Source organism: Daphnia magna, linkage group LG1, assembly GCF_020631705.1.
Source record: "Daphnia magna isolate NIES linkage group LG1, ASM2063170v1.1, whole genome shotgun sequence".
In the NCBI taxonomy this organism is placed as follows: Eukaryota; Metazoa; Arthropoda; class Branchiopoda; order Diplostraca; family Daphniidae; genus Daphnia; species Daphnia magna.
In genome coordinates this window covers 15,944,864-16,002,431 of record NC_059182.1, presented here as the reverse complement: position 1 = coordinate 16,002,431, position 57,568 = coordinate 15,944,864, and the positions used below count along the sequence as shown (strand labels likewise).

At 40.3% G+C, this 57,568-nt stretch overlaps 2 protein-coding genes and 1 long non-coding RNA gene across 6 annotated transcripts; 1 reads left to right on the top strand and 2 right to left on the bottom strand.

Moving 5' to 3' along the window:
• Positions 1-11,925: 11,925 nt before the first annotated feature.
• Positions 11,926-32,981, top strand: LOC116932134. Its single transcript, XM_045170132.1, is given in 6 exon segments — positions 11,926-12,683; positions 27,396-27,438; positions 28,280-28,631; positions 30,214-30,320; positions 30,698-31,746; positions 31,748-32,981. Coding segments are annotated over 6 exon segments (1,821 nt in total). The 5' UTR covers positions 11,926-12,669; the 3' UTR covers positions 32,004-32,981.
• On the bottom strand, positions 21,128-46,166 carry LOC116932819. 3 transcript variants are annotated; one of them, XR_006643814.1, is made up of 4 exons: positions 45,184-46,144; positions 31,676-31,910; positions 22,000-22,341; positions 21,128-21,914 (listed from the first exon to the last, which is right to left on the bottom strand). It is a non-coding gene; the product is annotated as an uncharacterized LOC116932819 (long non-coding RNA). The 3 variants fall into 3 exon arrangements; XR_006643816.1 differs by lacking the exons at positions 21,128-21,914; positions 22,000-22,341 and adding exons at positions 22,348-26,755; positions 26,833-28,647 and having other exon boundaries at positions 45,184-46,166; XR_006643815.1 differs by lacking the exons at positions 21,128-21,914; positions 22,000-22,341 and adding an exon at positions 22,348-26,755 and having other exon boundaries at positions 45,184-46,119.
• Positions 46,167-47,281: 1,115 nt separating this feature from the next.
• On the bottom strand, positions 47,282-54,088 carry LOC116931395 (transcription factor collier). Of its 2 annotated transcripts, none has more exons than XM_032939005.2 (13): positions 53,612-54,088; positions 53,052-53,205; positions 52,919-52,982; positions 52,751-52,806; positions 52,379-52,452; positions 52,253-52,321; positions 49,983-50,064; positions 49,474-49,591; positions 49,238-49,401; positions 49,031-49,157; positions 48,869-48,957; positions 48,601-48,805; positions 47,282-48,519 (listed from the first exon to the last, which is right to left on the bottom strand). In XM_032939005.2, exons 1-13 carry the CDS (start codon positions 53,752-53,754, stop codon positions 48,506-48,508), a joined length of 1,359 nt encoding a protein of 452 aa, XP_032794896.2. In that variant the 5' UTR covers positions 53,755-54,088; the 3' UTR covers positions 47,282-48,505. The 2 variants fall into 2 exon arrangements, with proteins under 2 accessions (XP_032794896.2, XP_032794973.2); XM_032939082.2 differs by having other exon boundaries at positions 49,238-49,389.
• Positions 54,089-57,568: the final 3,480 nt, after the last annotated feature.

Genomic DNA, 57,568 nt, shown 5'->3' with positions numbered 1-57,568 from the left:
TTTTTTTCCCCCTTCTTTTCTGGAAAATGTTGGTCCTTCAATGCCCGACATAATGGAAGAAATTTCGGGTCCGCAAAAAAAAAAAAATAAAACGGGCACACTCGCGTGTTTTGTCTCCCGCACAGTTGTCGATGGGTCACCGAAAGAAAAAAAAGGTTTTGACTTTTGCCGCGTTGGAGGAAGGTGTTAATTTCCCTCCAAAGAAAAAGAGGGTTGAAAAAAAAAATATATATATATAGATAGATTACCACTATAGACATCAAAAGCAAGGGGGTTTGTAATGATGATGGGCCCCTCTCTTCTTTTCTTAACTCATTCAAATGGGGGGGTTGATCCACAGGCGTGCGCATATTTTTCCGCAGTTCTACATCGATTTGATGTGTTTTGATGTTACAAAAGGAATGTGCGGATTTTGTTTTGGTTTCTTTTGGGCTTCGCAACGTGTAGACATCTATAAAAGAAGATCCATACGTTGTGTGTGTGTGTGTGTGTTGGCCGGCAACCGATGGCCGTGAAGGAAAAAATGGGGATAGAAATAAAGAGAAAAGAATTATAAGAAGACGAAGCGCAGTAAGTAAGTAAGCAGGGGGGCTCTCACGGTACCTTGAGCTCTTATAGTTGCTGACGCTGTTTCTTTTGGCTGCAGCATGGACGTGTAGACAAGCCGGAGAGAGAGAAACAAAAAACAAAACAAAAAAGCCAAGCTCTTCGAGCGCACACAACCGCCCAGTCGGTCGTCGTCGGGTGATGGATCGCCTTCGATCCGGCTCGGAATCGATGTCGACCCCCCTCTTATACAGTAGAGGACAGGGCCAAAAAAAAAACCGGGAACACTATCTCATTCTTTTATATATATATATTTTTTTTTCTCTTGTTTTATATTCTTCTTCTTCTTCCCCCCTTTCTCTATCATAATTTTTTTTCTTTAAAGTTATATCTGTACGCCTTTTAAAGCAGCTCCTCCTATTTGGCAGAGGCTCATTTCTCGTCTTTTGAAACCAGATGTGCAAACGTCCATTTGAAGAGCGCGCGCGCGCGCGCGCAAGTTAAAAATGCGGTTCATTTCTTTTCATTCGCACCTGAATTTTTTGTGCTGGTTTAATGACATTCCGGCTAAAAACGTAGCCTCGTTGACCGCTGAGACAACCAACGACAAGCGTGGCTAATTTAATTGAGCGCAGCAACAACATCTGCGCGACGAGCAATGGGTAGAGGGTATATACGTACAGGCCCGGTACTCATCGTACTCGAACAACCAAAAAAAAGGGAAGACCCTGCATTGCGAGTGCTGTTTTGAAATGCCTCTTTAGCTCTGTCTCTCTGTCTCTCTCTATCCCACATGCAAGTATGCACGTACCCATAAGAATCAAACCTTTTTTTCCCGTTGAACAAGTTTCAATCTGTTACGTATTGATGAAGAAGCCCAAAACGGACTCTCTTTGACTTGCACCAGTCACGTATACTACTAATGTTTCCTTTCCTTATTTTCTGTTATTCTCCCCCTTTGTTTTTTGTTTTGTTTTTTTGGAAGGAAAAAGGATTTCAGTATACCGTGGTGGTATAGGGACTACTGTATATGTGTCTGTAAATCAGGTAGCACACACACACACATCGTCAAATGATATAGCCTATTCACAAGCCTAGCGTGATGTAATGATTGGTTTTTCTCTCTTGATTTCCTGCGTTTTTTTTAATGCGTTTTATGTTAATGGCCATAAAAACATAGAAAGAGAGAGAGAGAGAGAGAAAATAGAAACGATATACTCATTTGATAGCGTTCAACATGATTATTCATCGGCCTCGAGACGTCGACCTGTTTCACGTGCGGCTGTAGTGGAATGCCACTCGTTCACGGTCTTTCATACACATGTAATAACCCCATTACAAAGTCAATAGACCCTATTATTTGGAAAAGGGAGGCCGGAGTTGATGGAGTTGAGACGCAATCAACAAATCGTCTCTCGTGCTCAACCGATCAAACACTTTGCTTGTATATTAGTCTGTCTTTATTGCCTGCAAGTTTTTACTTATACGTGAATGTTTACAAATAGATAGACACGGCTGCCGGCCGTATCGAATAGGGGGGAACACACACACAAAACAAAACAAAAACGGCGGTAGCAGCAGATAAATGATGAGAGCATGACGGGACGTAAAATGGCGCAATAACATTGAATTGACGGTCAATAAAATCGAAATCAAAATATTTCCAAAGAGAATGAAAAAGGCGTCAGAGAAACAAGGCGTTCTTTTTTTTTTTCTTTGTTTCTTGATTGCAATGTTTTGTTGGGCGTGGGTGGGGGGCGTTCGAGAATAGAGAAAAGACGACATTCTTGACGATCTTTGGTTTTGTTCAGATTCCCAGGGCCTGAATTTCTCGTTAGCCGTTTTCAAAGTTGCGCGTGTCATTGGGCCAACATTAGCAAGCCATAACCTGATTGTAAATGGGGACGAAACAGAGAAATGGGGGGTCAAGAACACAAGGCAAGAGAAGAAGGGGGAAACATTTCTTCGTTTTCAAATAGATAGATAGATAGATATTTTCATTTTTTGTCTTTCCCCTTTTCGAATTCAACATAAACATAGCCGCGGTTAGAAAGGCAAAAGAAGACGACCAGCAGCGCGTTGATTAATCGTTGTGCAGGTGTTGCTACCCCGACAGCTTTTGGGGGTAATCAATGTCGGAATCCTTGGGGGGAAAACGAGCATTCAAGAGCCTACACAACACACGTATACACACACACACAAAACATTCCATCTGTTGCTTTCATAATAACTGAAAGCCATCGGAAAAAAAAAAACAGAGTGCGCGCGATCCCATCAACACTCCCGTATACGAAAGCTATATATTTATATATATATATTACATTACTTTTATCTTTATAGCCAGATGTGTGTAGGGGGAAAAAGGCAATATAAGAAGGGGTCGGTAGGGTTCGCATAGGTTGATGGAAATTTTGAAAAAGAAAAGAATAAAAAGAAGAGCTGGACCGGTAGCCGATTGCGTTGTGTGGTAGCAGCGGGCAATCACTCCCGTTACTGGAACACGTCCATAATAAAATGATGAACTACCATTCTAAATGAGCTCACGGGCTTTCGTGTCTGAACATGGAAGAAGCAGCTCGATGACTATTTAAATTGACCGCATTAGTATAGAGATGTAGTGTGTAAGCGAATGTTACAGAAAGGGACGGCTATATACGTGTCCGTTTGAACTGGACGCAACAGGATACCCCTCTTTTTCGTGACTAATAGTCAATTGCTTGCTATGAATATTTCTCTCAGCTGGTGTTCTTCTTTCTCCTCTCTTCTAACCGTCGTTTACTTTTTCCTTTTTTTTTTTTTATTTTTCATCGTTTTTATGTTAAAACATTTCGTTGTCGGCCGTGAGAAGAAGAAATTTCCCCGTATGCGTCTGGCGGCAACAGTGGCCTCTTTCTATTTTTTTTTTGTTTTTTTCTTTTTCTTCAGTTCTCCGTCTGTTTGTCGAATCTATTGACGACTCTCGCACCGCCAACAGTTTTCTATAGAGTGTAAACCGGGGCCGCCTTATATCACATCGAGAGTTTCAAAACGAAAAAGAAAAAAAAGGCTGTTGAGTCTATTTTCACGACACGTCACGTTGATATAACGTTCACATACAATTCAAATAAGATCGAAAAAAAAAGAAAAATCTCTTCAATTTATTTTCGTTTTTCTTCTCCAGTTCATATTTTCCCTGTGTGTGTGAAACGGCGGGAGTGTGTGAGGCGCAATATATCCCGCACTGCCGCCAAACGATGTTATAAGTAAGTATCTACGTACACATAAGAGAATGAGAAGGGAAAAAAAAAATAAAAGAGATACTTTTTTTTTTTTTCTTTCCTTCTTTCAAGTTTTTCTCTTTTTTTTTCCTCAGTAAAAATTTAAAAAAACGCCGCTCTTCAGCCTGTTTGCGTCTACGTCTCGTTACCCGCGACGAGGCTTCAAGTTTCACGGCTGGCCGCTAACCATTTCTTTATTTTTTCCCCTCATTTTTCGGTTCATTTCCAAGTCAAATAAGACAAAGCGAAGAAGAAGGAAAAAAGACAAAACAAACCTGTGCCTCTTGCTCACAACAAGAAAAAATATACAAATAAAAAACGAGGAACTATATAGACGGCGGCGGTGGTGGCGCGGCGGCGTCGGCGGCAACGTAGGTGGAGCAAACGCGTGTAGGCATCAGGTATGTGTGTATACATACGAGCGGTATAGACATTTGGAAGACTATACGTGCGACTCGTCCTCTGTGCCTTATGGTAGACATCAGCGTCATCACGTGGAGTGTTGAATAATTCAGACAGGAAAACTCGGAGAAAAAATCCTGTGCAGCCTCTAGCGTCTTGCGTGAATATAAAAGGAAATGAATAATTGGCAAACAGTGCGAGGTTTTGATGCTGTGCTGTACAAATGATGTTCCTCTCTCAGCCAGAAAGAGCTTCATGTTTTTATGCTAATTGTTTTCAATGCTCCATAAGAAAGCTAACAAACATAAACAGTTGTTCTGCGTGTGCAGACTGCAGAGTCTCGTATATGTAAAGCCAGCGCAAGTCGCATTCTCTCCGTGTTATACGGCTACTTTCGGCTGTATTTTCCTTTTTTTTTTATTGAACCCACTAATCGTAAAAAGGCGATTTATTCGCATGCGCACGAATTTGGGATTCGATTTTTATGTGTCTGTCTGCTGTCTTTTTGGCGCGAACAAACGAGCTCCTCTAGAAATTATTCACCTTCTCGGAATTCGCGCAATAATAACCGTCCCAAAGTCTTTATTCGCAATAACACGATTGACGTGCCAAGAGTGACAAGCGTATTTTTCTTTCCCTTTCCTTCACTTGGTTCCGTGAATAATGCTGTCATAATTTTTAAAAAATTATTAGAGCCGTAAGATGCCAACAGAAATGTGAGTGTCCAGCTTGCGCGGAGTATAGCAGACGCCGCTAATAACTATGTGGCAGTACTATGTCTGGTATTTCGCATGATGGCGTCTTGTTGTTTTTAAGCGTCATCAAACAGCCATTGATTTTTTTAAATTTTAATTTGGCAAAAATTCCTTTGCAACTATGGAGTTGACTACCCCACGTAACCTACTCGGTAAATGTATGTACAACAACAACAACAAAAAAGAATAACTCAGTTGGGTACAAGCAAAAAAAAAACAAAAATCGATTGCGTCGTGTGGATAGTCTCGGGGCTTCTAACAAAAAAAAATAGCCGCGTGATGAGAGGCAATCGGACTGCATCAAAAGCTGGCCGTCGCCTTTTTCCCAACGATGGGTTACGTTTTCGCTATCTCTCCGCGTGTCTATATTTATCCGTGTGTATGCGCACACAAACACACACACGGTGTATCTATATATATATATGTATGTATATATATAATCCAATATAGCCATGCCAAGTCGTCAAATAAATAATCCAATAATGGTTTCGGATCACGACGGGGATTTTAAATATAATACATATTTCTTTTTTATTCGGGCCCGCCGTCCGAGAATAGAAACACGTACGAGAGTAGCTCTATAGCTCGTCTGCATTTATATTACACTCGATCGAGCAATAATGGTTTTTCGATACTCTTGCATTTAACAATAGAAATATAGAAAAAGAGAAAGGACCTTAAAAAAATAAAAAAATAGAAAAGAAAGAGAACCGAAGTGTGTTGTACCGTTGATGATGTATTCTCCATTTCCTCGTATGCTAATGAATTCCTCAGTCATTTTGTACACACATAGACACATCGCAGCTCTTACATGCACAGCTATTTATTCCTCTTGTAATCTTTTCTTTTTTTTTATTTCCTTTTTTGGGTTATCCGAAGAATAAGCGCGGCTTCTCTTCACACAGAGAGAACGGAGAAGAAAAAAAGCGGCTCGTTTTTTTTCTTTTCTCTTTTGCATCTTCGTCTGATGTGATCAACAAATGAAAAAGAGAAAAAATAAAAAAAAAAGCCCCAAACAACCAACAACGAAATAATCAAATCAAATGATGGGAATATATTCGTAGCGTTGATGTGAAACGTCAAATACGCGAGACTGATCGTCACGCGTGTATACAACACGGCATTGTCGGCCTCCTTTTTTTTGTTTCGTTACCTTTTTAGTGCGTGCGTGTATTCTTCTTTGTATATTTCTTTATTCTTTTTCTTTTTTTCTCTCTTTTTTACCTCTTTGCATTATACCCCCTTTTAATTTGTTTGTTTGTTTCATTGGCCTTCATCATCATCATCATCACCGTCGTCTTCCTGATTATTTTTTCGTTTTGGTTTTACCTTCTTGATTATTTGGGGGGGTTTTGTTTGGAGAATGTGTCGGAGTTGCATAGCCATTACGCGGCGCGTGGAATTAGAATTAACGAGGCATTTTGATGTCAGTCGTAAATACAATGGCGTTCGTGGGGGATCGCGCCATTTTTACACTTTTAGGATATATACAACATGTGTTTATAGGAGAGAGCACAAGACTGCACAGCACACGTATATAATTATACTTGTATTATTCGTCCATAAAAAGATTTAGAATTTTTATTTTCTTCTTTTGGCTCGAGCGTTGGGCTCTTAGTCTTTGCAAAACAGTTCGGCGAAATCATTAAAGTCTAAATAAAACAACGAACTGTAGCGGCTTGTAACGATCCTCCTGTTTGTGAGCGTGCAACTATAATCCATCACGAGCATTCTAGAAACTCTCTTATATTTCTCCCCGTTCGGCGGTTCCACTCACGACACGAATCGAATTCGTGTTGGACGTTGAGACTTGTATTCAAAAAGAAAAAAGAAAAGGCCCAGCGACGCGAGCTGTTGCTGCTGGTGGGAACTGATTACACCCATCGAGGCCTCCTTTACAGAAGCCAAATAACTGTCCATCTATAGATAGACAGATAAATAGATAGATAGGGCGAGACGATCGGGAACTTGCTGAGGGCGGGCAAGGTCGCCCGTGACTTTTGAAACACCACAACAAATCACCTCCCTTCGTCTAGCCTATACCTCCTTTTCGGTTATTGTTCTTGTTGCTGTTGTTGCCGCTAGGACGTCTCCTCCGTGATTTATCGATTGATTAGTTCTCTTATGTATATTTTTTTTTCAAAAAACTTCTAGATATATGTGTACGCTCGTTATACTTTGGCGCGATTATTCTTGCTCTCGAACGTGTGATGGTTATATTATTTTTTTTTTGTTCAAAGGGTCGATCCTATCTCGGTGTGGGTACAAATAGCAGGCGTGAACCCATTGTCTTTTTCAACTCAATTACCCAGTCATAAACGATAACAACTGAACAAGAACAGATAGATGATGCAAGGTCTTTTATCTCGTGAATCTTTTCTAAGCGAAATGAGTTTATGGTTTAAATGGCACCGTTTTTCTATACAAATTGTTCTTTTTTTTTTAAAATAAAAATTGTCTTTCTTCATTCAAAGCTGTCGCTTCTCCTACAACAGGTGGGAAACCGGCCGCTTTTTTTGTTTTGTCCGCACTTTCCCCTGTGATTAAACAAAAAGAAAGTAGGACCAAAAAAAAAAGAATGGTCGAGGGCCTCTTGATGACGATAATGGGCGATGGACAGAGATCTTTCATGTTGGGGGGTCAACGGTCAAAGAGGTCCTCATACAGGAAATTATTCAAATGCTAATTGGTTCGGAACAAGGGTCCACTATTTAACGAGATATTCGCACATGTTTCACTCTAACCCGCCTTTTGTTTCTGTCTTTTGCTGCTCTCAACATTACCTACCTTCTTCGCACTTTTAATTACAATCATCTGCGTCCACTCTGAGAGAAAAAGAAAAAGAGAAGAATTAAAAAAAAATAAAAATAAAAACTGCTCGTACCTTGTGATTGAAACGCGCTTGTTGAAATCAGGTAGGAGGCAATCGGTGTACCTTGTTATCACAGCCGAAAAGTGTAAGTACAGGTCAAAGAGACAATTGCCTGTGTTTCGGAACAAATACCCGCACCGTTGGCTAACCTGAATTCCCTCCGATTTCCATCGGAAAATCAACACGGCCAGCGAAAACGAGTTGAAAAGAAGTTACTCTTTGCTAAAGTACCTTCCGCGTGTTGTATATATACACGCACATTTTCATTGTTTTTCGTTGCTTGCGCCCGATTTGAATCCGAAATGACGGTCGTGACTCGACCGTTTCGTCCACACAAAATGTTGCTATAAAAAGGAGCAAGAATTCGACCATTCTCGGTCGATGTTGTTTTTACTTCGCTCCCGAAATAGACAGAAAAGAGACCAAAAAAAGAATTTCTTTTCGACGAAAGAAAATTGATGGAAAGGGCGCGGATCGAAACGGTTTTTACTACGCTAGATCTCGTAGCATCGCCCTTGGGAAGTGAATATCTTTTGAAAAAAAAAAAAAAAAAATGTAAACGTTTTACGATAATTATTCAAAAACGCGTCTAACAGAAAACGAATATCAGCTGGCACTCTTCAGACCTTCCTTTCGAAAAAACAAAACAAAACAAAACCAACTCGCCCCTCTGTCAGCACGTCAGCAGTTCAGCAAATAGAAAAGCGCACAGTTTTGGAATTTGAAACATTTTTCGTGTTGCCTTTTTTTGTTGTTGTTGTCTTCTATTAAGAAATTCTATTTTGACCTCCTTCAGTTTCGCAACGTTCCCGAAATGACGGAAGGGACTGATGGCGCGCTGGACTTTTTCTGCTGGCGACAGCGAAAATTCTATTTGAGAAATGCACAGAAATTCCTTTCGTACAAACGGCTGTGTACGAATGAGTCAAAAAATCCCAAAAGAAATTGCGGCTAGTTGGCAAAGTTTCCTTATTTCGCACGCGGGGGCCATTTTGGTGCTGATGCGTAAACGTGTCCGGTTATAACGGTGATGCCATTCATAGCCAAAACAGCAGCGTGGTAGTTCTAAAGCCAGGTGTCAACAGATGAGCTCACTGTTATTTGCCCAGATCAATCAAAATGATGCTGGAAAATGACGCATTTCATTGCCTGAAAAAAGAAAACAGTTGGTAAGAAAAAATATCGTGAAAACTAGCGCCGTGTCAGTCTGTCTGTCTCTGTGTGTTTGATTATGTTAATCAATGAACGGAACGGCCACGTGCGAACCGGATGAAGTCGACAGGAGAAAAGAAACCTGTTGCCTATTGTGATGTCGTCATTGGCGAACGTCCTTGCCCGGCCTTGATGGGCGGCGTGAATAATAAATAATACTTCTTGCTTCATTCTTTTGCTTCTCTTTCTCTTTTTACACGCTCAACAATTATGCATAGCTAAGAGAGCTTCCCTGTTCACGCCAATCTGTCGTTTAGTAGCTCATTTCAAAATTGACTGTTGTGTTTCGAACGGCCGGTAGAGATCAAGTCGGTCTGGTTCTTGTACTCTGACCAACCGAGTCCGTTTCACGGTGATCGTACTGCAAAGTCATTATCGTGTGATGATACGTATGCCTGTAGTAAAAAAAAAAAAAAAAAAAATGTTATTTATACTGCTGCGATATAGTCTTTCATTTCACCATTTCTCAATTGATACCAAGTGTAAATAAGCCGGAAAAACCCCGAACAAAGGGATTTTTTTTTTTTTTTTATTCCTTTTAAAACAATGTGAAGCTCTCGTCGCCCTTGTCAGTAGATGAGACTGACTATAACTGGTCAACGGACCGAGTTATCCACAAATCCCTTGGCAAACACATGCGGTCGTAGCAGGTTAGCTATAGCGAGTGAAATGTTACCTAATTCTCAAAGAAATTGGGGAATTCCTTGTCAAGTCTGTTTTCTTTTCGTCTGTTTACTGTGTCTCGTGAAAGTGGCCGTGAATTCGTGTGACCACAGCTACACGTCAAACAAATGTTTGCAATTAACGTTGGCACAATTTGGATCGTTGTTATCAACGTCAGGACGATTATAAAGGGGAATTTCTTTTTTTTCTGTTTTTCTAATTGAAGATTAAAATTCGTCTCACAGTCACGTAGTGTCCTTGTTTCTCCTTTTTATTCTGACTGGTTTATAGCTGAACGTCACGTTGCGTCACTTGCAACACGTAACGATTCACGAGCTTATAAGAGTCATCCACAAAAAACACGATTTTTATGTTGGCTCCATTCGGTATAAGAAAACGGCGGCCAGCAGACGAAAGACCAGACAGAATTAATTTTTCATTTTATAGTTTGTTGTTTCATTATGCCCTTATTTGGTGCGTGCAACACGCACACGGATCCGTCGGGAGCCCCTTTCAGATTTCTGGTGCGTGCAAAGCCGTTTGGCTGTCGCAACAGTTGTCCGCGTTCCAGCAATCGATTGATGACGAGGCCGTCCGAGAAAGACCAGGTCAATGATGCTAAACTGTTGGAAACTTGGCATCCATCCGCCAATGTGATGTATGATCCTCGCCGTCTGCAACCACTGCCATAATTGCAGACATGACTGGCTTATACCTCGAAAACTGAGTACAACGTCAAAGTAAAGAGAGTCGGTCAGCAGCTTGATTGCAACATCTTTTATCTTTTTCCATTTTGTTTTTTTTTTTTTTTGTTTTTGTTGCCCGGCTATTGGATTCAATGGTCCATCAGTCATCACTCTATCAACTCTTTTTCTTTTCTTTTAGTCGTCGTATAACAATCGGTCAACAACAGGATCCCGTGGAGAACGACCAGATCTGCGCGCACACTCTTGTGAAATCAAACATTTGTGTGTTGTTGTTGTTGCTATTCCTCTTCTTTGTTTCTTTTGTGTGTTTGTGTGTGTGTGTGTGTGTGCAGCAATGAAAAACGAGAGAACAAAAAAGAAAAAAACGAACGTCTGGTGAAAGGTGAACGCGCACGCGCACTCACCAACAGCTGTCAACGTGCTCGGACGTGATATAATGGATTCTACTTCATCAGCATAATTCCGACTCATCTCTTTTTGTTTCTGTTGCCTTATTGTTGGGCTGCCGAGGGTAATTCGATTCCGGCATCTTACATATTCCATCCTGCATTTCTTTTTCTTTTTTTTTGTTTCGTTTTTCTTCGCGTGCTGTGTCTGTGTATTTATTTTCATATGATATTCACGAGGCGAAATTGTATTATTTTATAATAAATGATGAAAGGATAAAAGAAAAAAGGAAAAAAAAAGGATAATAATAAACGAAAAGAAAGAAAGATCGGATGGAAATTCAATGCATGTTGAATTGTTGATTTCACCGCCACTCATTTCTTTCTTATTATTTTTTGTTTTTTTCTTTTTCTTGGATAGATTGAAAATAAAAGGCACCAAATTACAGACACTCGTGAATAGTGAGACGAAAGAGGAGAAAAAAAAACAAAACAAAATGTTTAAATATTAGATAATCGTTGTATAAACAAGGACAAAAAGAAATACACCGGCTGGGGTGATGCCAGAGACATTTGTTTTTTTATCTTTCTTTAAAAAAAAAAAAAAAAAAACGTAATAAGATGAAATTTTTTTTCATAGTTTTATCTTGGACCGAATGCTGTTTAGTAGGAAAATATTTCCGAATACAATTGTGCATGTTGCGCGTGCGCCCATTTACCTGCCTTATATCAAGTATTTGAAATCAAAAAGAAAAAGAAAAAGAAAATAGCTCCCTCTTTGAACGGTGTGGGTGAGAAAAAGATAAAAAAAAAAAAAAGGCCCAAAAGAAGAGAAACACTAAGGCTGGAACAGCGAGGGTGGAGAATAGGTATAAGGTATATTACCTTCCAACATTTATTAGATATTTTTTTTTTTCTTCGACATTTGTTTTATTCTTTTCGTCGTTTTCGGAAACGAAAAGAAGAAAAAAAAAAAGAGAAAAGAGAGAGAAAAAGAAAATGATAGCCAATGCGGCCCCTAGTGCCCCCTTCCTTCTCCTTTTGAACCGCCCGCCCCCAAAATCGTCATCCCATACAGTAAAGGCAGAGAGAGAGTAAGGTAGTACTACTACCTTGCCCTGGTCTTACCTTCAGCTCAGTCCTAGTTGAAACAGCGTTCAAGACGGACGTCGACTAACCGTTCAAAAAAAAAGGGAACAGAGTTCTGTTCGCTTCACATTCGACTACAGTTGGTATACAGATCGAAACTACCTCGTTTTCAGTCCTTAAACTTACTCAATCGAAACAGCCATCCAATCTCGTTTTTGAAGTGCCAAAGTCCGCTTCAGGATTAACGAAAAGTTAAAGAACCAAAGTGCCGGCCCATTATTTCAGTGCAAAATCAGAAATCGAAAGGAACAGAAACGAAATTTACAACAAAAAACACCCCCTATAAAAACGATCGGAGAAATTTTTCTTTTTTTAAAAGTTTGATTTGAATTTCAAGTTTGGCGCCATGACTTGGATCAGCTTGGATGGTTTGGCGTGAACTGGATGAGCGGTCATGATCCCGGTTGTTGGACGTCGGATGAACTTGCTGCTGGCGTCGTCGCCGTCGTTGTCGGTCGAGCCGCTGCTTCCGCCGCCGCCATCACCGCCGCCCATGTGGATTCATACGTGCAGTTGTGTTCAAAGTTGTTTCCCCTGTTCTCGTCTTCCTTCCGACTCGTCTCGCAATTGTTCCAATCGCGCTCCGCCAACCGGAGCGACGTCCACCGCTTGTTGGCTTCTACGCTCCATCGACAGTCTACTCGGCTCGGCATCGTCACCGTTTCCACATCGACACCAAGGTATCGGCCTGGAATCCTCATGCCGACTGGATAGCGCCACATGTTCATTCAGAGGTCAGTTTTGCACGTTTTTAATTAATTCCCATTCGTTTTTCTTTTCGCATTTTGACGCGGACAAATCGGATCGATTATCATTTACCCCCTGCGCTACTCACGTTTCCATAATTCGCTGCTGAATTTTTGTGTTTTCATGAAATCCGGTGATTGCGCAACGTCCGTAAATGGTGTATGTGCCGCTACGTGTGTGTGTGTGTGTGTGTAATACGGTATTATCAGTCCAATGTTCGAAATTTAAGAAGAACGCGGGCTAGCTGGTGGCCGGCTGCAACTACATCAGACAGTTGGCCCGGTGCATTCCACACGTGTTGCCATGGTGACTAAGTTAAGAAGGACAAAAAAAAAAAAAAGGGAGAAAATTGAATCGTTTGCGGGTCATCAGATTTTGTCCACTGTTTTTCCCCTTATTTTTCTTTGCCTCCAAAGTTTAATCCAATCAATTTATCTTTATTGTGATTGGTTTACTGGCTTCCGTGCTCTATCTTTTCCCTAGTACGAAACTCTGACGGCCCTTTCTGCTGATTTAATTTTTTTTTTTACATTCAACGAAGTTAGGACTTTTGCATATGGACTCGATTGAAGGTGACTGAAGGTCTCCACCAATTTAGCCCTCTGCTGCATATCCCACTTGATTTTATCGTCATGAATCCGTCACGTGTTGTAGCGTATGCGAAGTACCCAAATGTGTAGGGTAATGACTGTAAGCGATTCAGAGATCGAACATGTTATCCGATATCCTAAAACACGTTGATACTGGAGATGTTTAGTTTCGTTTTTGTTTCAACCTTTGGCTCATTAGTGGCCTGACGGCTGTTTCGGCTGTGATGGATAGTATAAGGTTTTAAGAAAAAAAAAGGGGGGTAGTGGGAGTTGAGGAGAGCGTGTAATAGCTGGGGAAAAACCTTCATTTGCGTCAGAGGCCAAAGAGAGAGAGAGAGACTGTAACGTGTCACGTTACAATCGTAATGACGTATCTTTGAAACGAAACCAACAAAACATCGACGGTGGTGTAATGACAAGGGCGATTGCTTTGGAATTCATGTGTTTTTTCAAGATCAATGCGTGTACAGTACGCAAACACCTACTGTCGTCAGATTGGGTGGGAATGTCTGGCCAGGTGTTGAAATCACGTGAGGTTCGATTTGTTTTTCTCTTTTAATCAGTCAGAGGGATTTAAGAACATTTTCAAACTCGGCTTTTGTTTTTCTTTCTCTTCGTCATCATTGTCTTTTCATTCCCAATATTCGTATTCCTCTCGCAGTTCATTTCAATCATTGCAAATGTGGGCCGCGCTCGGCATTCCACACCAAACCTCCTGGGGAGCTATTCAATTCTTTCTTTCTTTTTTGTCTTGTATCTTCAAACTTTATGTTCTCTCAATCCTTGTTAAGCGATCTTTGACCCGCTCGAAACTATAAGTGTGGTACCAACGAATGCGATTCAGGGCGAAATGGACTTTGATTCATTTTGGAACACCTTTTGTTTTCTTTCCGCTTCTTCTTCTTCTTCTTCTTCTCGACACACTGGATGAAAGAGAGAAAGCACAGAAGCCTCCCCATGTCTCCCTTCTCTCAAGAGGGACCCTTTTCTTCGCTGTTGGTCACTCGGACCAGCTTAAAAATCCATTCGTTTTGCTCTTGTTTTTTTTTTGTGTCTCTCTGCTCGCCTGTCTGCATTTTCGGTAGTTTCTGTAAGTCAATTTCGTTCTAAAAAGGTGGACGCGCATATAGTCTGTACGTTGGGACCTCCCACTACAAGGATCGCGCTAACGCTTTACCCACAGATCATTTCAACATGTTTGGGATTTCATTTTCATTTGACAATGTGAAATGGGAGAATTGGCTCTTTTGAACACCTTCACCTGACATCTCCCGAGGGACACGTCAAGCGTGAAACAAAAAGTGGAACATTTTAAAAGTCGCGCAAAATCACAGGTGGCAATCTTCCATTTTTTTTCTGCCTTTTTGTTTGTCTTATTGCAATGCCTTGTCGCCTGTCAGCAACCGGGACCGCGGTTTTGGATAATAGTGGTATTTACCTTATCGGGGCAGAGGATAAATGGATTTCTTTTTCTTTTTTTTTTTTTTTTTGAAATTTGGACGCGTGATAAGAAAACATTTCCATTTTTTGTGATGTGTTCATCCCAGGAGCTTTTTGAATTACGCACGAAAAAAGGAAGAATTAGGTCACTCTGAAATCTCCACTTGTTATTGCGTGTAACCGTTTAACCAGTAGACTATCTACAAGCTCGTTGTGAGTTTGATTTTTTCATAGTCTGTTTATTTTGTTTTGTGTTTTGTTTTTGTTTTTTTCGTTAACGAGTTAGCGCAGCAATGCGAGTGTGCCAACCGCCGCCCCAATCAAAATCACTGCGCGTCCCATCCCCGGTAATAAATCTGATACGAAGGCGGGGATTGTTTTTCTTGTTCTAGGGACTACTAAACTGGACTGACACAACCCTCAAAAAAATAGCTAAAAACAAAAAAAATCCAAATCATGAAAAATCGTTTGTTTTAGATTTTATTATTTTTTTTTAAAGAAACGAAAAACAAAAAGGAATTCATTTTTCTTTTTCTTTTCCCATTTTTACGATGGCCGAGAATTGATTTGAATATTTGATGGTTCCATCACTATGTGTGTGTGTGTGTAGTATCGTAGTAGTACACACACAGTGGATTGGTAGTAGTTTTGTAGTAGTAGTAACAGCAACAACAGCAAGCCATGAGGTGGGGAAAGGTGTTTGCGTTATCAGTTTCGGAGGCCCGGCGCGTTGTTTTTTTTTTTTTTATCTGGACGGGGGGATCAAAAAAAAAAAAAAGCGAGATGCCAACAACACCCCGGGACCGTTCTCTTCTATCGGCCCTCGTGTATAACCCACAACCACTTGCGTTGATCGCTCCGGTCGTGACTTAGGCCTAAATAAGGCAACAGAATCGATCACGCCGATCGTGTTGTGCGTAGAGTGTTTCAACCATAAAAATAAAAAAAAAAATGTTTTCTCAGTCCCTCAAAATGATCCATCAAGGACGGGTCAATAGTTAAAGGGCCGAGCGACCTCCCTCCCTGATGACAACCAGAGATGGACATGAAAAAAAAAGGTCGTTCTTCGACTTGGTTGAGAATGAAAAAGAAGAAATCAAAGAGGAGAAAAAAAAAAAAGAAATGTAAAAAAAAAAAAAAGAGAGATGACAAAACACGCATGACTTGTGGTCCCACGACTGTCATCGTTGCGGGCTGCTGTGCACACATTCCTTCATAGATCTCCACAAAAAAAAAAACGTTCTTTTCTTCTTTCCTCTATTTGGTGCTGGACACGGACCAGCCTTTGAACTCGTAAAGGTGAGCATTTTTTTTTAAGTCGGGTGGCTGCACAGAGTTTTTTTGTGCGTTTACAGCCACCAGGAGGCGAAAAATAATAATAAAAAAGGGCTCAGTCACGATGTCTGTACACATTGATCAGCCCAAGTGACGATGCACTTCGTCAATACAAACAAACGAGTGCGAGCAAGGAGAAAGGGAGAGAGTAGGCGACCCAAGACGACAGACAACAACAAAAAAATAAAATAAATCAGATAGAAAAGAAGACTTAAAAAGAGATTTTCACGTCCTTCGTCCGGTGCGTGAAACTTGCATCGCATTCGTGTACATCAAAGAAGAAAAGTAGGTTTCCCCTCATGCAGTCATGGAACACGGAAGATGTATGTATAACTTGAGAAGCAGGCAGATGTCAAACATAGCATTCACCAACTTAGAGCCTGCAATTTAGTGAACAGACGTGCGCTAGGTCTTCCGAGGCCAACGCCCTTTTGTCCAACTTGGCTCTGCCCGTTTGGGTTTCTATTACATCACTCTACCTCTTTTGACTCGCCTCCAGTTTGCCACTCTTCTTCGTACTTTTCAATTGCTATCTGACCGATATTTTAAATGAAACGACGAGGGCGCCTCAACAAACTTGACGAGCACATGTCCGTGGGACCTTATCAGTCCTACCCATTTGTTCTCCTTGCTACATTGCAGTTAGTAAGCCCCATCTTGTTTTGTTGCATGTAAGAAGCGCACCAGCCCGTGTAGACAGACCACGGGCCTCGCCGTGTTTGTCACGCTCGTTTAAACCTCCTGACGAAGAGGGGTGGCCCTTTCCTATTTTTCCGTATATTGCTAGGGCTCAATCGTTACACGCCTCATTAGCAGCTGCCCTCTCTTTCTCGCTGCCAATTGCCACGCATTTTTTCCCTTTGACAGGGGAGGGGGTATGCTCTCTCTCTCTCCCTTGATTCTAATCTGCTGCATTGGGGCGGAGAACGAAGTTGTGTGGAAGAAAAGGAATGAGAGATGAGCGATTGTTGTTCCGTTGGCTTGTCACAATGTCCGCTGCTCGCAACAGCAGCTGTGTTTTTCGTGCGTTTGATTGTGTGTCGTGTTCGTGTCGCATCATCTTGCTCCGTTGATGATGATGTGGCTTTGTCGACCGTGAAACGTTTTTTTTTTTGTTTCCCCAATTGGTTGGGAACGTACGTGCACGTGCCAAATAATAACGAGACCTTGCGGTCGTGCCCTTCACCTACCACACGCTGCTACCATTGACAACAAGACGGTATCGTTGTGTGTGTGTGTTACAGCACCTTGATCGTATATAGAAAGGGGGTGGGGGGGGTGGAACGAGAGGGGCTTGATCGTCATTAACATCATTCCTTTGCCTTTCTGATTATCGATTGAATCTCTCTTTGTGTTTTCCCCATCAACTTGGATTTTCGGTCCACGTCACTATCTGTCCGCTGCATTCTGAAAAGTAATTGATGGATGATGAATGCGACTCACTTGTAGGGGGGGGGAGAAGAGAATTGGTTTCGTGATCCACTCGATGGAATGTTTGTAACGTAGGGAAATTTTAAATAAAAAGAGGAAAGGAAAGAATGGTGCGGTTGTGTGAATGAAAAAAGTTCCTTATATATTTTCTTTTTGGATTGTGAAAGCTGAGATTGGAGAAACGTTAGGGGAGGAACGGTAATGTCGGCAAAGACGATCGTCCAAAATGCGTTGAAAATGATTTATAAAAAAATGTTTTGATCGATTTGTTCACGAGCATTTTGGGATTGAATTTGCTCGGCTCGACGGCTGGATTGGAGACAGCAGCTAAGGCATTTACAGGAGCGAAGCTGAACACAGCGGGCCGTATTCCTCGAACGAGGTGGGGATCAGCTGATTGAATCTCGATTAGCTTTAAATTTTCATCTTACATAGCAGTTGAAGAGAAGAGAGAGAGAAAGAAAAATGTCCGCCCCAAATCTCTCCGACCATATAAATCACGCTGCTAACAAGGTTAATTGAAAGAGGTGGTTTTCTTATTTGATCAACTGATTTCTCGAGGGTAAATTTTTACGAGCAATCACTTTTCCCAGAAATTGGGACGAACCTTTGGTCGGGATAGACACTCTTCTTTTTTTTCCCATGTCGGAAGCCAACAGTTGAGCGGGATCGGTCGTTTATTTGTATATATTATTTTAAAAAAAGAAACGTTGGCGGATGATGAGGCTCTTGGAAGAGTCGCTTTATATAGAAAGAAAAAAAGAAAAGCTTTTCATTTTTTTGTTTTCTTCAGTTATTGGAAACGTCAATCCACTCCAAGAGTCTCTTTCTGTTCGCGCCGTTCTTTGCGTTTGAACGAAACCCTCTGAGAAAAATGTCTTGTTGTTGAATAATGCATAACATAGTTGCGTGTTTCCACCTTTTTTTTTTTCTTTTTGATTTCGAACAATCGATTTCTTACAAAACATTACGGTCGTTTAGTTATTTTTTTTTTCGGGGCTTGGGGAGTGAAAAATATTTGTTCTCTCCCCAGAAATTCTCGGCTGTATCACTATCGTTTATTGATAATAAACTTTCAATATCATTTTCTTTGAGCACGAGAAGGAACGACTTGTTTGAAAGTTCTTTTTTTTTTTTTTTACGGTATATATACTCTGAAAAGAAAGAATTGATTGAATGGCGACTATCCGATGAGAGAGCGGCGGGGCTATTTCTTTTCTTTCTTGTGTCGACGAGCTTTTTCAATGTTATCGAGAGAAACGTTCCACGCACCACACGCGATTGTGTGTGTGTGTACATCACGGAGAGCTGATATGTTTTTAATGCAGTTGTTGTAGCATGGGTTAAAGACAAGGAGAGAAAAAGACGGTGCGGTTAAATCTTGAAGGGGGGCCTGGAATTGTTCTCTTTTCCCCCTCGACAGACACACGGCGATAAAGAGAAAGAGTCTCTAAGAGCTTTTTCTTCTTCTCCGTGTTATTCTCCTTTTTTTTCCTCTTTCATTGCCTCTAAGCGCGTCGCCATCGACGATCGAGAAATCAAAATAAATCAAAAGATGTTGGTCGGTAGCGGCTTCGTAATACATAGGCCTATAATATGTTGTCCATCCATCTTTCGAAGCTAGTGGTGTATAGCAATCTGCATATAAATTTTCATCGGTGAAAGAGGCTCACTGAGAAGGAGGTCCTCACCTTTTCAGGGAAGAGATGGAGCGCGGGAGCGCATCTTACCGTATGTTCTTATATAGATTTGTTATTCGCCGGTCGAGGTCGTGGAGGTCGCTCCGAGTCGGCGGCGGCCTTCCCTTTTTGAGTGTGTACATGTGTGTGTGTGTGCACTGTGTCTCACATCCACACGCTTCTGTATAGCAGAGAAAATAACATTTTGTTTTCTCTCTCTCTTCTTATTGTTGATGTGAATTTTCCCCTCTTCGACCTCCTCTTTCGCTTCACCTTCAGAGTTTGTGCGTCAGAAATGACTTGAGTGATTGGACCCTCTTTCACTACAACTGTGCGGCAGTATGTACGTGTAGTATGTAGTATATATATATCTCTGTGTGTCCGATACGTTATGTGTGTATACATACGTGTGTGTTGTATTACCTTTCAGGAAGGGAAAGAGAGAAAGAAAGAAAAGAACGAGAGGCAGATTACGTATTCTTTTTTCGGCGGGGTCTAGACTGATGGCGGCGAGCTGGGATTGATTTCCCATCAAAGCTTTCATTACATTGTGGAATGCTATTTCCAATGATCAGATAAAAAAAAGGGGAAAAAGGAGAGACGTGGATGAACATCTTTTCCCATACGGCACCCACCCCACACACGTATAATGCAGCGCGCATTTCGAACACCTATTTCCTATTTTGGTGGGCTGTTATTATTATCATTATGATTACATTCGATTTTTTTTTTTTTTTTTGTAATATTTTATTTCTATAATAATAATAGACTGTATAGTAGTCTATTAGTAGTCAATGTTGTGGCTTTGCTAATCGACCAATACGTTGTGAACGAGCGGCTGCAACTGCGGATCGTTACACGATCTGTTTTCAACGACTCCTCCCGAGCTTTTGTTTTTCTTGCACACCAGCAATGCTTCATTGAGCACTCGTGTTGTACTACGAGGCTGATGGTTTTCATTTTTTTAAATGTGATTGTTATTGCGTTGAAGGCTAAGACGGAGTCGATGCCACTCATTCGCATTTTCTCTTGTCGTTGACGAGAAAGATTGAAGAAATGTTTTGAAATTGCGAGTGAAATTTGCTTTCGTTGTTGGAGGTGTCTATACAATATACAACACGGAGCGCATAGAATAGCAAAGAGGGACAGAGAAATGAAAGAATAAAAGCAACCGGGGTGGAACCTTTACGACAGGGTCGCGCGCTGTCGGCGGAAAAGGCTGTAAAAAAACTCTACCCACAGTCGTCCCCACACCGTTCAATTAGAGCCGTGTTACAACCCTGGCCACTTGGAAATCTCCCCACCTCCCCCTACAAAAAAAAATACAAAAAAAAAAAGGTGCAGTGGAATGTATAAGGACACGTAGGCATATAACTTTACGTACATAAATACACGGGAGAGGTAAAGCGCTTTTTTCTTGACTATTTAGAAAAGAAGAAAAAAGAAGAAGACGATAAACAACACATTTTTTGTGTGTGTGTGTGTGTGTGACTTCTCGCCAACGATCCCCCTGTCTGCCCCCTCCTCTCTAATAGATGCCATTGCTTATTGCTGAAGAGCTAAGAGAAATGGATGTGTTGTCTTGTCAATTGGGATCGTACGCGCTATGCATGTCTCTATATAAGCACCGATTGTAACAAAAAAACAAAACAACAACACACCGTTACTTACCTGGTGTTTGTTGGCCGAAATGGCCGCACGGTTCTTTGATTTTCAACGGATTCACAGCAGCGGTGAAAATGTACAGAGGGAGAACGCAGTAATACAACCGTATCACAAGCTAACAAATGAGGTGTGTAATGGGGAGGGGGGGGCTGTTTATTTCGACCCGAGACTGTGCAGCAGGAGGAACACATTTGTGGAGGGCTATACACAACAAGATGAAAAATGAGGGCTTGTTTAGAATATAAGTTTTTGATTTTCCAGCTAGAAGAATCGTGTTGTGCATATATTAAATTCATGATAGGACCGTTGTAATTGACCTTAAACGTGAAATCCATCAAATCGTGAACAAGGAAAGGAGGGAAACAACGAAAATTCTATATAGCCGAAGACGTGGAGTATACTTTGCGGGACTTGTATCGTAGTAGTATTAGTATAGCGCTCTAGCAGTCGGGAATTCTTGAAGGAATGAAGGGCGTGTCACGACTCTGGGGCGGAATTATTATATCGTTTTTTGTTTTGTTTTGTTTTGTTTTTTTCTTTTTCTTTTCTTTAATTTTTTTTTTCTTTTCTTTCTTGCGCCTCCACCCTGGACTCCCTCCCTTCTCCTCCTTTTTCTTTCTTTTTGTTTTTGTGTGTGTGGTTCTGTTACGTCCTCCTCCTTGGCTTTGCTGGTCGTGATTAACGAGACGCGTTAATCATCATAAGTATCCAAGACATTTGCATAAGTAGCCGATGTGCTGTGCGAGTAGGTAGATGGAAACAAAAAAATATATATATAGAAAAAAGAAGGGTGTTGATGGCGGCTTCCCTTTCCACATGCAGTAGACAAGGCGAGGGAGAGCTCATTAGATGCAATTATAGCAGAACAAAAAAGAAATACTTTAATTTTATTTTTGTTTTTCTTCTTTTCAAAATGTACGCTGAAAAGTTTGGGTGTAATAGACGTTTCACCGTAATTTCTTTTGCTTTTCTTATAGGGCACACCAGACAGTGTGGGGGGTTAGAAAAGAAAAGAGAAATTAGGGAGGTCTCGGTAGACTTTCGAGAACAATTAGCCAGGGGTTGGAATCGCACAAACCTATAAAAAAAAAGAAAAAAGAAAAAGAAAGAAAATATCGATAAAGCACCAAGTACAGAATGATACGGCAATATCTTCTTTTCACCTCAACAGTTATGTCCATTTAGGTTGGGAATTATTATATTGGACAGCCGCTCGCGCGCGCGCGCTTCAAATGAATCGTTTTTCTCCACCATTTCTCCTGTTTCGGGATGGTCTTAGTGGGTCACTATGATCGCCATCGCGGCCTCCTTTTTCCCCTCCATGGTAGTGTCTTTATCTTGTTGCTCTTCTTCTTTTTGATCTTGCCTTTTTATTGGATGGTCGGTACCGATACTGTAATGAAGTCATTCCAAGGTTTTTCTTCTTCAAGAAGGAACATGTTATTTCGTTTGAAATGGGCCGGAAAGATGTGTCCAAACTGATAGGCAGAAAACACGGACATGTACTGGAACCCCCCATAAGAAAGAAACATTTTTAAACGGAACCAATTCGACTGATGAACTTGCCCAACTTGGGGTCCTTTTTCGACAATGAACTGGTCACAAATAATAAAAATCTATAAATTTCTATTTAAAGCGCTACGAAATGTATACACAAGTTTGGCCCAGTATTATCTGTCTCTTCGGAGAGAGACTGTACACAACTCTGTTGTTGTTGTGTGTGTGTGTGTGCGTGTGTGTAAACGACCTCTATGTCGTCCCCCCTCTCCGCGTTTTTCTTTTACCTCTCCACAGGCCCGTAGAGCACAGCGGCATTTGAAAATGTTTTCAGTTTCTCACAGGCAAAAGCGCCTTTTCTCTCTCTCTCTCTCGTCTACATCTGTATATGGTAGACGTATATACCAGACTATAGTTAAAGAGTGTGTAGATATATTGACAAGGGAGAAGCATGCTGCAAACGAACACATTTTTAGTGACATAATAAACGAGCCACAGGGATCGTCTTCGCTGTATACCTGTCTCTTGCTTAACGGACGGAGTTTTGCTGATGGCTTCTTTTTTTTTAGGGGGGGGGGTGTTTAATGAACGACCCATCTCTTCTATCTCTATTTTTTTTTTCTTTGTGATGTTTTTCCTTTATTTATTTTATTTTTTTTTTTTTTTTCAGAGAGGGGACAGAGAAAAGTTTTTTTATTCTTTCCTGGGTGGTAATACAATGTCATTCCTCTTGCTTTGTTTTCCCTTTTTTTTTTTACCTACCCCGAAAAAAAAATGTTTAAAATGTTTGAACCAGAAGTTTGTTTCAGAAGGGGGAGGAAATTCGAAACGGGATATGTCACATACGCATGCGCACAAGGTAAACCGTATCGGTCTTAAATACGGTATATCTGAAGCTGGACACACATAAAAAAAAAAAAAAAAAAAAGACACACTGTCATTTGGAGGTATAGGGAGGGTTTTAGTCTCTAATGTGTGTCTCGTTGAACAACAACAAATGGGTCGACGTTTTTCAATGAATTACCGATAGATGATGACAACCGGTTTTTTGTTGCTCCCCCTCCTCACTGTTTTGTTTGTCGTCTGCTGGTCCGTCTGGCAAATAAGGACAAGAATGTTCACTATTTGGATAGGATTCCATCATTAATATTTTTGTCGACTAATCGTTAACTCATCTGAATGCGCAGTGGAAATCACAATCGAACGAAAGCCAAAAACCCTTTAAAGTTTTCCGCTCTTATCTTTTGAAGGAAAAAAAAAACAAAAAAATTCGAAACTCTGGAATGAAACAAAATGCCGAATAAATATCCCCGTGCGTGTGCGTGTGTCAGGGTGTGTAATGAAGTGTCTTAAAGATTCGCCGCCTTAACGCCAACCGGACGCCATCACCTTGTTGATACGTCCGTCACTTTGATTCGGCATTTTATTTTTGCTCTCCGTTTTATAAGCGACCAAAATTCACGCGCTCACGCCTAATCTCTCCAAAATAGACGTTATTTTGATTGCATGCCAAGCGCATGGCCAGGTAAAGGTCACGCCGAGCGGCAGGCGCTGGCGGTAAGGACAAAAATCGGCACGAAAAGGCACTCGGATCACCAAAGCAAAATCTCAAGTCCAGTTTTTAATTGCCCTTTTGGAATTCCTTGCGAGCGCTAGTTTGCTTTTTACTATATTGCATTTTTCTTTTTTCTTTAATCAGTTTGCCGTTTCATATGTCCCGGGCAGCAATAAGAGAAACAATCTCTACGCTAAATCACATTTTATTTTTATTTTTTTCTTTCTTTTCCTTGAAATGTTTTGTTTTGTTTTTTTTCCCCCCTCGTGTATGCGCGTGTAATCTTTTGAGTTTGGTCGTCGTTCGTTTAAATAACCCGAGACGACGAAATATGAAAGAGACGGTAATGTTTTACAAGTTTTTTTTTTTTCTTGCATTCGGTCGGGATTTTTATTACAACTTTCAACCAATGTCGCCATCACATCAGTTGGCTGGCCGTAGTATAATAATACCGCCGTCCGGCAAACTTGGCTTGTTATAATTCTTTATTACACGTGTAGGCTATCCAGATAAAAAAAAAAAAAAGATCATCACTGTATCGTTTTAAACATTATCACGGTGATATTTTAGATCTATACTGGACGTAGTCACGAGTGTGGATGTCATTTAAGCTGAAGAATAATTACAGACCGATTTTTGTTAGTTTTGTGTACAGAGGTTTCGTTAGTTAAAGAGACGCGGGATTATATCTGGGAACTGGATCTTTCTCGTTTTTATTTGTATAGGACTTTTCCACTTAAACGCTACTAATAAAGCAAACACACACACACAGATCAAATGAGGTACAGACGTTGCAACTGGCGTCTATCGCGCCTAATCGCATGTAGAGTCAAGAGCATTTTTGTTTTTCTGTCGAGTCCGGAGCCAACCATTTGGACATTGAATTCAAATTTTTTTTGTGAAGCCTTCGTGTATTTATATTTTATATATTTTTTTCCCTCTCTCTCGTGTGTCGCTCTCCCCTTCTTATTTTTTGGTTTTTTTCTTCCCCGCCAGAAAATCCACACAGTCCCGACTACCGGATTTTCACGATCGGCGAGCCGTCTTTACGACAAGCCATTCCGACAAGATTTGTCGGAGCCTTTTCTTTTTATTTGCGTGTGTCTTAGCCTCGCCGCGCCCAGTGGTCTTTAAATATGTAGAGACACGAACAAATGACACTGTTAAACTCACTAAGCAAAAAAAAAAATAATAATAAAAAAGCTAAAAAACCCAGAAATCCTAACAAAGCGCGTCTAAATCAAAAGAAAAAAGAACCTCAAAACGGAACGCGATCGTTTCGCGTGTTTTCTTTTGTTTGTTTTGGATTCACCGTTTGATCGCCGACAGCGACACTCTTTCGCCTAGCTGCCAAACGTGTGTGCTATTAACGTTTCTTCGAACCGCCACGAAGCGATGGTTAGCTAGATAATTTTTTTGTTTTTTCTTTTGTTTTTTTCTGGGGGTTGGCTATTGTTTTCTCGGTTATTTAGTCATTTTTTGTGTGTGTGTGTGTGTGTCTTGTTTGTTTGTTGCCTCTTATTTATGGTCTTTTCTTATGTTCTTTTGTTGAACGTCGTCGACCTCGCGCAGATTTTTCTACTCTTGTGTGTGCGTGTGTGTGTTGTTATTCCTGAATAGTGATGAGGGGAAAAGGGAAATTTTGGGGTGCAATGTATGTTTTTCTCTTTAGAAAAAAAAAGGGACGGAGAACAAAAAAAAAAAGAGGAATTTCTGGCAGTTACGTGTCAAAAGGGACCGCCACCACCATCGTCTCTATGAGTCTACTCGCTCAAGTGGATTGCTCAATCATACAGAGAGAGAGTTTTTTTTTTTTCTCCTTAAAGAAAGAAAGTCTGGCCAACAAGAGAGAGAGAGAAGGCGTCCGATGTAATGAATTCAAGAAGCACCGCTGCGTTTGTGCGTCTCTTTTTCTTCGATTCCAATTTCTTGTGCGTTTTCCCCGCAACTGTTTCCCATATCGCGTGTGGTTCGCGGAACAGCGCGGTGAACCACCAACTCTGTCGACTCCTTAACCGGATCTTTACCAGCCTTTTTTTTTTTTTAACGTCTCTTCTACGTCACGATGTTGTTAGACTGGCTAACACACGCGCGTCATCGCCTCGTAGTTTTGTATAGGAGCCACGACGACTGGCGCCCCCGTAAGCCCTCGGAGTCATCTGTGCGCTACCGCATTTTGCTTTTGTTTGAAATGCGCTAGCGTGATTCACGCTAGCGCCCGCACTCTTCCTCCTCCTCGTTGTCGCCGTCTTTAGGACGGAGAAAGAAAGAAAAAAAAAAAGCAAAAAATCGAGCGAAAAACAAAACAAAATCTTATAAAACAGACAACAAGGAAAGGACGGGATGGAAGGCAGCGATAGATAACTGGCCGCATAGAGTCGTGCGGTGCTGCAGCGTTCAGTCGTGTTTTGATCGAGATTCCACTAAGATCGGCCTCGGACCCCATTATTTTTATTGATTCTTCTCTTGTTTATTCGATTATTCGAGTTTCGTTCGGCATTCAATAACAAGAGCGAACAGATAAGGGCCTAGTGCGTTGTGGTGTCGGCCAGTTGAACTGTAACCCACTGGTGTTGCCTGTTGTCCCATTATCAGGCCGATATTGGCTCGTCGATGCATCGTCTGGTGAAACTTTGTCGATAGTTTCGTGCATTCACGCCAGGTTGAATTGCGGCCATGCGATCCGACGGATTATGTTGCGCCACCTCCGCCTCCCCTTCCGCTTGTCGTTATCCAGGTGAGCTGACGCGATCCCCCATCCGATTTGAATGAAACGTTCGCATTTAAAAGGCGAATTTTGTGTTTCCCCCCCCGAGTTATGCGGATATTTGCCACTGCCGCAATGCATTCAAGGTCTGCCGTAATCTCTGTAAGGGAAAGAAAGAAATGTCAGAGCTGATTGTGAACGGTGCGCGGTTGGCGATAGATTAAATGTGCCCCGTACATGTTCTAGTCGTTACGCAATCAGTGGCAAGGACGTCTGATTTCTCGTCGTATTGTACATCATGCAGCGTGAGTCAAGCGATGAATTGAAGCTCCCTACCCCCGACAAACTAGGGGGAAATCTTTTCCCTTTTTTATTAAATTTTTTTATCCCCGATCGAAACAGGTGCAATATAACGAGTCATTCCGCCAAGTTAGACACGGAATCGGCAAGAATATAGATGACGACATCTCGCTCATTTATGATTGTATCCTGACAAAGCTTTAGGGTTTCCCCCCCCCTTTTAATTCACTAAAGCTGGGCGCTCGATATCTCTTTTCACGCTGCTCACGCTTCCTTTGCCTTATCTTTTCCCTAAAATAGATTTACGCTAAGCCAAAGATGAAGCCGGCCCTTGATAAGTGAATTCCATGACCAACCACCTAGAGACGGTTGCGTAGATGTAATAGTCGATCCGAAATGTCTGTGTACCCCCCGTAATCTGTGCTCCTCTTTCTCACTTTGATCTTGGTCGGATGTGCATCGGTTTTTAAAGTTTTTGTTTTATCTTTTTGGATGTTTAGGATACTGAGAAACGCCGTCCTAGCGTTATTACTTTTCCTGATGGTGAGTCACTATTTCAAATAATCAATTCGATTTATATTCGTTGTGTGTGTGTGTGTGTGTGTGCAATTTGTTATGCGGGAAAACTGCGATGCCTGCATTGGCTGACGCATAGGCACAAGTGCGCGCAAGTTTGTGCAACAAGATTGCGTCGAATCGACAGTTTGATTCAACACAACAAGCCCGAAAAAAGCGAAGCCGCTCTTCATCCGTGCCAGATGTTTAGCAGCAGCCAGCCAAAAAGCATCATCAACATAGTTTTTGCGAAAAGAAAGAGCGAGAAAATTACGATGGCGTGATGTCATGGAAGGCGCACGTCAAAGATGCCAAAACGATGTTTTCCTCGGCTAGATGGTTTGCGGCTGGATTAGAAGGGTTGTTGGGTATATCAGCAGAAGAGAGTTTACACTCGATTTTGAGTACAGCGAGAAAGAAAGGAAAAAAAAAGCAAAACTCCTCTTGTAGTGATTTATTTGTACGTCGAAAAAAAAAAAAAAGGAAGAGGATAGCAGCCAGCCAAAAGATAAAAATCTCCAATATTGGGAAAGGAATAAGTATTGGAGTGGGTTCAGAGGCCATTGGTTCTCTCGCTAAGGGAGTGATGAATGAATTTGCATACCGACTGCTGGTCATGTGTGGCCGTAGATGATCAAACAATGAGTCGCCAGAAAAATGGCTCAACGCAAACAGGCAAAGGCGACATGCGTAGTTGGTGTTAATAACGAAGAACCTTGGCATCGTTATTTCTTTATTCTTTTACTGTTAGGTTCTTCTATTTCATTTTTTTAATTTTCCAGCAACAAAAAAACAACAAAACAAAACAAAAAATGTATTTGTCCTTCAGGTGGCGAATTGCGCACCAAGCAGGCCGCGGGAGGACGCCGGCCGAGTGCCCGGAAATCCAGCATCATACCTGCCATCCGTCGTTAGTAGCAACAGTGGTAGCGGTAGTATTAAAAGCGGACACAGGAGAAAGGCGGGGCCGATTTCTTCCGCAAAAGGAAATGCAACTGCTTCTGACCGAACCGACCCCGCCGCCTTCATCGTTAAAGATCATCCGCCCAACGAAATCACCGGATTGCAGAGGGTCTACAGATGGAGCACGGCTTGCTCGTCGCTCCGTTCCGGCGGCGATCTGTTGCGTCTCCTGCCCAATGGAACTGTCGACGCTCGCGGCGGTCCCACTGACCCAGACAGTGAGTTTGCTTTTTTCTATTAAATATATATATTCTAAATCATTGAAATACGTGAATTTTTCTTCGTTCCTTTTGCGTTTGTTTGCTGCGTTTTGTCGACGTGATTTGATTAAAAATAGTGGAACGCAGGGATTCTCCGTTGAGACTATGAATGTACTCGTCCCCAAAAAAAGACATCCATTCAGAAAGTCGTTGACAATAGCCAACAATAGCTCTGTACCACGGGTACAAGTTAACTGCTACTGCATTCTTCCTTATTTATTTTTTTTTGAAGGGGGGGGGGGGTTATGAAATTAGTTTTTATGTTTCTCTTTGCTGGCCCGTAGTCTGTCGGCGACCTTAGCTGTTAACTTCCAACAATTACCACTAGCACTACGACTACTATGCGAAGAGAAAGAAGAGGACAAGAAGGCAAAAAACAAATTTCAACAAAATAAAAAATGAAAGAGAGCTAAAAGAGAAGTGGGCAAAAAAAAAAAAAGGAGGAAGGAAAGCTGGGCGAATATTGACACAAGCCCCCACTTCTGTCTGCGCTCACCGTTGTCGATGTGAAAATGCTCGTTTCAATATTCCCGCGCGCGAGTTAACTGCAGACACTTACACGCACGCATATATATACTAGCGTCAACTAACCAACTCGAGTGTTGTGTCATCTGTGTCAATAACAAACACGGCAGTCATTAGTTTGACTTCTTGTACGTATGAGTGTTTTCTTCTTCTTCCTCTTTGTTTTCCTTTAGCTTCTTTTTATTTTGTCCTAAAACATTTTTTCCGCAGCTGCCATGATTTTTGAATGGACGCGCAACTCTGGCGCCCATTCAGTTCCAGCACTGACGATGCGTTTACAAGAAACGCAGAAACACGATTTTTTTAAAATTATTTCTCAACGAGAATCGGTTCATTGATTTAAAAAAAGAAATTGTAGATCTAACAGTAGGAATTTAAAACAGGTAAACTGATGAATCTAATGAACCAGGATGAACTAGGACAATTGGGAGATGCTAATTGTCATTTATTGACATTGGGCTATCGGTACCCCATAAAAGTGGAGTTCGTCTATCGCCATGGGTTGAATGTCCACTGCAACAGTCAGCTTTCTATTTGATTTCGGATTTTGACAATGAGAAGCTGAACAAATAAAAACTGAGCAGCGAGTGATCCTTAAGTTTCAATCCATCCCTCTCTATCTAAGGAAGCAAATAAATAATTGAGGACGCGACATCGCTAATCCCAGTTAGACTCTATCAGCCCGTATCGAAACAAAAACATTCGGCCTTATGGGGAAACTTTTGAAGCTACGCTCGATGAAGCTTTGCTCTTCTTTAATCTTCGCCGTGGCCCGAATTTGTTGTTGTTGTTTTTATCTGATGACGTTGGTAGTTTTCACAGTCTCGTTCGAAACGCGCAGAATGTTGTTGGCAAGAAATCATTTTGTGTGTGTGTGTGTGCTCATGTTAACATTGGGGAATGTGGCGTGACGAGTGACAATAAAGCCAACAACAAAAGAGAACGATAAAAATTCAAAATGAGAGAGAAAAAGAAAAGCAAAAAAATTTATTTAAAAAATTGTTTCCGATTGCAGCCGATATCGAATTGTCTTCAGTTGGTCCCGACGGCAAAATCTACATCATCTCAAAATCGAGAAAGCTTTACCTCTGCTTCACCAAGAAGGGCAAACTCGTCACCAGGGTAAGCAAATTTCTATCTTTGCCTTTATTCCTAAATTTCACGAGCCAAATCTCCATATACAGTCCCTCGGGCACGAGAGAAAAAGAAAAGGGCCGTGACGATAAAGATGTCGAATGTTTGGACCAAACGACATGCGTGATCGTAAATCAAAATACTTTGAGAGAGAATGTGTTTTCAAGAGAATTGTAAGGCAAGAAAAAAAAAGGACGACAGCAATGCGTCGAAAAACTCGAATAGTTGTCAATATGGCCGTAGTAATAAAAATCCAACGACCCCGCGCTAGCGCTATGTAATGGATGTTGCACGTTTTATTCATGCCGTTCTCTCTTTCTCTCTCTCTCTCTCTTTCCACCTGTTTTGTGTTCGGTTTAACGTAGGAAAAGCCTGGAGGAGACAAGACGCTTTGCCAATTCTACGAGACGTTACGGCAGGGCAACAGGCGCTTCGTCAGCGTCTACCGTCGCCATCATCACCACAAGCAGCCACGCAAAATCTCGCAGCACCATGTTCCATGGCCGGTGCCGTTGCCCGGCTTACAGGATAGGAGCTGGAAAGATGGAAACCCTTCGTTACCACCTGCCAATGGCCAGGGCGTAGGATTGCCCGATGGCCAGTTGCACGCAGACGACTGGCAGGTCGGTTTCGGCCGATCGGGCGAGTCTCTCAAAGGCTCTGCCTGGCGCAATTCCAAGCATCGCAACTGCTTTGACCTGGTCGAGCATATCGACCACGTTCGTCCGTCGGTTGTCGATCAAGTGTCGCCCGTTGGAAGCAATCAAATGTCACTGATCTTTCAAAGTGAAAACAGTGTGCCAGAGCGATCGAGTACTGCTGTTGGCGTCGATAAACCCAAAAAGATATCGACCAGCAGTCCGGCACGTAAAAACAACAAGGCCAGCCATCACGAGAGGAGTCCAGCCAAGGACAGGGACGCTGGCAATAGTGGTAGTGTTGGTGGTGTCAGTAAAAACAGTGCGGGACGGACAGCCGTCAATCACAAAAATGTTGCCGCGTCGAGTAATGGCTGGAAATCGGGTCTCAGAGAGGGTGGAGCTGGCAGACGGAACAAGATCAACCACCACTCGTCGGGCAGTAGCGGCAGCCAGAAACATGGGGCCGCTGTCGCCGGTGAGGAACACGGGCGAGCAGCGCGTCCGAGAAGCGGCAAAACGAAAGCGAAAGGCGTGAGCGCCAAATCGGCTGGCGAAGGCAAGTCGCATCCGGCGGAGACGGAACTGTTTGCGCCCGTCGAGTTTTGGAAGAACACGTTGCTGCTCGATGATGAGAAATACAACGACGCCGTCATTACACCCGCCGCCCCAGCTGCCATGACCAACGTGGATTTCGATTCTTACCTGGCCGAAACGGAGCGACTTTTAGCTCATCCGCAGGAAGTGATTGGCGGTGGTGGTGAAGAGGGTGAAGCTTACTGCCGCATCTGTTGTTGAATATGCTCCGGCTCCATCGACTTCTTCTTCCTCTCCTGTTCAGCGTTCCGCTTTCATCCAGCGCGACTCGGGCGGATGGGAAGAGGTGATTATTAATCAGTCGGATGCTTCACGTCCAGCCGCTAACGTGCCGCCATCGAATCTGCGACAACACGATGAGATGTTGGTTATTGACGATCGTGCCGATGTGTGGCAGACGCAAATGAAATGGAACAACAATGAGAAGGAACAGTAAGATCACATTGTTGCCCGTGACAAGAACTGCAAAACAAAAGACTCTGCTGCTGCTGAATTATTTTTTTTTTAAATTCTACTCGTTCCCGCGCGATTTTTCGTATATAAATACATAAATGTTTGTGTGTGTGTTTGTTTTGTTTTTTTTTGTACCCAACTATTATACCCTCGGAATTTTACATATAATAATCCGCCGCCAAAGTCCCTTCTCTTTTTGAAAAAAATGTTTGTAACTTTTTTCTGTTCCCTCATTCCCGATTTTTACTATAACTATTGCGACATTCTGAACGCTCCCAACACACGTATTTTTTGTACATTGCCCTATAGTTTGAAATTGTTTTGACCTTTCAACTACATCCTCACAGCTCCGCCGCTCAACTTCATTTTCTTTTTAACGCCGAGATTAGCTCTCTCTCTCTGTCTCTCTCTCTCGACTCTTTCCCGTTCATACACTAACTCTCCTGTCCCTTCCAAATACTAAAGTATATATTTGAATGTGAACGTCGTGCCAATATGTCCTTTTCAAAATTCGTTTTATTATTGTACTCCTCTGCCCTTGAATGTTTGTATTGATATTGCCATACTATATACCGCCACCGGGTCGAGTCACGTGACAGTCTTTAAAGAAAAACAAAGAAAAACAAAGAAAAACAAGCAAAAAAAAAACAACAACAACAACCAACAATGTTGCTCTCTCTCCCTATCTCTCTCTCTATTCCGATCATCGGTGCCAGATCTGCTTTCCCTTTCATTAAAACAAAAAACAAAAAAATCTTATTTACATTTGTACATTATTTCATGATTGTGTTTCTCTGCATCTCTCCGTTTGTCTCTTAACTATTTCATCTCTGCAAATGCGCAATGTTTGCCCGTGTAATGTCTGTACAGCCCTATCGCAGTGTGCTACTACTGTACTACTATTACCTACATGGCCCCTTCCATCATTTCAACACGAATAAAAAAAATAATAATAAATCAATTTTCCGTGCGCGTTTTTCTTTTGTTGAAACATTTCAATTTTGTGTGTGTGTGTGTGTGTGTGTGTGGCCACAATCATAGTATTTTACGAGTGCTCGTCGCCGTTAAAGGCTTTTCATTTCTTTTGAACGCGTACACCACCACATAAAAAGATATAAACACACGATATACCTTTCATAATTAATCTTTTTAATCTCTTATCCTGACTTTTGCTTAGTTTCAAATGATTTTTTAAACAAATTTGGCAGAGGAAAAACGTTTAAACAAAACAAAAAACTATTAACCTTTTTGAATAACTCACAGGAAATTTAGAAATTCTTTGGATCCAAAAAAAAAATTATAATAATGAATAACAATGACTATGGTTTTAACGGGTTAATGGTTCTTATTTCAACTTCCACTATGTTTCCCTAATTCCTGCCCAAAAACGTCACCACAAAATATCCCGTGTTCTTTTTCGTTTGTTTTTATTTTATTTTTTTTTTTCCTCTTCTTTTTTTCCGCGTTCGAAAGTTATTGTAATTCCCTATACTTGTTGTTTCCCTGAGATTGTATGATTGCTGTATCGTGTCACACAACAATATACGTTAGGATATGTTCTGAAAGAAAGAAACAGAAACACAAGCGCTAATTACTATGGCCCCTTTTCGTTTGCATTTTCGTACAATGGATGGATGTAGATGGGTGAACACTTTGCATCCGCAAACAAAACAACAACAGGATGGAATACGGGAAAAAGTTGCAGCTGGATTGTGCGTTTGTCGTTCAATGTTTGAATGATCGCAACTGACCGATGGTGATTGATTGTTTCCTATTCCGATCGGTTAAAAAACGTGGACCAACAGACAGTACGCCGGAGGTGTTTGAGAGCGGCTTCTCTTTATTGTTGAATAAGTTTCATTTGTCTATTTGTGTATTGGAAAGAACGAAGAGGCGATCATCTGCCGTCGTATTGCAGATGTTTCTTTTGTGAACCATTTTCCATTTGTCAGAGCTATAGGGGAAACTCGCAAGTACATTCCCTGTTCTGTGTGTGCGATTTGGGCTTTGAAAAATAGGGAACGTTTATTCCAGACTATCTGTGAGGGTCCACCACATTCTCTTTTGTTTTTTAAACATTGAAGTTTGATAGGAAAGGTCATTGTTAAAAATCCGGTGAGCTTGGATAGGTGGCCGCCTGTTTTGATTACGTTTCAGAAATTGGATTTTTCAGAAACTAATCGATCGTGATCAAACCCGGAAATACTTTGAAAAGGTACGTAACGACCTTATAATTATTATCTCAATCGTTTCTCTTTTCCTTTATGCTTAACCTTTTTTTATTTGATCATATTTTCACTCTTTCACGTCTTTTCAATGGCAGTTGAAGAGCTAGTTGCACGTGGTGAGCAGTTATTGAGGAGTTAATATATAGACTACTAATACAGCCGAGACTTAACGGCGGATGAGAATGGCGTGCGCAACACTTGGGACTACAACTCCGCTAGCAACTGGCTCATGATGCTGACGGCCCCTGTACCGAACCGCAATTTCCTGTCCATTGAAACTCAATAAAAAAATAAAATAGGACTATATAACCTTCTTCGTCCATAAAAATAGATAAAGAGCCAAAGGTTTTTTGGGTCTAGAAAATAAGAGGCAAGAAACTCGACTGGTTTTTCTCTTTTCATTGTCCACTCGTCTCAAGTCTCCAGGCTTATATATAGCTGCACCTTTATGTGTACTTATACTCTCTCTCTCTCTTTCTCACTCTTTTTTTTTAGACAATAAAAACGCACGCAAAGTTGACTTGAAGAAACATTGAAATTGATTGGCTTTTTCTACAGACTCGTTGAATAGCGCGGGTCGGCTAGGGAAAAACGTTCGTCCGGCTGCACAGCCGGAATCTTAAAAAAAAATAAAATAGAAAGGGGGTAAAAAATGAAATTCTCAAAATAATGCTGACACAGAAAGCAGAGGCCTTTTATTTTTGCAGCGGCGGAAGTGTTAACTCACTTTGAAAAAGAAAAAAATCGATCAAGTTGTTGTGTGTATGCGCCATGTATCTCTCGTTCACCGCCAAAGAACTACACAGGCAGTCGGTAAAGGCTGATGGTCTGAAATATTTCTCAAAAATAGGGGGGAGGAAAAGGGCACTGCAGAGCCAAATTACTTCATTTATCTAAAACACACACCTGGAAAATGAAGAGAGAAAAAACTGCGCGGATATCCCCTTGTGTATTTTTCTTCGAGGAGAAAACAGTGAGTTTCCCCGTCAAACCATCAGCTTTTTGAAACGGAAATGTAAATGTGCTTTTAACGCACTAACTTTGTCCATTTAATTTAAGGACGAGGTCAAAATTTCTGCCTTACGAGGCTGAAGAGGCCAAAGTCGGCCTTAAATAATGTCTGTGAAATAGGTCTAAAAAAATGACATCGCTTGGAATTCGATATAGGCACAATGAATTACTATAAGCGAAATTGAACGTTGATTCCGGGTTAATAATAGTTTTCGCATAAATGATATAGTTTTTGAAGAAAACGGAAAACCAAGTCAATAGTCGTGATCCTTGTTCAATTCTAAATCTAAAGTAATCTATTTTGATAAGTATATCTAGGTTTTTGAAGAAGAAAAAAAAAAAAACCCAGAAAAGTCAGTTTATTTTGTCGGGCTTGTTTTTATAATATTTGTTTAATGTGTAATAAATTGTTTTATAATAGCATAAAATTTGTACTAGGAATTCAATTAGACTTGCCTGTTAACACCAAAATGTAATGGAGGTTCCCAAATAAAATATTAGTTTACTTGTTAGTTATGCAGATTTTGAATAAATGGCCATCACAGTGGTTATAGCCCAAACTAACTTTTATTTTAATAACTCAAAATCTATAAGTCCCAGATAAAAACGAAGTTGATTTTTGGGATCCCCGTTCAATTTTGAATCGAAATCATGTATTTTAAACAATATCTAAATTTTAGCCAAAAATGAAAAAGCCACACTGCAAAAGAAGCGAACGGAATTGAAGAAATTCCCAGTGCATCGAAATGAACGGGATTCAAATCAATGGTTTTCATTAGAAACGTTTGAAAATATACGGAACAAAATTGCTGTTAGCGCAACAGCTTTGTTCAGCCGTTTTTCCCCTTATTTGAGAAACTATAAGGCCCATGTAAAAATAACGTCTATTTTTGTGGTTTTCGTTCAGTTTTGAATCGAAATCATTTATTTAAAACAATATTTTAAATTTAGCCAAAAATGAAAAAGTGGGAAGGCTATACCCTTACCACTTTTGTCAAAATCTGAAAAAAAGGACATGTCTTAGAATTCAATAAAAATCACACGATATACTCAAAATTAAACGCTGATTTCAAAGCAGCCATTAGTTTTTTCATCAGACAAGTCGATTTTGAAATAAATGGAACATGAAAACTGCTGGCGCGTCAGTACTACAATCCATTTTCTAAGTTTTTTTAAAACTACAAGTCCAACGCAAAAACAAACTCTATTTTCATGAATCTCGTTCAATTCTGAATGTAAATCATGCATTTTTATTGCATTACTTAGGTTTTAAGAAAAAAACACATTTTAAAGAAATGTCGGGCTTATTTTGTCGGACTTAAATTTTAAGCCCGACAATTTCTCAAAAAGTCAGTTTAAAAACTTTGACTTCGAATAAGATAAGACATAACTTGTAAAAACAAAAGTTTAATGGATGTTCCAAATAAATATTAGTTTCCGTTTTAGTTATGCAAATTTTGAATAAATTGCCATAAAAGTGGTTATAGCCCAACTACATTTTATTTGATTTACTCAAAATCTATAAGTCCCAGATAAAAACGAAGCTAATTTTTGCGATCCTTCGTTCGATTTTGAATCGAAACCATGTATTTTAAATAAAATCTAAAACTTAGCCAAAAATGAAAAAGTGGGAAGGCTATACCCTTACCACTTTTGTCAAAATCCGCAAAAAATGATATCTCTTGGAATTCAATAAAATTTTCCCAGTACATTTGAAATTGAATGGTGATTTGCAAATCCAATTGGGTTTTACAATTGAGAATTCGTTTTGAATATAAACGGAACAAAATTGATGTTGACGCGACATCTTTGTTCAGCCGTTTTTTACGTTTATTTGAGAAACTATAAGGCCTATGTAAAAACAACGTCTATTTTTGTGCTTTTCGTTTAATGTTGAAACGAAACCATGTATTTTAAACAATATCTAAAATTTAGCCAAAAATGAAAAAGTGGGAAGGCTACCTTACCACTTTTGTCAAATTCTGCAAAAAAGGACATGTCTTAGAATTCGATAAAAATCACATGATATACTCAAAATTAAACGCTGATTTTAAATCAACCATTAGTTTTTTCATTAAACAAGATATAAATGGAATATGAGGAATGCTAGCGCGTCAGCATTGCAATCTGATCTCTAGGTTTATTACAAAAAATACAAGGCAAACGCAAAAAGGAACTCGATTTTCCTGAATCTCGTTCAATTCTGAATGTAAAATATATATTCCTATGTCATTATCTCGGTTTGTTAAGAAAAACTACACATTTTAAAGAAAAGTCGGGCTTATTTTTTAATCCAGAATTTTTCTCTAAAAAGTCAGTTTAACAATTTTGATTTCGAATAAGATAAGACATAACTTATTAAAACCAAAATTTAATAGAGGTTCCAAATAAAATAGCGTATTACTTTCCCCATTAAGTTATGCAGATTTTGAATAAACCCCAATCAAAAGTGGTTACAGCCCAACTAACCTTTATTTTAATAACTCAAAATCTATAAGTCCCAGATAAAAACGAATCTGATTTTTGTGATCCTCATTCAATTTCGAATCAAATCCATGCATTTTAAACAATATTTAAAATTTAGTCAAAATTGAAAAAGTGGGAAGGCTATACCCTTACCACTTTTGTCAAAATCCGCAAAAAGCGATATCTCTTTGAATTAAATAAAATTTCTCTAGTACATTCAAAATTGAAAAACGCTGATTTCAAATCCAATTGGTTTTTCCAATTAAGAAATCGTTTTGTATATAAAAGGAACAAAATTGTTGTTAACGCAACGGCTTTGCTCAGTCATTTTTTACTTTTATTTGAGAAACTATAATGCCTATGTAAAGACAACGTCAATTTTTGTGATTTTCGTTCAATTTTGAATCGAAACCATGTATTTTAAGTTATATCTAGAATTTAGCCAAAAATGAAAAAGTGGGAAGGCTATACCCTTACCACTTTTGTCAAAATTCGCAAAAAGGGACATGTCTTAGAATTCGATAAAAATCACATATTTTACCCAAAATTGAACGCTGATTCTGATTGACGTATTAGATTTTACATTAATTATGCATTTTTTGAATAAATAAGCCCATTTTGAAATAAATGAAACTAAAATTTTGCTGGCGCGCCAGCAACACGTTCATCCGTTTTCTTCGTTTATTAAAAAAACCATAAGCAAACAGCAAAAACAACTTAAGGGGAAAATAATGTTATTTATCTCATATGTTTTCCTCCCTGCCAATCAGTCGGTTGAAAACCGAATTAAAGCTGCTTGCATATTTAAGTTTTCTGGCCATTTTCAGACATTCTAAGAATATACGGCTTTTTAAAAGTGCTGGAGAATAATAAAGGCCAAAACATCTTCATTTCAGGCTCATTTAAGTATACAGAGACGTCTACACGTGTTATATTACTACTGAATAGTGAACAGGAATATTTGTTCATGCCGGCGGAAGTCTGCAGAATGAATGAACCTTCGTTTTACAAGGATAAAAAAAAAACACGTCGCGGTCGGAGGTGCGTTTGACAAATTGACACACACAGAACTCACAAAAAAAAATAAAATAAAAATAACATCTATTGATGGTTTCCTGATTTAAGGACGCTGGTCACACCTGGTTGGGCAAACAAAGAATTTTTTTTTCAACCTTTTTTTGCGGGTCTTGAATTGTCAAGTTTTTTTTTTCTACATTCTGAAGACGGATGATTAAAAAAAAAAAAAAGTCCGACTGGTTTTTGTAGATTTTTGTAGCTGCGCAGAAAACCTTTTTGACATCTCAACACCTGACAAAAGAAAACGCTCGTAACACAAAGAGTGAAGACGGTAGTAACTGACAGGGGCTTGTGTGTGGGCGGCGACCTGCCGAGGTGGAAGAAACATCCCTCTCTTCCAGCATTTAGTCAAACCAGTGAGAAATAATAAATAGATTGCACGGATGAAAAAAACAGAAAAGAAAAGGCGAAGGAGAAAGGGAAAAAAAAGCCCATCTTACACGGATGGCCAAAACTATACAAATCTCACATAGAAAAAGGATCTGATTTTCAGGATCCACGTGCGATTTTGAGTGTTAAGCGTTTAGCTCAAGTCCTGGTTTAACCAAAACCATCAAAATGGAAAGACAATTGAATCGGACACGCCAATGCATCAATAAAACGGGGGCGGTATTGGCCATCCATCGATTTTCAGGAAAGAATTTGTATTAGATGTAATGAAATGATCGCGTGCGGAGGGGGTCGGACGTGGTCGATCAATTCCGGCGTTCCGCTTTTTCTCTCTTTTGGCTTTTTATATGCCCGTTAAAAACATGAAAGCGGAGAAAACCTAATTGAGTTTTACGGATATCGCATACCACACACGGCCCATTTACAGACAACATGAGCAAACTAACAGCAGCCATGGGGAAATTTAAACGAGGTGAGGGCGGGTGAGGGCGGAGAAAAAGGGACGTACGCCAAAGGTCTGCTGTCTACTTTTTCTTTTTCTTCTTCCTTTTTTTTTTTTTAATGGATTTGACCACTAATTGGTCTTTGGCTAAGAGAGGATGTCTCTTTCTGCTGCACTGATGCCATAGCGGCCGTAAAAAAAAGGAACTTAGCCCACAGTTCCTATGGAGTTACGTATACAGGGAGAGAGGATTTATGCTTGCGATGGCATGCTCTGCAACACATTAGAAGAGGGAAAGAAAAAAAAGAACTCTTCTCGCTTGCTGTGCAGTATACATTTTAAACATGATGAACTCACCAAAAGAAGAAGGCGACTTCTTTTTCTATGGTCGTTTTCATTTAAACGCTGGCAAAAAAACGAGCCCTGGATGCTGAGATGTCTATCGGTAAAAGAAAGAAACAGGCAAGAAGAGGCGAAGCAAAAAGTCTGGTGTGTGTGGGCCTATCTCTATGCTGACATCTTCTCCCCTCTTTTCCAACTTCATTATCTTTCCATTGAAGTTCATTTTAAGAAAGCAAAAAAAAAAAAAAAAACTTCCGAAACTGTTTCTCGACGACAATAAGACACACAAACAGACTTAACAACGGTAGAGTATCTTCGTGTGTGTGTGTGTATCCAGTAGACCGTAAAGGGGCAATTTTGGTTAGGTATACAGTCGATGTAAAGGAGGAAAAAAAAAGACGTTACACGACATTCTTTCTGATTCTTTTTAGAAAAAAAGGGGGGTGCGCGTTCTCGTTATTTTTAGTCGAAAAGAATTGAACAATGTAACACAAGTTTGCATAGTTAAATCGTGTTGCATTAGACTGGACATTGTGAGGAGATGTGCCGTGTCCATCAGATTCAATTGTCGTCGAAGATGTATATAGCGAACGTCGCATGCCCAATTTGAATAGAATATTCTTTTCTATTTTTATCCAAATTGTCTAATTCTAGATCTGAATAAATTTCCCCAGAAATAGCTCTTATAATCTTCAATAAGTCTAAATTGATTCAAAATAGACGTGAACGAAAATTGTTACCTCCAACAGAACAAGGCGTTGGCGGTATCTCCACATCAGTCCTTTACAGGCCTTGAACATCTTTTGTTGTCAGTATACAACAAAAAGAAAACGAATGTCAACTTAATCAGTAGCAACAGGACAGAGTTCAGTTGTCCATCAGTTTGGACCTAAAGACGAGGCTGTTTTTTACCCCCCCTGCGATGTTGACCCGTAACTTCCGGGAACGCATTGTGCATTGGAGGTCGTCTCTTTCATAGCCCCCGTCAACATGATGGATGGCGGAATGTGCCATCCTATATCCAGCAATGTATTTATGAGAAATTTCTTCGTTTACGATAGCCACAACAGTACATGGAACGAGAAGCCTGGCCGAATGGCTGTATGAATCCATGTTTGGATTATAAGTGAATACGTTACGAGATCATCTCATATTTCCCCACTTGTTATTTTCATAGTATTTTTGGGCATCAAATGTTTTGTTTTTGAAGGGGAGAGAAACCAATCAATATTGTCTGTCGTTTTGTTTTCTTCGTTTGGTTAGCATTATCGAACGAAAGCCCCCTGAGAAATAAGAGATATAAGCGGTCATTTGCATACAAACGCGATTAGAGGTTCGATCGTGCATATAGCGAACGAACGGGATTTTTTAAAAAAGAAATAGTGGAAGGGGAGAAATAAAAGCTGGATTTATCGTGGCAAACGTTTTACGACTCGCGATGACACTCCTTCTCTTGATTGAGCGAGGAGGTCCTCACTCAATCACTCACGCACCAACGACCGTCGAGTTTGAAAAACAAAATGAAAATGTTTTCTTCTTTTCCTGTTACCTACCCAGAAAGAAATAAACAGTTGGTCTAATCATAATAATTTACGTCTCTGATATGTATTTTTTTTTTTAAGTGTGAGAGAGAGAACTAACATTCTTCATCTATACGTGATGCCCATTAAAAAAGGGGTCGTTTTTCGCATCCTATAGCCGATTAGTTGTGCATTTGTTATGAACAAACAAATTTGCGGTTTAATTTGCCCATGAATTTCTTTATTTTGCTATGAAACTTATTGTTTTACTAAAAGTAATTCGGTTATTGTTGGCGTTATTCTTTTAAGAACCATAAAACAGTTTCCACTCACGCTCTCGTATCACGTCCTTAACGTTCCGCGTCCTCACTTACCTTGGTGTATTCAAAATTTTATGTTCCTTCCTTCTTCCAAGAAGAGGAAAAAAAAGGACAATTCCATAACGTACACTCTTGCCAACTGCTGCAAGCGTTGGGATCATGAAACCAAACTGTCCTTCCTTTTATCGATGCCTCGTCTAATCTGTTTTCCCCATTGCATTTACCGGGAATTTCCCTCAATCACATTTTTTTTTTGGTGGCCAAACACTTATTGGCAGTGTCGCCATTTTCGGCCTCGTAATAAAACAATCAAATGATATCATTATCTAATCAGTTAGTAAGAATTTACTTTATTTGAACGACGTCAATGGGGAGAACAAAATGTTCGGAAATCCCGCGTCAGCGATGCAACTAAAAAAAAAAAAAAAAAAAAAAAAGATTTGAACCTTCCACTTTTAGGCTATCGCTTTCGGCCAGCAACTCCTTCTTTAACAAAAGGGAAATAGAAAAAGGCCAAAATAAATAAATAAAAAGAAAATTAAGCACAAGCTATTCGAACCTTGGGGGAGACAGAAAAAAAACAGTCCCACAATATTTGAAACGGCAGAATCTTGCGCCATTTGACAGCAGCGACGACACACGACAGCAAGGCAGAGAGCTATAATATAGTGTATAATATACACATATATATAAACATCTGCTAATGGAGTGGTCGTGTTGTCCGACTCGCATCCTTCAACTGGTTTTTATGGCACTAGGAGATGAGGGGGGGGGGGGTTCGTAGTGGGCTAGGAGGACGAAGGTATAATAACCGTTTATCTCTTGGCTCTCTCTCTATGCGTCTCTCCTTCTTCGTTTGACTGTTACGCTCTTCGTATACATACACCTAAAGCCACGTTTTGAAATATTCGAAATTATATTCGATCCGTTTTGTTTTTCAGGGATAAATTGAGAAAGAGAAAGAGAAAGAGAGAGAGAGATATCTTTGTTTCTCTAAAGATCTCGAACACATTCTTGCATATGAACTCGACAGGTGAGATAATAGACTCAACGGGCGGTTTTTATCGGGGCAGATTGATTGGATACGATCGCATGATGGAAAACAGTTTTGAATACATTCTTTCTCCACTCCGTCTGCCTGGCCTTTTTTTTTTAAGCTTATTTTATTTATTCAGCTTCGTTGGCTTTCGTGAGCCTTGTCGGGACAAATACGTCGGTCAACAGAAAAAAAAAATTGCGGCCGAAGGGCGGCGGCGGTTTTAAAGCCTACCTTTTTTCACGGCGCTGTTGACTTGTATATTCCTAGATCAAATATTAAATACTAAACGCTCTTCGTTCTAAGATGTCGGTCGCCATCAGGAGGGGCCGAGAACGAACGAACGTAAAAGAACGAGCTCGCCTTGTGTTTGAACAGCTGAAGTGAGAAATAGAAAGTGAGTTCCGTAAAAAAAGGAAAAGAAAAAAAAAAACGTTTTACGATCTATTTTCACGTTGGGGGAAAATGTGGAAAAAAGAAAGAAAGCGTGGAAGGAGGAAACCAAGTCTGCGTTTGCTATGATAGTGCGTAATGTAAATTTCCTGGACGAAAATAACACGCGCAAATAAGAATAAAAATGCGTTCATGGCTTTGATATACTTGGCAGATGAAATAAAAAAAACGAGGCAGCCAAATTGGCGCCGACCACGTGTTGAGTTGAAAAAGAATTGAAAACCAAAGAAAAAAAAGAACTGGGAACTGAAACGCCCTTCAATCGACGACAACTGACTAGCCAGAAAAAAATAACAATAAAATTTTGAAACAAACATGAAATTTATTCTCGAAATCTGACGGACAGCAGACGGCAAAACGACCCCGACCTAATTGACTTTTGCTTTAAACGCACTAAAAATCTATTCAATTTTTGGTCTTGTTCGTTTGCTGTGTCCGTTTGAGTTGTAGCTAACAATTGGCATTTCCCTATTTGGTCGTGATTTTTTTGCCGACAAGAATTATACATTTCATATTCATTAAAGAGAGTGCCTTGATGGTAATCGTCTCGAGCTTTTGGCGCAAGTGGCGGGCCGCCTTAAGTTCAAATTAAAGAGAAGAAAACGTGGAAATTAAGCCAAAAACTAACTAACAAATAGATTGCTCGAATGTGAGACTATATAGGAGACAAGCGGTTAGTAACAAGCTTCAGGAAGGCTCACAAGTCCACAATGTCATGTCCTTTTCGATCGTTGGCCAGCGCAAAAAGGGTCCACATATTTACGTATATACCTGACACACTAAATAGGATTTGCCTAATCATATAGCCAAAGGTATTAGACATATTTCCTTATCAATCAATACACGCGGACCGGACGAGAAGAAAAAGGTCGTCGAGTTCATTGTAATTTCTCTTCTCTCAGCGACGGACTATATGTTAAAAAAAATCATCGATCGTGATAAACGACGAAACAAATTCTCTTGAAAAGTATATAATAGTGTAGTTATAAACTTGTTTCAGCGCAACAGCTGGACTAAAGAAAAAATTTTCAAGGAAAAGGTGAGACGTGAAAAGAAAAATGGAGAGGGTCGGCAAACGATTTCGGTGACAAGTCAATAATTTTGTGTGGAGCTGAGCTGCCGCATTTCAAACCTATCTTAGCCGCCGTGTTGCTTGTTTGAACGTTTGAGGAGGAGGAGGAGGGGGGGGGGGTTTTATGATTATTTTTTTACTAGGCCGACTTATCTTATTCTCTCTTCCTATTTGGGCCTCTTTCTCTCACATTGTGTGGCTGTCTGTTTGTTGTTTGGCTGCTGCTGCTGCGACGTTTGAACGATAACGGTTCGGGCATCATCTGGACTTATCGTGACAAACGCGTTGCGTTCAGTTTGCTCCTCTCGGTCGTAAGTCCTCGTCCTCCTTTTCGTAATGGGATTTAAATTGATTTATGGGACGTTGTGGAACGATACGTGAACAGGTGCCTGTTTTCGGCCACCACTTTGGTTTCCTTTCGGCAATTGGATTTTTGAAACTTTCACGCCATCTAGCGATAAGTATAGACAACTAAAACGCCATCTATGGAGAAACAGTTTTATAGAAAATAGAAAACGCCATCTAGCGATAGTATTGAGTCTATCGAAAAGCCAGAGAGGTGCGGTGCGTATCTTCCGACGGATCAACTCTCAAAATAGAGCTGATGTCATGGAAATTTGAAAGTAAGCAACAAGGTGCCCCACTGGAAAAATCCCACACGAGAGCGATGCACCGTATGAGCTAACGGCCACGATACCTGAATTTGCCAAAGTGTACAACTGTCAACGTCCAAAACACACAGTGGGGCAATATAAGAACAGTCACCACCAAGCCCACAAATCCCGACAGATTATGTGTTAACTTACCGTTGAGTTTACTCGTAGTGATTTTAATCCAACGTCCAATTATATCGCAATGATACACCACATTTTGGACTTGGTGATCCGCATTTTTCAAAAAACTATTTGCACGTCAAATCACAGCAAAAACTCTTGTTCTTTTCCTCTTCGACCGGGAGAGATCACACATGCACGGATGCATTTTCCATCATTTGTGGTTTCTACTACGTGTTTTTTTTTTCTTTCTTCTTTCGACGTAAGTAAAACCAGATCCGCGCACTCGTGAAGCCTCGACTATGAATGAATGGCACAGTCCATTCACGGAAGACGTTTAAAAAAAAAGAAAGAAAGAGAAGGGGCGCCCCCACACACACACCGGCACACCTTAGTTGTTGTAGTTACATACCCTTCTCTCGGCATAGCATATGTTATAGCTTTTCTCTTTCTCCGTGAGTTCTCGTGAGGTCGCCGCATTCACGCTGCGTATTTTGACAATGGCCTGGTGTGCGGGGCACTCCTTTGGAAACTTGCTAATTTTAATAATGATGCCCTTGTATACACGACGATCGTTATACGTTCACCAGGGCCGCACTACACGCAAACTTGACTGAACGTTACCGGTAATGATACTAAACAGCAAAGTTCGTTCTTGTGTTTTTGGTGACTTGATGCTTACGCCTTTTTCTCGAATACAGTCGTCGCATTCGGACCCAATTGTGTTGGGTGGTAGGGCGGAGAAGGGGATACGAACCCGGATGAGTGGGGCGAACGGTTCAACAAAGAGAAAAAAGCGTGCGTTTGTGGGGTTTTTCGTTTATTACTGAAATGATATGAAGACGGGTTAGGTCATCGACGAGCAAGGAGCAATACACACACACGATCCCTCCCTTTTGCTTGTCGTATATGGATATGTGTATAAGATAAGGTGAACGAGAGAAAATAAAAGAAAAATTCATGAATCATCGTTTACCAAACGTGAACGTTACGTTGTTCTTTGTACACTCAAATTTTTTGTTTTCTTCTTGACGGATAGGATTGGCACTTGTCGTCACGTGTAGATCAAATGAAGGGCAAAAACATTAGCACCGTCTATTTGCGTAAATGTTTTTGAATAGCGTTTCAACGATTATGTCTGCATGTATCGACTGCAAGACGAGCAACGTTTAGAAAGCTAATATTGATTGAGCCGGTCAATTTGATTGATACGCCGTACTATCGCCTGACCAGAGTCTTGTCTCGTCTTCATGTCGCCAGTATATAAAGCTCTCGTTTACACTGACTGCCCCGAAAAATAAAGAAAATTCGTTTGGTTCCTTTCTCGTGAAGCCCTTTCATTATTTCACATTGTTTCATGTTTTGCATTTTTCTTTTTTTGCCGTTTTGTTTATTAACGGCTAATATACTGGCCGAGCTATAAAATAGCCTTTTCTAATCAGTCGATGATGTCATCCCACTCGTCCAGATCCGGCACACACGCAACCGGGTCTCACAACTCAAATAATATGATGACCTTTTTCTCCTACTATCTTTTTTTTTTTTATTTCCATAAAGCTCTCTTGTTAAGTGTCATCATCGTCCCACACAATATTCCCCATCTTCTTTTTTTTTTTTTTCGTGACGTCACTGTTTTCGTTGTTACCCGCCGATCGATTGTCGGATGGCAAAAGATCGAATTACACTTTACATCCGCACCAATAAATCCTAGATTGCTTCTCGTCAGCTCTATAACCGCGCGTTGCCTACAAGGACTTGACATTTTATTTTCCTCTAATAGATCCTCGGTACTGATACATACCCCCACTCCCTTTTTTTTTTTTTAAAGTCTACTTAAATCCCATCGACCCTTTTTTGCGGCAAAGTAGTGCCAACACACACACACGCGCTCATGCACACACCCACCAGAGTAGCATTAATCCCAACAATACAGAAAAGATAGTAGACAGAAAACGTAGGCGGTCACGTGACCAACCAAATCGAACGTCGCTCTCTTGTTTGCCTACTTTCCCACCTTAAGAGACAACCAAACAGTAGAGAAAAAAAAATGTAATACAAGTAGAATCCCTCAACCGGTTGGTAGGGCAAAAGAAGGAAAAAAATAAGTAAACTTTACTGACGTTGACTGGCATAACATTCAAGATGACTTTATTGACTGAGAGATGTAAAAAGTGGGAAAAGAAAATTAGGAAAAGGATGTTTTCAATATGTACAAGTACACGAGTAAGTTTTCTCATCTTATGTTAGTTGTTGCTACTAATAATCAAAAATGAAAAGAAATATGACAATTTTTACATGGGAGGAAACAAACAAAACGAACCCAGTCACGTAACACGAAGACACAGTTGTTGATTATTTTTATCTTCAAACAAAAAAAAAAAAATCAACCTTTGTTTTGTTTTTGTAATGAAAAAAGGGGGGATACAAGTCGATTAGAAGATTTTTCGTCCGAATCAGCTCGCTATTTTGTAGAAAAAGCGAGTTGATGGTTTTAGGTTTGTTTGTTATGAGGGTGGTAGTACATACATACACAGCAATTCAATCACTCCACCCTCAGTTCACACACATTCGAGAAACAGGCATGCGACAAACATTCTGTTTACCTTTGATTAATTATACAATACGTAACACATCTCCCCACACACACAAAAAAAATACTATTAAAACGATTAGGGATTAACGGTCGCTACATCAGATTTATAAGACTTTTCAGAAAAGGAAACAATTTTTTTTTTTTTTTTTTTTGTTACTTTGTTTACAAAAAAAGGAGGGGGACAAGAAGAATATTGCATCAATACTTAGTATACGAATCTTTCTTCATCTCCTTTCGTATTCGGGAATATTAAAAACCAGAAAGTGAATACACGAGGAACCTAAGCCCGGCCCTTTGAAGAAAGAAATGAAAAACTTGTTACAATTTCAAATGAAAGGAGAAAGATATGGTTACTTTGGATGCTTAAAAAAAATGAATTTTAAAAGTACAACTGTTTTTTTCCCATTAAAAGAGAAAACAAACAAAAAAACGAAAGTCGACATTGAAACAGAGATCGTCAAGGTATTACAGATCACGCCCACATGACAAGTAAAAATAACGAATAAAATCCCATTCCATCCTCAAGTGTTAAAATTTAGCGTTTCTCTCGTAGTGGTTCGGAAAAATAATAGTTACGATCCTGTAAAAATTCCCTTCACACGGTGTCAAATCGATACCATCGACGTGGCTTCTTTGGCACAAAATATATACTTTTTTTTTCTATTCAAAATCCGTCAATATTTGTTTGTTTTCTCGTTCCAAATTTTTAGTTTTTTTGATGTAGCTGCTGGTGTGACGTGTGTTGATTTGGTATTAATCAGGTCAAAAATAAAATCCTAGGAAAAACCAAGCCAAGCGTCGTTAAATCAATGACCTGAAAATATTTGTGTTATAATTTTTTTTTTTTTGGCACTTACCACCACCACTTTCGGGCCAGCCTTGCGAATTGCCCGAATCGCCTGGAACAGAGACGCCCAACTGCGACGTGTACGAGTTGAAGGGCGCCATCGAAACGGATGAAACTGAGCCATTCTGTTGCAGACCCAGCTGATTCAAACCGTTGCTGCGAGGCATGCCGTAAAGTGCCTCTGCCAAATCAGCTGCTCTTTTCAAAATGATTTCCTAATGACGACCAAATAATTTTAAGTCAAATACTAAAAACAATTTCTGCTTTTCTCGATGTACCTTGGACAACTTTTCAGGATCGCCAGGATGTCTGGGAACCAGTTTACCAAGACGTTGAAAACCATAATCGATGGTCGGTTCAGTCAGCGCTACAAATTTTAAATCATTTAAATCTCCACAATCAACCGTTATGAAAAAAATATTAAAATAATGAAAACTTACAAACATAGACAAATCTGCCTGGTGCTCCTTTGCAAAATTGCTTCGATTTGTAGGACAATGTCACCTCCACCACACCAGGAATATGTCTGGGTGGAGTCTGAACTCGAATGGCATGCGACGTGACCAGCTAGAATTAAAACCCCAAATAACGTTTTATTTTTAGATTTAAAATAACAAAATCTGAGCAAAATAGTTTGCGTCTTTTACCTCGCTCCAGACGAGCATCGTGCCAAAGACAACTTGAACGCCATCAAAGAAGTTATCACCGACAATGATGACTGTAGCACCTCCAGAAGTCCATCCCTCGCTCGGGCTGATTGCCTTAATGCAAGGGGTGGCCGGAAGCGCTGGATACACACCTGTTCCACAATCAAAACATAGCCATTAGACACAACTGCACAATCTCAAACCAGTTGATAAATTCAAGTTGAAACTCAATCTACCATCAGTCGGCTCCAGACGTTTAGCTCGACGGCCGTGTTTGGAATTGTTGTGAACAAACATATTATCCGAAACAGCCAACAAAGGTCCATCAACGCTGACCTGTGAAGCGACGACAACCTATAAAAAGTTTTTTTTTTTTTTTTTTTTAATATATAAATACAGAGCTCAGATTTCAATGTCAATTTTTCACAGACACACACACACAAAACAGGGAAAAGTTGTGCGGAAGTGTAGCAGCTTTCAACATGTCAGAGAGCGAAGAGTAAAAAGAGTTACAACTTCTTATTCTACTAATGTCTGACATCACTTATTTACGGGGAAAGGGAAGAGGCAGACAGGATGGAAGTTGGTGTTAACTGCGTAACACGAAACTAAACTTCTTCCCCTCTAAAAGAAAAAACAAATGACGCAAGGAAAAGTGCGTGGGGTGTTCCAGGTCATTATCTCCCATGTTTTTTTTTCCCAAAAATGAAATCACATCCGCACAAATGATGTAAAAAGTCAGTACCTGAAAGCGTCGCATATCCCTCGGGTTTCCGGCATTCTTCAAACAGTTCTGATTGCATTTCAGGAAAAACTTGAGGAAAAATCTGTAGAAAAGAAGAGAACCGTTAACGATCGAGTTACATCATCAGGCAAGTCATTCAAACAGAAAAGCAAATTCAATCGTGGGCCGCTCGTTAAGTAAACTATTGAATATGTTTTCATAGACACGTAACATTGGACGAATATGTTGCTTCTATATATCGTTATAGCAAACAAATGCAAATCGAAACAATTGACACAATCGTTTGACGAGATGGGAGTGGTCGATTTCCAATCATTACACGTCCCCCCCCCCTATCGACCTCCCATTTTTTTTTTTTTAACAACCATGTCACATACCAGATGTCCAGTTTTTCGAGTATCCACAAACACATCGTCGACACGCAATTCAAAACATTTCGCCCTTAAAATCTACAAACACGTCCAAAAGAGAAACTCTTTTTAAAACATCCGAGACGAAGGCTCAAGAGAGGACATATGGTTTTTGGCCATCCTATTTCTTCGTGTGTGTGTGTATTATACAGCGTAGTGGAAGAGAGCAATGTCGGGACAGATATATCACTGGCAATCGCGCCCCCCAAACTTCCCTTCTGTTGGAAAATTATTCCGTCACAGATCGGCTAACTATTGTGTTACACGCGTGCCCCCGTACAAGCAAAAACGGGGCAGTGATGGCTCTTCTTTTGTATACTATTGCTACACTGTGCCATATGTGGTAACGACCTCAACCCTCCCCCTATTTTCCACTCCCCATTTCGATTGCAGCTTTTTTCTTCCCCGTCATATATTTTCCAACAGGTTCTTCTCTATCTTTTTTTTTTGTTGTTGCTCCCTTTCAACAAGCATAATGCACTGCCAGAAGCTGCTCCATCCCTCTGGAAAATAAGACATTATCAAGCCCTCTCCCTTTTTCTGTCCAATCTTCTTAAATTATATTCAGATCAACTTTTACGATCCGAAAAAAAAGGGCAGCGACGGGGACACAGCTAGTGGGTAGCAATCAGATTAGGTGAAACAAGAGAAGCCACGTTCCGACTATATAACGCTCGTCTGAACCGACGACATATGGAAAAAGGGCTACTCCCTTTTTATATATCACAAGGCCATTTTCAGGCCATCACGTGACGCACGCACCAGCTTCCCCATTCTTCAACACTAATCAGCCTGATGTGGTAGCAAAAATATTTCACAAATGTTCTTGTTCTTATACTACGAATAAAATTGGGATTTTTGCAGCCGCTAGAGTACGCATCAATCGCATTGATCCATCGGCCGCTAAGGACGAGTTTTTCTTGCTATTACGGTCACCGATAAAAGGAAAAAATGCTCGGGGATAACTTGATTAGCTTCTAGTAGTCTGCTACCCTCCTAGAAACCCACTAAATAGGAAGAGCATTTAATTCAATCATACGCCACTCGACGCATCATCACAACACGCAAAAAGCCCCACTCAAGAAGAACCCACAAACTGTGTAAAAAGGGCGAGTTATGTTGTTGCACCCCCTTCCGGCCGGAGCCGACTCACACACAACAAAAAAAAATATCACAAAAACAACAGCTGAAGACGCTAGCCGCAGACTGTCTCTAATTAACAGTCATGACCGCAAAAACCGCCGCCCCCCCCTTTTTTTTCTTCTACGCAGCGTCAATCACCTCGATAGACAAACATTTTAATTCAAAACGACTTCTCCCCCCTTTTTCAGGCAAGTTAGCACTTTCTCAAGATGTGTGTCGACGCTTTTTTAAGTAAGCGCATCATTTCTTCAACCCCCCCCCCTTCTAGTAGTGAAAAGGGTTGCTGCTGGTTGCCTAATGTGTCAGCACCCGACGGGCTGTTGGCAGGAAGTATTTGAGAAATATATATATATAAAAAAAGGAGTTCCGGCCCACGACGAAAGGTTTAGTCTCATTTATGTGCGATTTTTTTCGTTCTCCAGCCTAAAATAGGTTTCCAATTTTCGATAGTAAAATTCTAAAGGCCTAAACCTTTTTTTCTTTTTAGCAGTAACACAGAAAAATCGTTTCCCCAATTGCGTCGTATCCATTTCCGAAAAGAAATTAAACTTTACTACACAAGCAATCTCGAGAGAGCCACTAAAAATCTATAAACTTTCCTCTCTTTTTTTGATGGACTACATGACAAATTGATCTCTTCCCTTCTAACTGATTCGATTAACATTTTCCAAGTTGAGACAATTCAATTTCGTATCAATAAAAGATTTGAGCACTTACCTATCAATGATGACCGGATCCGACGGCGTTTCATTGCGATTGCCGCAACTTTTCTTGTCACAGCAACGACTACATTAAAATCCATTAAAATTCAAATACTAAAACAAAACTTTTAAAAGTCCGTACCTGCACATGACTTCGTGAGTAAGAAGAACTCTACACATTTCGGGATTTTTGTCCTGTCCTTCATAGACAATGGCCTAGAGAAATAGAAAATGATAAAATATGAACTCCCATAGCAGAGTCGTAGCAGCATCCATTACATTAGAGCAACCCCAAGTGCCTAAGAGATAACCCTATCATTTTGTGCCATCTACCCTTGTCTTTTCTCCCTCGACTTGATTAGCATAAGCTCTTAGACGTGCGCCCCCACGTTTATCTTGCGCGTGCCCTTAATGGCTGTAATCTTCTAGTGCAAATACATCAGAACGCCAGTGATCATAAACATCAAGAATTATATAACATTTGGGGGGGGGCAGAGTATTTGAATAACGTTACCTGTTTGGAAACAGAATCAATCAAGCGAACGTAAATATCCTGTTCTTGTCGATAACCTAATCCAATAGAGAGATAGAATTAAAGCACGTTTCTTGGTAGAAAATCATTGAAAGTTTAACCAAGCGGGACATTTCGAGGGTGCTTATGATTCAATTGTTTTCCACTTACCGCCAGCATAGAGAAGCTGAAGTCGATAATGGATTCCATTATTGGTCTTCTGGCCGTCGGGTTCCTATAATTGTATTGCATTGAAATTCAGATCACGGGAAAGATGAATCGCTACTTAAAAAAAAAAACAAACCTGATCTTTCTCGATGAATCCAACAAAAGCTGATCGTTCAATCTCAACTGGTTGTCCTGTGCGGTCGTAAAGGGCAATGACGAAATGAAAGAAATTCGATTTGCGTAAGTTGCTGGGCGGTTGCTTCTCAAAATGGGCCCGACCTACACCCAATCTAATTCCAGAGAAAAAAAGAAAAATTCAATTGTCATAAAGTCTTAGCAACAACCTTGACATGTGGAGGGGAAAAGAAAAATTCGACGAAAGGTCCAGGGTCACAATCTGCACAACAAGGTCATTTTTTTCGAAAGAAAAGGCAAACGTTTCCTAACAATTCTTGCCCCATCTTGTTCTTGGAAAAAGGGTTTTGATCCAAGAACAGCAGGTTTAAGTTTCACCGAAATGTTTTTCTTACCCCCACCCTTCATTTTCATAGACAAGGACAAATAATTTGCCTGCAGAAAAAAAACAAATTTCGTGGAAAATGGCAAACGAGGTGCCGCCATCTTGAAACAGCATGACTATTGCACAATCACTGAAAAAACATAATTAAGTGATGGTAAATTAAAAAAAAAACTTACGAAGTTTGGTCGACCATAGCAGCAGGCATCCAACCTCGAGCGTGAGCGTGAAGAGGCAAACCCATGTTGGCCGTGAAATCAACTTTGCGATCGATTTGCTGCATGCTGTGAATGTCTTGAACGTTGGCGGGAAGTAGAGGCATATAACAATCGAAACAAAATGGCTCTCAACGCCACCAACTTGTTACGGAATAAAATCAAACTGGCACACTCGAAATCACTACCGTAATCGCACCAAACTCAAATTTAAAAAAAAAACGCCCTTTCCAAAAAATTTTCTTTTTTCCAATTTAAAAAGGAGGACGAGAGGTGAGTGACTGACGATGATGTAAGTCTTGGTATAAAAAGAAATGGGTGAAGAAAAAAAAGAGCTAGGAGAGAGACTCTGTGGAGAGATGACCAGGGCTGACGACTTGACCGGAGTGAGTGCTGGAGCGAGACTCTCCGGAGACTTGGGGAGATTTTTCCCTTTTGGCGCGCGTCTCTTCGATCACACACACACACACAGAGAGGATGGTACGGGGGTGGTTGTGTGTACACACCCACTAGCGAGGGCTGCTCGGTTAGGAGAAAAGGGGGATGGGGTCATAGGTCAGTATCTAGTTTTTTTTTTCCCCTTACGTGTATATACTACACACACACACACACGACCCATAAAAAGTGGGGGTGGTCTCGAGCGGGTTGCCAGTGTTGCCTTTTCCCCAATGGCGTGTGTGTGTTGGCTCCTCCCTCTCGGGAAAGGAGAAAAGGGGGATTTCGGCCAATCCCAAGGGCCAATGAACGCGAGAACTCTCGCCGAGGGGGCGAGGACTTGTGTGTGTGTGTGCTGGTTATACGTGCAGCCACTCCATCTCCTTGTATGGTACACACATTTTTGCGCGCCCTCCACAACGTGAATGTATCACATTGTATATTGAACAGCCAAGAAGTTGGAAACTCCATAACACAACTCCCGATTGTTGTTTTTTTTCCTTCTCCCAAAAAATCAATGGCCGCTTGGTTCATTTTTTCAATTACCCAAATACGCGACACAGAGTAATCGATTTTTATAATCAAGATTTAAACATACTAGTCGTTAAACCAATTTCAACGTGGTCGAAACGCTTCAAAATGGTTCGAACTATTTTTCAATGACGCCATGATGGAAACAAAAAAAGAGGCCATCTTTGCGGCACAAGTTACCAAGAAAGGGCCATTGTTCTCTCGGAGAAGTGTTTGACGCGAAACATCTCGAAAAAAAAATAATAAAAGGTTTTGGAGATCGTCATAAGAAAATGTCATGGCCATATCGCAATCCTATTCCCCATTGTTTTTGTTTTGTTATTTTTCGTTGGAAATTCCCCCCTAATTCCAAGTCTGAGAAAAAACGCCATTTTGTTTTTCTTTTTCTTACCCTCCCTTCACTTGGGATGACCCTAGAGACACGCAATTTTCGCACAGCCTTGGAGAAATTACTTGTGAAGGTTATTTTTCCCTTTTTTGTTTTAACTAGAAGGCCTAAAAATGTACGAATGCTGTACGTGGGAGGCTAGGAATAGGAAAACAAAACATGTCCACCATTTTTGTGTTGTGAAAACGACCTTGGTTTGACCACACGGTAAAGAACGCAAAACTTAATGCAATCAAATTTGATCTTTTCTTTCCGTACAACTTATTGGTTTAGGTTTTCTTATTATCTTCGGAGAAAGAGGATCGTGTCCGGATGAAATGAGAAAAAATAAGGCAATCCTCTCTTGTCTAAATCAAAATGTTCTATTCTTTTTACTCTGCGTGTTTTTTTTTTTATTTCATCATCTTCAATGATGAGAGTGAGAGCGTGATGGAATTTAAAGAAAAATCTAGAGACGTGAATGGCGTGTACGTGAGGCCAATCAACTCTTAAGAGAACCGACGGTGGTCCAAAAAACTTGTTTTCTAGAACACTTTTCTTATCTGATGGTATGCAAATTTTCTGAAACAAGAGAACTTTAGTAAATGTATTGCGGATCTCATTTGCATGAGGGTCGCCGCCATGACCAATTAATTTAATATCTCCACCCCACCCCGGCTTTCTTTTCATTCTCAATTTTTGCCAACACAAACAAAAAGTTGTCCAGTGTGATGGACAGTTGTACACAGACTGATAACAGCCAACGGATTACACACACACACACACAGTTCCGGCTAATCTCCCAACTTAACTCTTAACGTTAAAAACCAACTTCCATTATCGTTTTCTCTTATATTACAGTTGGATGTGTTTTTGTTACTCTCTACTGTAATACTCTTCTTTTTTTTTTTTTCCTTTCCGAGTGCGTGTTATTTGGCTGCTGGTCTCCCTTCTGACAGCTTCGGGATCCCTTCCTCTCCCCCCCTCCCGTTGCAACAAAGTTCCTCCCCAGAGACTTGGCTCCTCCCCATTTCCCGACTCGCATCTCTTCAACGGCATTATACAGACAGCTAAAGGAAATGTTTGGGGAGTTTACTAGTTTTTACTCTCTTCTAGCTTTGCTCTGTGTGTGTGTGTGTGTGTAGGTATAAATATAAGTTTTTCTCCCTACCCGTAATACTGTGTGTAAAAAAAATGTGTTTACTTTTGAACTCATCTCTCAGTCTCAACCGGCAATCAACTTGCCATCGGCACTTCGTCTGTTGTTTTCGAAACAGAATTTTTTTTTTTTTTAATGGCGGGATTTTTGAAAAAATTTGAAATTGATTTAAACGTTAGGGCGCATTTAAAGAGAAAAAGTCCTATGGTGGCAGCTAATATATCAGACAGAGAAACACGAAGTAGCCTCTCTCTTTTTAGGGGGGGCGTCTCCAGGGCGTCGTCGTCGATCACTATATAGTCTCTTGATATCCATCTAATCCGCACTCGAAAAAAAAAAAAAAGAGGTCCACGACTCTATACATCTAGAGTATGTCGACCTACTGTATATAGTTGTGTGGAGTATCGTTTCTGACGCAACCAGAAATGCCCATTGATGTACGGGGATATCGGAGCTACTTAATTTCATTCAAGACATTTCCTTTTTCTTTTTTTTTAGGACTAAAAGACACATATATATATCCATTTTCTTTCCAATGATATCATCCATCATGCACAGTCCCAAGAAACCGTATGCTATTATTTTCGGAGGAAATCATGAATTTATGTGTTTGTTCTGGACGTATCAATGCGTTCGAACAATAGAATCAAAGCAGACGAACCTTGAAAATGAAAGCGGTTTTTCCCTTGTTTTATTTCAGGAGGTTTTATCCCATAGTTTTATTAAGTTTTAATTCATTCATAAACGCCGTTTTTTTTTTTATCTGGCATTTTAAGATGTACAATAATTTAGTGATTCAATACTATATGTATATATATATATATTGTGCGCAAGCCATAAATAATACGTTGCAGCGATGCGTTGCGCAAACTCGGCGTATATATTTTCTCCGTTGCACAGCTCCAATTTGAAGAGTTATATACAGCGGTCGCTCTTTCTTTCTTTTTTTTTTTTATTCCCGAACATACACACGAAAAAAAAGAAAAAGAAGAGGGGAGTGTGTGCACAGTCGGGACTCGGCTGCTACTATGGTCTCTAGAGATTCAGACCAATCAAAGAGCAGCAAATAACCTGCCTCTAGCTTTTGCCTCCTGTACTGCCTTTTTCTTTATTTCTTTATTTTTTATTTTTTTCCTTTTTCTTCTTGAAGAGAGAGAGAGAGAGCGCTTTTATTCTTTCGCCGCCTTTTATATACTTTGTGTGTGTATATATACTTGTATTATACTTTTATATGAAAATGGGGACGAATTAAAATAGAAATACGGAATATACCGTTGTAATCAATTTCACGTATTATTTTTTTTCGAATGAAGAAACGGGGATTATTATAATGCGAACCTAATTAAAAAAATGTGATGGAAAGGGAATAAAAAAGGATTACAATAGGTATTAGAAGAATATGACAAAAACAATTTTAAATGCCAAATTT

Excerpts from the sequence above, each read along its gene's own strand:
- LOC116931395 (XM_032939005.2), bottom strand. The coding sequence starts at position 53,754 with ATGCCTCTACTTCCCGCCAACGTTCAAGACATTCACAGCATGCAGCAA. Across the intron at positions 49,402-49,473 it reads ACGTCTGGAGCCGACTGATG|ATTGTGGAACAGGTGTGTAT; the intron begins GTAGATTGAGTT and ends GGCTATGTTTTG. Across the intron at positions 48,958-49,030 it reads AGGCAGATTTGTCTATGTTT|CGCTGACTGAACCGACCATC; the intron begins GTAAGTTTTCAT and ends TAAAATTTGTAG.